The sequence below is a fragment of the Sylvia atricapilla genome, chromosome 2 (assembly GCF_009819655.1).
Source record: "Sylvia atricapilla isolate bSylAtr1 chromosome 2, bSylAtr1.pri, whole genome shotgun sequence".
Taxonomy (NCBI): Eukaryota; Metazoa; Chordata; class Aves; order Passeriformes; family Sylviidae; genus Sylvia; species Sylvia atricapilla.
In genome coordinates this window covers 28,134,246-28,204,441 of record NC_089141.1, presented here as the reverse complement: position 1 = coordinate 28,204,441, position 70,196 = coordinate 28,134,246, and the positions used below count along the sequence as shown (strand labels likewise).

At 47.2% G+C, this 70,196-nt stretch overlaps 3 protein-coding genes across 3 annotated transcripts; 1 reads left to right on the top strand and 2 right to left on the bottom strand.

Moving 5' to 3' along the window:
- Positions 1 to 13,580: 13,580 nt before the first annotated feature.
- On the top strand, positions 13,581 to 17,084 carry LOC136374017 (homeobox protein NANOG-like). Its single transcript, XM_066339140.1, has 5 exons — positions 13,581 to 13,596; positions 14,633 to 14,860; positions 15,194 to 15,468; positions 16,192 to 16,281; positions 16,655 to 17,084. Exons 2-5 carry the CDS (start codon positions 14,665 to 14,667, stop codon positions 17,075 to 17,077), a joined length of 984 nt encoding a protein of 327 aa, XP_066195237.1. The 5' UTR covers positions 13,581 to 13,596; positions 14,633 to 14,664; the 3' UTR covers positions 17,078 to 17,084.
- A 5,658-nt stretch (positions 17,085 to 22,742) lies between these two features.
- NANOG (Nanog homeobox) lies at positions 22,743 to 28,709 on the bottom strand. The gene is made up of 4 exons (XM_066339126.1): positions 28,529 to 28,709; positions 25,153 to 25,427; positions 23,763 to 23,852; positions 22,743 to 23,337 (listed from the first exon to the last, which is right to left on the bottom strand). The coding sequence occupies exons 1-4, from the start codon at positions 28,707 to 28,709 to the stop codon at positions 22,975 to 22,977; spliced, it is 909 nt and encodes a 302-aa protein (XP_066195223.1). The 3' UTR covers positions 22,743 to 22,974.
- A 19,763-nt stretch (positions 28,710 to 48,472) lies between these two features.
- LOC136375594 (solute carrier family 2, facilitated glucose transporter member 3) lies at positions 48,473 to 59,467 on the bottom strand. Its single transcript, XM_066341202.1, has 10 exons — positions 59,343 to 59,467; positions 56,363 to 56,458; positions 54,909 to 55,069; positions 54,381 to 54,621; positions 54,050 to 54,212; positions 53,208 to 53,395; positions 52,730 to 52,834; positions 52,205 to 52,306; positions 51,771 to 51,974; positions 48,473 to 51,259 (listed from the first exon to the last, which is right to left on the bottom strand). The coding sequence occupies exons 1-10, from the start codon at positions 59,355 to 59,357 to the stop codon at positions 51,068 to 51,070; spliced, it is 1,467 nt and encodes a 488-aa protein (XP_066197299.1). The 5' UTR covers positions 59,358 to 59,467; the 3' UTR covers positions 48,473 to 51,067.
- Positions 59,468 to 70,196: the final 10,729 nt, after the last annotated feature.

Below are 70,196 nucleotides of genomic sequence, written 5' to 3'. Positions count from 1 at the left end.
CTGCTGGGTAAATAGTAATCATTATTAGTACAGGGATCTGATGGGGCATAAATAAAGCAGGTTAGGTAACTAGATTATAGACAGCCAACAAAGAAAAGATGAAAACTCATAAGTGATCAACGTGTCCTCAGTCATTTGCCACTTTGGCACTCTGGTCGTATTTGTATTTCAGTGAAAGCTTGAATATGGCCAATGAAAACCATGATGTGAGATCATCAGCATGTAGGTAACTCAACGAGAAATATAAAACATCTTGTTCTGACTATTCAGTCATGGGACATATGAGTCATAATGTTTTAGTTCAATTTATAACATTCAATATGCTGCTCTTTATCTTTATTACTCAATGAAATAGAAATCAAAGCATAACTGCATTTTTGTCATTTATTTTCCTCTTTTAAAAATTTGAAGAGTATCAGGAAATATTTCCTATGCACACATTAGATGTTGGTCCCCCAACATCTGGGGGACCAGATGGGTCTTCCTGACCCTAGATCTATTATGAATCCTGTTAATGAGGCGTTATCACCTCACAGAGTTGCAAAGGACAGGAGAATCTGTACAAGCCAGGAGCTTTATGGAAGACAGTTGTCACAAAATCAGTGTATCAAAAAACTACTGCACTCCCCAGCACATCTATCTGTAGCCTCTTGGATGTTGTTGACCTTTGCTGTCAGATTCTGAAGGTTTTTCCTACATCTCAACCCTCCAGCTTCAGACCTGCGTCACAGCCACTCATCTGACATTACATATTTGTTCAGGCCCGTGGGACAAAGAACAGGAAGGACAGTTCAGAGCTCAAAAAACAAAAGGCAAAAATACCCCAGAAAAAAAATTACTGATCCCTGTTTTTAAGCTTGTTTGATCTTTTTATGAAGCATATGCTTCCCTAATGATTTCCAAAGGGTTTTGATAATGGAGAAAGACAGTGAATAGCTTTTTTTTTTGAAGCTGGTGTTTGAAAAAAAAGAAAGATAGGGGAAATCTGCCTGAGCAGTACAATTGTGTAAAGTATTTCCCCTCACTCTTTAAGGAGTTCTCTTTTCTTGCATCATTTGTGTGTTATCCAGACCACTTCTCACTGCCAAGAGACTGCCCTAAATAGTGATACTTCCCTTAGTTACCTCAGCCCATCAAAGAAACTCTTTCCATGAAGACGGAACATGAGTCAGACAGGCAAAGAAGCCCAACGCACTCCCATGCAGCTCTACTTGTCCATTTGCAGGGCCCTTCCATTACTAGAGAATTTTTTGCAGAGTGGCACAGAAGTCAGTCCACCTCTCAGCACTACCCAGGTTCCACGCTGGCCCCAGGAGCAGCAGGCAGCTGCTTACACATCCTCAGCACAGCAGTGACAGGAATGAGGTGGCAGAAGCAGGGCAGACTTGGGCAGGATTGGCCCCCGGTGGTGCCTTTGGCACAGCCCAGAGCAGGCACAGGCAGTGGGGCTCCTGTCCGCAGGGTGAAAATGCCCCGGCTCAGAGACAGCCCTTCGCTGCAGCAGCACCAACAGCTCTGGGGAAACCCCTGCCTGCCCTGTGGTTAGACCCTAACGAGTGTAGGCTTCTTTTGGATACAAATGCATGAACAGGAGCATTGAAGAGACCATGTATCTAGGCAGTGAAGTTTGTCTTTGATCCTCTGTCCCCAAGTCACCCTGTGTCATCTCCTCTCTTGAATCTGTGCATTCTCCAAAAGAAAAACCCAAACTGCAGCGGTGGGGGAATAGTGAGTTAAGGAGACACACGGATAAAGAGTTTCTCTAAGGGCATAGTGGCTGTGCAGGGGATGGTAGGGCGAAGGGTTTGGGCAAAGCACGAGGCAAAGAAAAAAGTCCCAATTCAAGTGAAATCTTCTGTAAGACAAGGAATGAGGAAACTTCATTTTCTTCTCTCTGGCCCCAGTTGTCCTGGTCTTTAGCCTTAGAAAGATACATTGTGCCAGGACAGTTTTATCTTGACTTCAAGCAACAGTCTGTCTGTACAGGGATTCTGTAGCGATAGCTAAAGAAGAAGGAACAGGGTGAGCTGTGAAATGGGCTCAAGTCCAAATCCCAAAACAACAGTCCAAGTTTTTGGGCTTACATCATAGCTTTGCAGATGTCTTGAAGCAGGATAGCTACACTTACTATCGAACAAATTATTCATAGGACTGCAGCAGGACTATCCCTGGCTATTTGTTGTTGCTGTTCTGCTACCAGTGCCACCCTTGCTGTTCTGTTATCAGGAGTGACAGGGTAAATGGTCTCCTCCATAGGTTTTTATTACATTTTATCTAATCCAGTCAGTTCTGCAGAAGGGAGTAAAATAATTTGGAGGGCAGGTCCGCAAAGTAACAGATGGGTTTTGGCAAAAAACAACCGAGCATGCAAGCAAGCAAACCAAAATGTGATATGAAAAAGATATCACACACCTGGAAAGTTCTGTTTTCTCAGAAATACCTTCCCCTGATGACTGACTTCAGCAAAGCTCAAGGACAGTTGGCCATAAATCAGCAGTTCTCTTTCCTGAAAATCCTCACTTTAATGGTATGCTTTTATTCTGACTCACAGCACAAACAGGGTCCCCCTCCTCCCTCCCACCCTGACTGGCTTCTACCCCACCATCCTGTGTCATCCTAGAAAACAGCTGATAGCCTGTGGCATGCAGCAGGAATGCCACAGAGCCAGGTTCAAAAGGAGGTATGAACCCAAGTCTCACCCCAGGATAGGCTACCCAGTTAATCTCCTCCTTTCCACAAAAACCTTTGGTTCTGCCCAAGCAACTTTTCCTATGGAAGCCAAATGATCCTGGCCAGCTCAGCTGTCATTCCTACTCACAGTGCTGTGTCTCCAGGATAGACACCAAATCAAAGGGCTGCAGAAACAGATTGTCTTATTTGAGGAGAACAAAAGCTAGGACTAAGCACACTTGGGTGGAATTCACCTTTTGACAGCTGCATCAGAAGGTTGGGGCTTGTCACAAACATACAGGCACTGATGCTGCAGCACTCTGGTGTCCCACACACCTATCTGTTACTGCCACTGGGGCAGGACAGTGCCCAAAGGAAGTCTCTGAGTTTTAAATAAGAGGTGAGCACTGTCATAGCTGAAGAGACTGAGCTGAGCTGGCTCTGAGCGGCTTAGTGTCCATAATACACGGAAAATAGTATGGATACTAAACATTATAGTGTAGAGAAAGGCCTTCTGTCCCCTGGTTAGTACTCCTAAATCTCACTGTGCTAAAGCCACAGAACTTTCCTAGGATCCTGTCATTCTTACTGTTAGGCAGGAAAGAAGGACTACCTGTGAGGCTTTCTTCTAAGACACAACATATTTTGACACAGAAAAAAAAATAGCAGCACACAGGAGAGCATAGAAGAATAAAAACAGCTGAAAGTTAGGGTTTAAAAATCTGTTGTTAGTTTGGCTCCATCTGAGCACACAAAGAAACCTGATGCAATCTGACTGTGATCTAGAAGGCAGATTTGGAAAGCAGATGAAGCTGCCAGGTTGATACCATTCCCTGGTTTGATTGGACAGATTGTCAGCATGCCAGAGAGGCTGTCACAGCAGCATGGTTGGCGGAAAGTTCTCAGCACTGATGTAGTAGTGCCAGCACCATGCATGTTGAGAGCATCTAACTATCCCCACAATATAAATGGACACCAGTGAAGAAGGACTGTAAACCATGACAATTGTTCTTTTCTACGAAAGAAAAAAAAAAGTGGCCTGCATCTTTACAGGTGATGGCAACTACGATGCAGCAACTGGTTCTTCAAATCAGCTCTCTCAGACATTATGTTTGTCTTAAATGAAGCTTGCTTTGGTTAGTGTCCACAGACTGCGCACATCACATAGAATCAAGGAAATATAACAAGGAGATACAGTCATGAAGGAAAAAATACAGGGAGATGAGAACTTTAAATGACAGGCCATCTGGAGAAGAAAATGAATAGGAAAAAATGCAGGGGAGAAATGAAAGCAAATAAGAGTAAGAAAAAAAAAAAAAGTGGGAAATCCTGAGGGGAGATCAGTGATGGGCCACAGACAGCCACACTTCCATCCTGACTGTGCAAAGGGAAGAAAATGCTGCATAGTCCACACAACAAAGTTTACTCAGTCCATAGGAGTAAACAGGGGAGACAGACCAGAAGATCATGACAGCTGGTGGGAGGAAAAGAAATCCTTCTCCTAGTGCAAACGAAGCCCTTAATCTTTGCCAAACTGGATTCTGGCATATGCTCCAGTCCTGCTGGGAAATGTTAGCAACATCATCCTAAAGGAGGGGAAGTTCAGCCTCCTTTCATTTAGCCTGCTTGATTCTCAAGCAAATGAGCCCTCTAGGACCTCAGGCCACCACATACCACCAAGGGTTTACACCCTACAGATTTACACCTTCTGAAACTATGCTAGCTGAAGTGCTTATTTGCACAGGAAATTTTCTCCCAGATGAGGCCTTTATTGGTATGGGTATCCACCGAATGGAAACTCCAGCGCATGAGTCACTTGCCTGCAGCACAGGTAGCAAAAAAGCACCCACTGAGAATTTGAACGGCCATCGGCAAAGCCAGGAGCTGATAACAGCGGAGTCATACTGAAGGAAAACAAGGAGTCTCAGCTGCCAGCCAGAACAGAACAGCCAAGACAACACCTCTACAAGATTCTTAGTGTCATATCCGTCTTTCTCTTGCAAAAAGACAGTTGGAGTCTGGCCTGTCGTGCTCGAAAGGATACTAGTCCCTCCCTCTGTGCAAACAGGCGAAGATGTGCATTTTGCAGCAATTAAGCTGGGCCAGCTTGCAGCCAGTTATGTCGATGCCAATTCAAACGCCGATTTACAGAGGCTGCGTCTGGGTTTGCTGCAGCTACAGCAAATCATGTCCAAAGCACAGGGGCGAGCTGTGAGCCTAAAGAAGGAAAGCCACCAAGGGCAAGGGCACAAAGGCACAGGAAACGTGCTGGGGGGAAGCTGCGTTTTGTGTAAACACAAATTCCTGGATTTAGGCGCTGTTGCGGCTGATGCCATTGCACATCATGGTGCGGCTCACCGCGCTCCCTGAGCGTCGTGCGGCGCGTCCTCGGCGATGAGGATGAGGATGGCCCACGGGGGCGGCGCGGCGGGAGGCACCGCTCGTGCTGGGATGCGGGCTGCGGGATGGAGGAGGCGGGATGCGGGAGGCTCCCGCGGCGCGGCTGTCTGCTGCCGCTCGGTGGCCGCCGCACGGTGAAGCACAGCGGGGCCGCCGTGAGGGCGATGACCCCCGGCCCTGCGGCTCAGCCTTGCCGCCACCTGGCCCAGAAAGCGGCCGGGCCGGGCAGGAGGAGGCTCAGGTTTCCCAGAAGCGACCCGTGTGTGAGAGGCTGACCTCCTTCAGGGGTCCCTCTCCACCTGTTGCTGTGTCCCAGGATGGGCTCTCCCTCACGCCGGTCACTGCCGCCGAACCTGGATGGGCTCCCCGCCGCGGGGTTGGGATGCAGACAGGGTTACCCTATTTTCTTCTTTTCGGGTTGGGATGGAGCTGATTGCATAAGGCAGAACCCCCTGAGGAGCTGCGTACTCGGGTCACCGCGCTTGCTTGGACTGATGTGAAGTGACTCATTCTCTGCCTGAAATGGCGCTCCCTCCGAGGCTTGCAGGGGTTTGAGGGTGACGCCAGGATGGTCCCTGTCCCTGGGCAGCAGCAAAGGCGGGAGCACATGATGGAAGCTCCACAACTCCCTGCGGCTGTGTTTCGGGATACGAGCCTGCCCGTCCTGGCAGGACACGTGTGTCCCGGCAGGGCTCTGTGGGACATGCCGCCAGAGCAGGTCTGTGACAAACCCAGCCCGCTGCCTCAGCGCACTGCCCAGCGCTGGGGCACGGAAAACAGCGGCCTGAACACTGCTTCCCTAAATACAAACGGCACTCCGGGCAGGAAGTGATGCCACGGCAAATCCTCAGTTTAATAGAACACGGATCTTCGCTTTTGCTCAGCCTAAGAATGCAAGCGGACAAAGGCTTGTGAATGGCCTGATGCTTGCCCCAGGCCTGGCAGGAGTGCTGGGCCACCACACAGCCCTTGTGCCTCAGTTTCCTGGCATGTGGGTGGGTAGACCACAAACAAAAGTAATTGCAATTACACAGTTATGTGCATTGCTGAGGGTGGGGAAGTAGACAGTTGACCTGTTTCTGGGAAGTCATTAATTAAGGCTGCATTTTTCTTTTGTCACTTATACTGAGAGTTGATGTGGTATTTTAAGTCCTTCCCCATACCAGATAATCTGACCATTTAATTCACACCAGACCAAGCCATGGGTAGATAATTTGCCACAGAACTACCCAATGTCATCATATGGCTTTTCTTCCAGTTTTGACACCACTTTCAGATCACTACCAGAGTGTTAACCAGCATCTCAGCTGGTATTTTTTAGCTTCAAACTGTCCAAACTCCATCATTATCCATAACCAAACCACAGAGTTAAGAGCTGGCTTGGGGATGTACCCTAGAACAGTGATCCCTGTGGTAAAATTCTTTCTCTGGTATGGAAAGTTGCCTGGAGCTGTCTGCTGGTGAACATGGTTTGTGATGGACCCAGCAGGGTGCAACAGCAGACATCCCTCATTTAGCCTGGACATTTACTGTATGATAAGTGCTCTACATCCCAAAATACTGATCAGACCAGCCGTCCAGTTATACTTCTGCTGACAACTCATATAAAGGGAAACTCTCCTCTCCTCCCAACATCAGCTGGCAAACAGTGTAGGCAACCTCCTAAGTCAGTAGACTTTGGAGAGCACAAGATGGGAGTGAGTAGTGTTTCACCCATTCCTATTGATCTGCTTTTCCTTTTATCTGAGCTGTGCTTTCTAACTGAGGCTGGCCCCTACTTACCAGTTCAGCATCTTGATGTACCCAGTGGCCTCAGGCCAGTATGTAGAGGTTCCTTTACGGCTCTGAAGTTGACAGCTGACATCTACTGGTCCCAGCAGTTCCACTGTACTGATAGGTCTGATAGCTGGGAGCTCTCTAACCCTGTGAAAATCTAGTCTAAGTAGGAAGCAGAGTTGTGTCAGGGGTCGTAACAAACCCGTGCCACAGCATGCCCTGGTCTCACTGCTTCGCTTTCGAGTAAAAGGTGCAGTTTCCAACACACACCTCAAATGCAGGCAGCTGCGAGCATGTTGTGAACAAGCCCCAAACCCAAGCCTGCTGAGCCAAAGTTAAATCTCCCACAACATATGTGCAGCTGTCTCCCTGTGGAGAGGATGAGAAAGAGACAGAGAACCACATGTGGCAGATCTGAGTCAGGCCACTGAACACTCACCGGAAAATGCTCAGACACCATAACGATGAAGGCAAATCTAGGAACCTGGAGCTAATAAATGGTTTTCTGTTCTCTTTTTCTCTACCTCCCCTCTGCTTATAGTGGCTCAGCTTATTCTCACTGTCTAGCTTTATTTCTTTCTCTTGGAATGCATGTACTGCCACATGTAAATAAAGTGTCAGAGTGTGTGCTCAGGTGCACTGTTATGAGCACAGAAAAAAAAAAAATCTCAAAGTCCAGTGCTACCTAACTCGATGTGTGTCTTTGACTGTCATGGGACAAGAATCCCTCCCTGCTCCTGGTTACACAGAGGGAGTGGAAATCAGCACCTGTCCCTCTGGATGAGTTCCCTCCCTTTTGGCCTTGACTTCAGGAGACTGAAATAAGATGCTAATGTGTTTCACCATAAGGGAAGTATTAAAGCTACAAAGAGGATGTCACATAGAACAGCCTGATTCTGAGAGTTTGCTTTTCCTCCTGTTCCCTGGTGCCATTGCAGGTTGCTATAAGGCAGGCTGCCAGCAGCCCTTGGCACTTGCATGACCTCATCATTCAGTGCCTCGAGAACAGCTCCAGGTGCTCTCAAGACACAAGCTGGTCAGTACATGAAGAGGATAATGTTCAATCCCCTGACCAGCCTAGATGTATTCTCTGGAGATCAAATCACAGAAAAAGAGTGCCAGCACATTGGTTCACAGAGCAGGTGGATGCTGATAGAAAATGAAATCTTCAGTGGTTTGTGTCAACATGTTGTCTACGAACTGCAGTGGCTGAGGAGAGATGAATTACACCTGACCTGACCATTTCTGCTCGAAAACTGGTGACGTTTGATGGGTGCAGTTGAGTTAGGAATTTAAAGAGTTAAGACTTTAGCTAAGGAATAGAAGCAATTTATATTAGGATTTAAGTTATAAGAGCAGAGATGAAGTAGAAGAGTTAATAATTATTAGATGCTTAAGCTAGAGCTCAGGCAATGTATTACTTGCTCGTTTTAGTTGTGTTTGTAGAAGGAAAAAAATATAGATGAACCATTGTGATAAAGAAGAAACCATGACTGCACCTGGACACAGAAACTAATTGGAACCAGGCAGGAGAGGTTGGACTGTGCCCAAGAGGTCACGTAGCCTGCCAACAAGATGAAGGTAAAAAGTTCACTGCTAGGAAGACGTCTCTGACTTCATCCTTCAAGACCACTGACCCGTGTCAAAGACCACCAACCCAATTTGGGAGAAGAATTGCACTGCTATAAAGGACTTCAAGCTCATTTTAATACGAAGCCGGGTAGGAGGTGCTAGGACTATGTATATGTATAAGTGTTTTTGAGTAATTGAATGTATAGTAAGACATTTGTAGATAAACAGAGAGCTAGAGCTCTGGGATTTTTGCACACGTCTACTCCCCGTGTTGCCCAATGGCTGAATAAACATGCCACTTTCTAACTTTAACTAGTTAGAGAGTCCTTTGTCCATGATTTTATCGATTTTATTTGTTTCACAGTGAGTGAAGAGAGATCTGATGTACTATCCAGAGGGCCCTGCTGGATCACGGCACCTACATCTCTGCACCAAAGCCAAGAAATACTCTGCAAGGTTACTTTGCATCTGCAAGCACTTTTGACACTATTATTAGGCTGTTTACAATTACAGTAAAGCAATATAGTCATGAGTGGAGTTAAGAGAAGGTGTTCTCAGGCCTGCCTTAACCCCAGAGTTTGCATGAAAGACACAACTGGGGTTAAACAAGGAATTTTTAGCAAAATGTTTTTCTCAACACAGACAATCATGGCTCCATCATGACTAAGCTCTGCTGAAGAATCATTTTATTTTGTCACAGTCGTCTGTGGGTCTGGAGCTCTTTCACTATGACTCTGTGGCTTCTGACCTTGCACGTGGTTAGAGATGCAGTCCGTACTACTGTCTCTTCGGTATTTTGTTGATGCTCCCACAAGATGTGCCTTCAAAGCCTCAATTGATCTCCATGGAATTTAAAGATTATTAAATACAGATAATTTTAATCTTTACAGCAATAACTGATGGCAGTGCTATGTTACCCTTCCCACTTTCCACCCTACTTTGGGTTTAATTCCTAGACAAATGACACCCAGTGAAAAAGCTCCAGCCTCTCACTGTTCGTCTCTTCTTTGTCTCTTTCTTTTTCCATCTCAGCCAAGTCAGCCATTTAAATATTGTCAGACAAAAGCAGGTAAATCTTTTTCTTCCGTCAGGCGGTGCAGACAACATCCACTTGCAGATCCCATTCCACAGCCCTGGGCTTACCCGGCTCTGCCATTCAGATGTAGAGCCGGTGCCAGCCGGGGAGCCTCAGGCTCTAACACTTGCTAATCGCTCATAAATGCATATGCAAAAGCCAGTCTTAGAGAAAAGCAGAGGGTGTATAGGTGGGGACAAGGACCAGGCAATGGGGGGATCCCTGTCTCAACCCCTGACAGATTTGAAAACTGAGTACCATTTTTCCTACTCTTAGCCTTCATTGTAATTAGACATTTGCATCACAAGTGATTTGCTCCTTTGGAGACTTTCTGGGACTTATAAAAAACCCAGATAGCGCATATTTGGCACAGTGAGCTGCCTGAAAAGTATGTGCTAACTTGGAAAAATTTGGTTGTGGGATGTGTTAGAAGCACTACCAGACTGTGTGCCCACTTATGGCCTGCACGAGTGTGATTACAGCCACCCACTTGGCACATAATCCTCATTAGTTCTGTCCTGATATTAATTTACAATGGGGATCATCCTCAGATGAAAGGTGTGGGAGAAAGCAGGTGCCACGATACGCAGTGAACTCGAGAGTGCGCGAGATTCATGCACCACTTCAGTGTCCCACTTGAACTGAAGGCCCTGGCAACACTGGATTTTGTAGGAAGCTATCCCTATGAGAATGAGGAAGACAATGAAGAATGAGAAGTCTCAGGGGAGAGGGGAAAAAAAGACCCTGCTCTGTAATTTCAAAGTTCATAAGTGTGTTCATTTGGAGAACAGAAGACCTAAGTGCTTGATGTAGAGCAGCCTTTTGAGGAGAGTGGCGGAGGTGGCTCATGCCGTGCACAGGGCCTTGGAACAGTGCAAATCACGGAATCTGTCATTCCCCCCTTTAAGGTGGAAACGGCAGAAAGCATTTGAAGACAGCTCGGTCTGTGCTGTTTGCTTTTAGTAAGAGGACTAGTACCTGAGGCTGTGGGAACAACCACATCAGGGATAGCAGGGAGAGGGGAGGATTCGAGCAGAGAGGATGCTTTGAAGGTTTTTGCCCCATATGCACATCTCTCCATGTTCCCCAGGACTTCGCATAACCCTGGCTCCAAGCTGCCTGCAAGAAACTGCTCCATATTCCAGCTGATGGGCACTGGTAGGGGATGCTTCTTGAGATGAGTGCTTACAGCTACAGGACTCTGGCATCATGTGCACGGCAGGCGTGGACGAAGGATTGGTAAAGAAAGAACAGACCTATCAAACTATAGAAATCCGTGTTCTCACTGTCCTGCTTCCCACCTGCTTTTTGACATGCAGATTTCTTGCCTTTTCAGGGAAGCGCTTGGCTTTGTGCCATGGATGCCCTGTGCCAGTCTGTCCCTGCACTGCTAACAAAGGGCCACATCACCCAGTAATCCTCAGGGCATTGAGAGACTGAGGTGTCAGGGGGAGGGAGAAGATTTGTCCTTTTCTCTACCTGCTCTCCTAAAGAGTCAAAAGAAAGAAAAACTGAATTTTAATATGAATGAGGGCCTAATTTTTGTTATTCTTTCTTGATGCCCTGCCTTTTACAGTCTGTCCTCTTGGGTCCAGACTGCAGACTATGACCATGCTACAGGGGACAGGCTGTCCAGAGCCAAGAGCTGGGCAAGTACTGAGGTCTGCAGGGCAGGAGTGTTTTCATACGCCTAACCTGGGGAGTGTTCACTTACAGCAAATATAAAATAATAAAATTAAAGGTGGGTGCTTTGGGCGAAAGCTCAGAGAAGCACAACAGAACACAAGGCAAGGATTTCTAGTTGCCCTCCCCAAGCACAGACATCGCTGTCAGAATGGTGGTTCCCAGGAAAACCTCCGAGGGGCGGCGGGGTTCTGGCCGCGGTTCCCTGTTCACTGACACCGAGCCAGCGCCCTGCTGCCTCGCCGAGCACCACCAACATGAGCAGGATGGCACAGCGACACGCAGTGGCACTTCACTACATTTACCGAAATACAGGCGACCCACATTACAGTCAGCTGCAGGCGGCAGGAGAGCACCTAACCTCTGTGAAATCTGAGACAATCTCCAGCGCTATAACATTATCCTGTTGATCCAAATGAGTTTAGCGATGCTCTGAGGTAGGAAAACCCCAGCATTTCTGACCCAGTGGTGTAAGCCTGGCGTCCGTCTATGTAAACTGGTGAGCAAGTTTGAACTTCAGCGTAAGCTTGAGCTCCGGCCCTCTGAAGGTAAATAGAATAGAGGGAGAATAAAGGGACATCCTTGTAGGGGCAACTTCCTGGATGAAATACCTTCCAGCCACAGTCCTATCTCATTGTGCTTAGACAAAGAGGCCAAGACTGCTATTGGACCTGAGCTTCCGTCTCTGCTGCTGAAACACTACAGAAAGGGATTGTTAGAGGGTGCTACAGCCCAGTGAGTGGCTGCATTCCGTCCCATATACTTGATAGGAAAGATTTGTGCTAATGTCTTTACAAAGACTTTAATGGGGAGAGTATGGGTGTCAAGAATAAGCCAATTTATTACTCACTTGACTAATGCTCCACAGTACATAATGAGCACATAATGAGCACATAATGAGCTAAGAATTGAAAGAGAAGGGGGTAGGGACAGAGTGAAGGGAGAGGGGAACATAATCCACGGTCAAAACCCAAATCGTTCCTGCTATTTGGCCGTGTTGGGAAAAACAGGATTAGACTAGATCTGACCTGTGTTGCTGTTTCAGCTGAAAACAGTTCCAAAAGAAACATAAGCTGATACTTGCATCTGCTCTGAGTCATTCCCAACAGGTATTTTTTAAAAGCACATCAGCTCTAGAGATTCATGGGCGGTATATCCAATCTCTAGACTGATGGTGCCAAAGGCAGATGTTCCCGACCTGATCATCCCGTGAGCTTCTCAAATGTCCACATCATGTTTCCCATAGTGTTCCCTGTGTCTGTATAACTTCTGGATTTACCTTTGCAATATCTTTCCATGTGTATCATTTATTTTAGGGAAAATAACTGGATTTTTTTTCCTAAATAAATTCTGACTTTAGATGCTATGGTTCCATACACTTACACAAGCTTTATTTCTCTCACAATTACATTTAAAAAAGAGATGTTTGGTGACCTGATTAGAGGTATTGTTGAGGTGAGGGAGCAAATAATCTTCACTGGAAGGGGATATGTGAAAAGAGATTTGTGGGTTAAAGCATAAAACAAAGGAAATGGAGGACAAATAGGACGAGAAAAATGAAAATATGAACAAAGACATTAAAAAGGGGGAAGTAAATTAAATCAGTTGCATGCTCACTACAAAACAGGTCTGACTCTGGGACAGCAGCTGATATATACGGGAGAACTGATGTATGTATGAAAATCGCGAACTGTGAGCAGTCCTGCTGCCCTTCCAAGCACACCGCTCCCCGATGGGGGATTTGCTAGCAGAGGCGGTGCTACTCCGTCGGTAAAACTCTAATCCCTGTGCTGAGGTTGATGCTCAGCAGCCGCGTGTCCTCGGGCGCCCCGGGGCTTCCCGCAGCCGCTGGGGCCGCCAAGCACCAGGGCTGCGCATTGCAGAAACCCCGCGGGGTTTTCCGTCTTGGTTTTAGCGAACTCGGAGAGCCCCCGCGGGGATCACGAGTGTCCAGGGGCAGTCCTGGCGGCAGGGGGCATGGGGACCGGCGGCTCTGTGCCCCTCAAAATGCAGCCGGACGGCTTCTCGTCCGAGGGAAAAATCCCTTTCCGTCCGTGCATCTGCTCTGCGAGCACCGAGCAAGTGACCTGCCCAAAACCCACAGCCCGGCTGCCTCTGCTAGCTTTGGAGCCAGAACCAGGTTCTGGCTTTAGCTCGGTATTTCCATCCCTCACACCCGATTATCATCTCTTCCTCCCACATTCGTAATAGTCCTGACTAGATCTTGCCCGGATTCTGAGAAACGAAATCACTAATTAGGAGATGATCAAAAGAAAGCACGGCAAGGACCCTTCCTTGCTGGCTCAGGGGACCAGCTGGGGCTCATTTCTCATTATGACTCAAGATAGAAGGTGGAGATATATTGAAATCAAGGCAGCTCTTTCTCTGTCAGGTCCTACAGACGTTTAACAGTGCGGCAGGTTAGTAGCTACACCCCTGCCTGTGTCCTGTTTCCTTGCACTGGCGGAGGTGGGGAATTTGCTTAATGCATCACATGCCTTCATTTGTACTGTTTCCAGGTGGTTTTCCAGGTTTTGTGACTCCCGGGCTGTGAGATCCTTCTGATAAGTTTTAATTTCCTTAAAGTAAGCAGTAACAGCTGGGGCAGGACAGTGGTAAGGGGAAACAGTGTATTCTTCCGTAAGAAGGCTGTAGGCCCTAACTTCCAATCCTTAAGACCTGTAAAGCTCTTTCACAGCTGCAGTGTTCTTATCTCCTTTTGAATTGAACCAGCAATTCCCATCCCTCCCTGCTGTGTAGCAAAAATATTTATTCCTTTTATTTTTGTTTTATTATATAACTTTTTTTTTTTAATTTCTTAAGTGGCGGGTGAAAGAAGCTTGAAAATATGCGGAACAGGACTGCTTGACTCAGCCTTGGGCGATCCGCTGGGAGACGCAGCCTGGCTCTCTTCGAGCCCTCTTCCCCGCCATACAGACACCGCTCTGTAGGGCCACCGCTCCTGCCGCCCGTCCGGATTCACTGGCGGGGAGATGGAGCTCTTATCTCTTTGCAGTGATGGTTGCGATCTGCAATGCAGACGCACAAAGTCTCCGCATGCCCCGCGGCCGGCTCCGGGGCCATTCTTTCTGCTCGTGTGGGGAGCGGGGAGGAAAACCAGTGTGAAATGTGGGGGTGTCTGCCAAGTTCTGCTCAACTCACCCGGGGACACTGCTCAGGCCTGCTGCCCCCACTGCTGCCCCAAGCACCTCCCTCCCACTCTCCAGCAGGGAGGGATGTACCCATCCCCGCCGTAGCACCTACGAGCCAAGTTGGCAAGCGGCAGCCCGGTGTCCCAGCCCTCCCCCGGACACTGGATACCCTCGAAGTCCCTTCCCCCCCAATCAACCAACTTTTAACATGACAATGGCCGTGACAATACCCTCCAGCCAAGGCCAGGCTGGGGAGGACTTAAAACATCCCCCCATCTGCCCCCAAAGGGATTTCTGTCCGCAGGCTGCCGGCAGTCTCGACGATCGCATCTCCTCATGCTCGGGGCTGGGGGACCCGGCCCGGCCATGAGCGCCCACCCGGCCACGCCGCCCTACGTGCCCTACGCGGGCTCGGCCAGGTACGAGGACTACTACTGGTTCTCCGCAGGCAGCATGGACAGCGTGCCCGCCGAGGAGGCTCCGGCGCCGGACGCGCTCTCCCTGCCCGCCGCCAAGACGCCCAGTCCCTCAGGTACGCGATCGGGCTTCCCTGGGCCGGGAGCGGCGGTGTGCCCCGGGGCTGGGAGGCGATGCCCGGGGCTGCGATGGCCCCGGTGAGGCTGCGGTGGCTCCGTGGGCTGCTCGGCGGGGAGGGTCGGCGGGAGCGCGGCCGCTGCGCCCAGACGGGACGGGCCGAAGGGACGAACAGAGGCGGCCTGTGCCCACCTCGCCTCGCTGCGCTGCCCACGGCTGCGGAGGTCCCCAGGGCACCCGCGATCCTAAAGTCTCCCGAGAAGCTGGTGTTTCGAAGTTTTGGAGTCTTCCCTGCCTTATTTTGCTCACCCTAATTCTCTTTTCTCCTTAGTCGACTCTCCAGCTTCCTCCAGCTCTGGGACACTCACGCAGTACTACACTCCCGACTCCGCCACTAGCCCCACCGCAGCCGGGAGCCCGTCCCCCCACTCCTCTCTGCAGAAAAGCAAGGCGCAAGGCAAGGGTGTGGTGAAGACGGGCAAGAGCCGCACAGCCTTCTCGCAGGACCAGCTGAAAGCCCTGCACCAGCGCTTCCAGAGCCAGAAGTACCTCAGCCCCCAGCAGATCCGGGAGCTGGCTGCTGCCCTCGAGCTCACCTACAAACAGGTGAGCATCTTGTTCTGAGCAGCAGCTGAGTTGGTTTTGTTTTGTTTTGCTGTTTTGGGGAGTTTTTTGTTGTTGTTTTTCTTGGACCCCAGAGATAATTTTCTTCCATTAACTAAGTGCTACCGCTTAGGTAAGAGCAGAGGGTGTGAAAAGTTGTGACTCAGTCGTCTTATGTTTGGTTCCAGCACTATCCACCCACCCGGTTGCAGGTGTTAGAAAGGGCCTGCAGAGCAACAAAGCAGGGCTCTTGCAGAATCAGGTTGCTGTTCTGTAGGGACATGTGTTGTCTCCGAATGTAGGAAGATGCACCGCCATGCAAGCAGCCTTTCCTAGTCGGAGTGGCACCGTGCTCTCTAGAGAGAGGGTCTTAGCTCCACCACCTGCTTGTGTCTCACTAAAGGAACGACTTCTGGGGTCCTGAGCCCTGACCTTTGCAGCAGTGAGGTGGTGCTGTACAATTTGACTTTCTGCAGTTGCCTTGGCTGGTGTTTTAGGTAGGGTTTTTGAAGTCAGGAAAGATCCGGTGGTGATCTGAGGAGTAGGAATGTTAGTTCTCATGTCTCAGGTCTGATTTCACAGCCACGTGCGTCTGCTGCACGTTGTTAGCTGCTGAAATAATTTACAATATCAGAAACTGACTGGATTGTAGCAGAAATAAGGATCTGTAGTAACCTCGTTAAAATTAATTTCTAATTTCTTATGTCCTTTCTGCATCACTTCAAGGTGAAAACGTGGTTTCAGAATCAACGGATGAAATTTAAGCGTTGCCAAAAGGAGAGCCAGTGGGTGGATAAAGGGATGTATCTACCACAGGTGAGTAAACTTCCTCATTACCACCAGTCACGGCTTCTCCAGTCTGTGGGGAGGATTCCTGCTAGTTCAAACAATGCTTGGGACTCAATATTACCAAGCCAGTTGTATTTCTCGTAATGGGGCTTACAGTGGTATCTCTTTTAGGTTGGTTTTCCCCCCAGCGTGGTGTTCCTAGACACGTTGAGCTGGAGATTACTAACGGAATAACCAGTCGTCTCTGCTATTCCTGGTCTATTGGGAGGACAATGGGCATGAAAAAGGCGCTATTGTTCGGCTTGGAGGGAGGGGCTGGTGGAGAAAGGAGGGGACCCATCCAAAAGAATAGGCCTTTGGTGTGGTTCTGCGCTGCTGAACGACTTTCTTTGTCTCTTAGAATGGGGTTCATCAGGCTGCATACCTGGATATCGCACCCACGTTTCCCCAGGTCTTCCCTGGCGGCGGCGGCAGGAACTTCCCGGCTGTGCCCAACGTGCACCAGGCTTACAGCAGCGGACAGACTTGCGGGAATGGGCAGAACCTGTACTCCTTCATGTCTGTGGAGGATGAGGGGCTCTTTGGAAAAGGTGGGACAAGCTCCAATACCCAGCAAACTATGGGTCTATTTAGCCAGCAAATGAACTTTTATCACAGCTACTTTGAAAATATAGATTATGTCAGCGTAGAGGTAGAAGACACTTTCAACTTCCAGAGCACCTCTGACACTGTCACACCATTTTCGAGCTCTCCTATACAGAATCAATGCCAGTTACCTTGGCATCCCATGGGGACCCAGAGTTGGTATGAGTCTCAGGTCTGAGTACTTTTTTTTTGTTCTTTTTTTTTTCCTCCCATCTCTTGTGTTCACCCATGGGATTTCCAGAGATATTCAGTTCGTTTTCTTGCCCCTCCTCCACTACTACTGTTTAAACTACTGGAGGGGCTCAGCACCCTGCTGCCTGGGGCTAGTTTCCTGTTTAAGTGTGCCTGTCTGTTCATAGCTAACCCTTGGCAAAGATGCTTTGGGTATTGATAAGATTGAACCTCATTCACTGAGGCCAGTGTGCAATGTTACAGCTGTGAACAGCAGAGGTTGTTAAGGTCTGTTTGTTGTTAAAGTTTCACCTTCTTTGCTGCCTCTCTAGCAGGTGATCTCTGATCCTTGCCTTGTGTGTTTTGCAGCAGAGCTTCCACTGCAAACGATGTGACTATTTGTTGTTGCAGAATAGTTTTTCAAAAAGTTTGTTTTTGCAGTGTTACCGAGCATGTTTTATGTTATGTCCCAGTTGTGTTTTATGGCTTTTTCTGGTTAATGTTCAGTGCTCTTAATGTTAATGTTCTTGCAAAGTTGTTTGAATTGAAAATAAATTACTCTATTTTAATGTTGTGACGATTCTGTCACCAGCTTGCATTTGAACAGCCGGCTACAAGAGTGGTTATTCTATCGTCCTGTTTTTAAAATGCAGATAAGTGGCCTAGTGCAAGGAGGGCGGGGGAGGCTCCCAAGGCTAGGCGACTGGACAGGCTGCTGCCTTGAAGTGATGTGCAATCCTGTAACGTGCTTATATTAGCCCTTGAATAGCAGTGCTTCAAAAAAATTATGAAAGAAGAAAGATGGAGCAAAAGAAAGTGTCCTAGATATTGTGTGGCCTCCTGCAGGTGCTCCAGGTCTTAACTGGAGGTCTGGAATCCTGAGTAATTATATATGCAGCTCCATTGTGGTTCTTGTACTAACCTCAAATGGCAACAGAAGTTCCCAAGTAAGTAACTGAATCTCCTGCCTCCAGCGCTGAAACAAAAACAGAACCAAGCTGCTATTGTCATACTCCAAACTAGCAGAAATTGTGTTTAGGTTTAATCCCAGGTTTTTTAAAGTACACTTCACCACTAGAGCCCTTCATCAGTCCAAAAGGGGTGATTCAAGGGGTACTCCCACCGAGCACAATTAACTAAACTGGCAGCTGACTGCCCAGGCTCAAAGTGCTACAGGTCCTTTGCTGAACAGAACCTGCTTGAGTGCTCGCAAAAGCATATTCCCTCTTCCCTTCTGCAATGCTGCAGTCCTCTGCTTCTGAGGCAAGGTACAAGAAAGAGGAGCTGAGGCTTGAGCCTGTGTAGAGCAGGACAAAAGAATGAGTCACTTAATGTGTGGGCTGCCAACAACCTTCAAACAACAGAAAAAGGTAAGTCGGGCCTGGAAGAAGGGGAAATGCCAGGCTCATGAAGTTTTCTGTATTACAGAACAAGAGATCATTTCTCATCCAGATAGGAGGTTCATATTCCATGAGTGTGTATGAATTCTGGGTAATTCTCTAGCAATAGTACGAATTTCAACAATTACCCTGAAAAAATAAAACAACCATATAAATCACCTACAAAAGTCATGCATACTATGCCTTGTCTTTCAGCTTTGGAATTAGCAGCATATATTTTGGGGATTCTTTTAAGATGCAGTCTTTAAAGAAGTAAGGTATACAGATCTTTGCAGAACAATTGCAGAGGATGGCTGCTGCTGTTTACCTGTGCTGCTTAGCATGTTTTTTTTCCATGTGTCTGCTGCAAGAGATAGCCAAACCTCTGCTGACAGATAACTTCTGCTTGTACTTCTACAGAAACAGATATAGTTGTTAAACAGCCCTGGGGCTGAGAATGATTGCTCTGTGTGTTGTGGTTTGTGTTACTCCATGTACTGGGGGAGTGTTCTGTGAAAATTGAGCGTTCCCTCATGGCTGTGTTTTTCCCCTGGCTGCTCAGCCTGCATTGTGTGCAGGTTTGGCAAGCACGTGTAGCTGGAGGGAACGTGTGGAGCAGCTGTTGCTCGAGTTTTTGAAGGTGGGCTGGAAAGGCTTCCTAGTTGCTCAGGAAGTGTTTCTAAAGCCTGTGCAATTATAAGACAGGACTCTTGCCTTTCCACAGAGCTGGTAATCTCTTCTATTCTCTTCACATGCCTGAATCACATCACCACGTGAAAAACTGCTCAGGTAATTGGGCACTACTACCAAAACTGGTGGAGATACAGGTACCTCCAGCACCATACTTGCAGAAGTGCAGTATCAGTTGCTCTGAGGAACTAAGTGCATGCCAACAAAAGCTCTTTCGGCTAGGATGCATTACACCTCTATTACGACTGCTGCTTCTCGTGACTGCTGTGTAATAGTGACTTTGCACACTGTAAACATGATTAGCCTTGCCAGAAAATCTTTTTAGGATCAAGCTGTAAGATGATTTAGAACTCTTCATATGTGTTACAGCTTGCAGGAACACACTCCACATTTACAATATCTGCAGTGACAAAAATGCTTGCAGGTGTAGTTCAAGCAATGAAGAGAATCCCACCTTAACAGAAGAAATTTGGTCTGGTACAGATTATGCAGGGCAGTCTTTTATTCTGCAGTTCACTGGGTTCCAGCTGTCCCACAGGGAAAATACCAAGCAGGTAGAGCGGTGCAAGCAACCTCATTCCATGCTCTCCATGTCAGCGTGGCCTGCAGGGGTTTTACAAACTACACGTTTCTTCTGAGTGATCCATGAGCAAGAGCTCACAGCCCCAGTTCTCTCTCCAGTGCAGATAAAAGTAATGATCTTTGCTTTAATAGGCTCTTCCCTACAGGTGTATGTAAACATATTTAGTTATCTAACTACAGCACATGACTGGAAGGCTGAGCTAACATGATTTCAAAACTTTTCGGTCAAGCACGTCTCTTGCCTGGCCCGTCATCAGAGGGCAGCAGCATATTGGCTGATACTGAATAGGCATGAGGTGTGAATGACTCTAAATCATTTCAATAGGACATTAAAAGGAAAACAAAACAACCCAAGAAGCTACACTCCCAAGTCTTTTTTCCTACCTATGAGGGCCATGTAATCTTCATGCTGTCCAAAGTTTTGAGGAGTATCCTCGGGTCATATCTGGGAATCTTTTTATAACAAGGCTAGAATTAATTTCTCACACTTGACAAAAAGTCCATCTGCTGTCTAGCAGCTGGAGAGGGTCCAATCCATTAAATCTTTTACAAATTACACCATTGGGTTTTCTGCTTTGGGTGACCCCCAAGATCCAGTTAAATCTGCTTAGATACTAGAGAAAGACCAGAAAAGAAACCAAGTTCCCCAGTGTCCCTCTGGCTGGCTGGGGCTGAGGGACTCCCTCTAAGGGAAGCTGCATTCCTGCTGTTTTTACACAGGCCATTGAGAATACAGCTCCTGATACACCAATGATGAGCTTCCCTTCCTGGAAGCTGCTTATTTGCCTATTGGAATTGCTGCAGGCTTTTGGACTCCATACCCACCTGTGGCAATAAGATCTGTCTTTGGATAATGACCTCTGAAAAATTGTGTCTGAGGCGACCGCAAGATTTGGCAGTGTTTGTTAGCATTACTTTGCTGAAGGTAAATAGCAGGGAGTGCACAGCTCTTGCTCTTACAGGCAGCAGCTTTCTGCCAGTCATAGAGCCTCCACAGCAAAATCCTGCCTGTCCTAAAGCATCTCTGAAAGAGCAAGGCATGGCACGTGACTCCTTTTCCAGAGAAATTTTAGTGAGGACGAGCTGCAAGCTTAACTTTTTTCACCTAGAGCAGCCTTTGATGAGTTGGCATGGAAAGGTTTTAGGTCATATTCAGGTAATTAAACAGACCTGTTAGTTGAGAGGAACTGAAAAACATCATTCTGGTGTGAGCGCCTTGAGAATTGCCGCTATTGTAGTCCACCCTCCGATGTTGGCCAGCACCTTTTCAGTCGACATAATTGCTCCCCACCCCTCTGATGGTTTCAAGAACAGTCTTGCCCATCCTTAGCCACTTGCTGGGTGTAGGGGGAAGGTGGGGTCTGTGCGAAGATGATGACTCACCATCCAAAAAGCCTTATCTTTCCCCAAATCACGCTGGCCACGTGCTGTGGTTCAATGCCAGGCAGGAAATAAGCACCATGCAGCCACTCAACTTGATCACTCCCCACCACTGGGATGGGGGAAGAGAATCAGAAAACTAAAAGTGAGAAAACTCGTGGATTGAGATAAAAACAATTTAATAGGTAAAGCAAAAGCCGCACACACAAACAGAGCAAAACAAGGAATTAATTCACCCCCCTCCTATAGGCAGGTCACCTCCAGGACAACAGAGCCTCATCCTGTGTAATGATTCCTTAGAAACAAACACTATTACTCTGGATGTACCCCTCTTCCTCTCCCCAGTTTTCTACACTGACCCCCAGTGCCATATGGTATGGAATATCCATTTGGTCAGTTGGGGTCAGCCTGTGTCTCTTCCTAACTCTTTGTGCACCCCCAGCCTTCTCGCTGTCAGGGAGATAACAAGTAGAAAAGGCCTTGACACTGTGCAAGCCCTGCTCAGCAGCAATGAAAACATCTCTGTATTATCAACTCCTTTCTCAGCACAAATGCGAAACACAGCCCCATCCTAGATACTGTGAAGAAAACTAATGAACGCAGCCAAAGTCAGTACACCATACACTTTACAGCAGAGTCAAAGAGTGTCTGCATGAGAGAGTGGGAGAGGGAACAAACAGATTTAAGGTACAGGGACATAAATCAGCTTTGTCAATAGAAGACCATGCCTCTTATTAATCCAGTCACAGAAACCACTGCCTTCATTTTATGCTCTTTTTTTTTAACCATGGCAGCTACTTCATTGCATTAAGAGAAATTCGTTGTCATCATCAAAGAGTGATAGAAAACCTGTGACTCAGGGAACTGGAAACCTGATATCACATACACTTTGCTACATGTATCTGGTTTTAGACACTTACATAGTCAAGTTTAGAAATTATAGTACTTCCATGGCAGTCTCTGTATTCAATATTGCTGGATAGGAAAAATTCTTAAGGTGGGTGATAGTTACTTACCTTGTTTCTTTGACTCAAGATATCTGGCATTGCCAAGAGCCATGAATCTGATCCACTAATAACACAGAAAAATCTCTGTTTATAGTTTCAGCATCAAATAACAATGGCACACGGTTGCTATGGCTATTTATGTTCCATCTGGTTTTTATATTGCAATGCTCTATTGCAGTGGGAAAAAAGAGATACATAAAAATACATAATGCATCTTAAAAATACTCTTTTTTTTTTATTTGTCAAATTGAATGCACTGTTAGGTTTTCTCAAGGGGAGGCACAGAAAGATACAGGTTAGAAGGAAGGGCTAATAAGATCATCTTACCAGCCTTTCTGCAAGCTACTTGTCACATCTCCCTTCATTAGACACTTCATCACTTCACCTCATGGCTGATACACACAACTGATGGTTTACACTTCAGATGGATAACTGGCACGTGGCAGTAACTTCTCCAACTTCAGTTAAAGGTATGTGGGGCAAGCACGTCTCCATACAGCCCCTGGCTTCCCATGTTATGTACACACAACTGTACAAGTGATTCGTAGAAATGAGATCCCCAAAGTAATCTGTGCTTCCCCTTAGACAAGTTACAAGACCAATAATTAAGGAGATCCAGGGCATAAACTGGGCTTTGCTGTAAGGGAGCTTGGTCATCTGTGCCAATCAAGGAAGGAATGTGTGTGTAGAATGTGGAATGGGCAAATGAGTCTCTGCACAGCTGCATGTCTGCAGGCACATATTTGGATGCCAAAACAGGCTCTAGCTATACAAGGTGTCCCTGAGGTGGACAGCACAAATAACAAAGGGAGAAATGAGAATAAGACTTAATTCCTGGCTGCCCAAGTACCTTACATCCACAGTGCTTAGGAATGATAAAGATGATGGCTGGCAGTGGTTGGGAAAGGAGCCCCCATAGTGGCTGAGTGGTGAAAATTACAGCCATCACCTGTCTTTGAGCCTGGATACTCCACACTGCCAGGATAGCTGTGGTAAAAGTCTACTTTGTGCTGGGCAATGAAGCCCACTGTCTGCTGGACACTGCAGGTCCCCCCGCCTTTGCCAAAGACTCCTCCATCCTCGCTGGTCATGATTGTGTAAGCGTTCTGCCCTGCTCCATAGTGCTGACAGGGGGCAGGCATGGTTTGGAGGTTGCCAGCTGCAGTGATGGGGTAGCCCTGGTGGAATTTGGGATGCATGTCCAGGTAAGTACCAGTCTGGAAGCCACTCTGAAAGGGAAAGGCAGAGAGTCAGAACACATAACCTCTCCACTGGTGTCCACGGGCCTGACATGTAATGAGGCTCCGTCCCTTCACATTTCATATTGTCTATTGACCAGCAGCAATGGCATGGAGGGGAAGGAGAACTGTGTCCTTTTCCATAGCTCGGGGGTGGATACACAATCATATATATTCATATATACATTGGAGGAAAACAGCTTTTCCCTGGAAACATTTCTGTGGCATAGCCAGCCCGCTGCTGGGCTACCACTGTACACGGAGTGGTGCCAAGTCTGTGCCTCTGTGCTGAGCAAACCAGGAGGCTGGGTGCACTCACACTCATTTGCTTAAGTTGCCCCCATGGAGGAAATATGGGACTGGTCTGCCCAGACAGGAGAGCCATGATGAGCCATGTGCTGTGCTTGTGTGCTTACTTGTGTGAGGCACTGAGCTCGTTCACTCCACAGGCTGTGCTTCTGGCATCTTTTCAGCTTCATCCTCCGGTTCTGGAACCAAGTCTTCACCTGGGCAGGTAAAAGAGAGCAGGGAAAATGTCAGCAAAATGTTACCAAATTCACAAGCAGGAAGAACTAGAGGGAGAGTGACCAGATGGCAGAGATACATGGGCAGCAGCAGATAAAAGCCTTTAAGAACTCCTGGGGGGGTGTTGCCAAGGGGAGAGGTCTGTCTAGCAGCCTCAGCAGGTGGCTAGTGCAACTGTGTGATGGGGGAGGGGTGGCTCGGTCTCATGAGACAGGGATAGTTGTGACAAATCGAGTAATTCCACTAATGGAGGTGAATGACTCGTGTAAATCAGATCCACCACACCTCTACAAGCCCCCTGCAATACAGGCAAACTTCTAAGATACTGTTTCTGCATATTTGTGAACAGAGAAGGGACAGACTTGCTCCTTGTACCCAGCGGTTCCCATATTCAGAGCTCCTTGCTGGGGCGAATTCCAGGGCCATTTGCCTCCGGGCTGTGTCTGCACTGTGAAAGCAGCCTTTGCAGGGATGTGGATTGAAGGAAAGAGCAGACTGGCCCACCTGTCTTAGTCCTGACAGAACTAGTTCAGTGTGTTCACTTACAATGCATGTATAACTTTTTTAGTCCCAGGGCATCCAGGCCATGATGCCCAGATTTGAGATCCAAATTTCAGGCAGATTTTTGATTTTTTGATTTTGCGAGCCCTCGTGCCCCAATGCCCAGCCCCACCCTGCTTTAGGAAGGCATCACTGGAGGCAGCATCATTTCACTGCATGCAACCTATCTGGAGGTCAGCAGATACCCTAAAGGGCCGTGATGTGTGAACCTAGCAGCACCTACGGGGAGGAGGGAGCACGTGTCAAGCAGCCAGGCCGTGCTAAGTGTGGAGCATTATTAGATATTGCACAAGATAAGCCCTGGGAGACACTAGCAAGAGCTTTCAGCATGTCACAGCCCCCTGCTTCAGAGAAGAGATGCATGCCAGGCTTTCTGTGAAGTTTGCAGCGCATGAAAAATTCTGTGAAGTGTTGCAAAGCCCAGGGTAGAGACTGTTTGTGGTGAGCAACATATTCATCACTGGGTTTGCAATTCTACTACAGGTGTTGGCAACAGAACCCTTAACTGACCCCCGACTTGGGAGGTCCAAATGAGGCGCCACTGACCCCTCATCTGCAAAAGTGCTTCTGATCTCTGGGCATGAATAAGCAGGCAGGCGTTAGCTGGCACTTTTGCCTCAGTCCCTGCTGGGGACTCATCTTTCAATCCTGGCACTTCCTTATGTGGCCACTCAGCCACTGTGAGATGGATACACTGTGGGTCAAAGCCTCTGTGTTCACCTGCTTGTAGGTGAGTCCCAGGGCAACAGCCAGCTCCCGGATCTGCTGGGGGCTGAGGTACTTCTGGCTCTGGAAGCGCTGGTGCAGGGTTTGCAGCTGCTCCTTGGAGAAAGCTGTACGGCTCTTGGTCTTCCTCATCCCCTCCACGCCATATTCTCTGCCCTTCTGAGACTTAGCTGTAGGCTGTGGGGACAAGGATGAGGAGTGTGGACTGGTGGCTGAATCTGGTGTGAACTGGCTGAAATTCCCAGAACTGGATGAAGCTGGGGATACTTCTATAAATAAAAAGACAATGAGAAAAGGTGTAAGAGACAAAACATTTAGCTATAAGGGTATGAGCAAGCTCCCTGCCTGCTGTAGAGCTCCCTGCCTACTAGACAGGAGCTTTCTTGAAGCAAAGGCTTGTGTGACCCTCCTTTCTTCACGGATCTGTGAGCACAGACAAGCACACTGAGAGCAGGCAGCTTCCAAGCTCAGTCCCCTCTGGGATGCTCGTGGCTCCCTTTTGTCAGGCAGAAAAGTCAGGGCAGGGAGTGGTGAAAGAGTGTGGTGCACATCAGTTCACAGTGAGCTCCCCTCCTCCAGAAGGCCTCAGTAATATTTCAGTTTGGTTGTGGTGTAAAAAGGCCTTGTCATGACTGCAAGCATGGCTCTGGATTGCTGGCTGGGCTCCCCAAAACTGCCTGCCCAGCAACACCAAGGGAGTCAATAGAGACAAAACAACCTCTGACGAGGGTGTACAGTGAGGCAGAGCAGCCACTGCTCACAGTGAGGGCAGCAGGTGGAGTACATCAGGCATTGGATATTGGCTCAGTCCTGTTTGCCTTTGTCTTCCACCACAGACAGTGCCACTGCTGGAGGCACTGTAAGCGGAAGGACCTATTTGTCTGAGAGGGGCTTTTGGTAAGAGAAGAATGAAGGGAGAGAAATTTCACATGGGAGAGGAGAGGAGAGGAAAAGGCAAGGTGGATATGTGAAATAGGTGAAAGGAGGCAGCAATCGTGTACCAGGGTCTTAGGGGATCAAAATTCAAGAGTGCAGAGGAACGCATTCAAGCCCCTTCTCACTTGTCCTGGTACATGTCTTAAGGGGTCTCTGTTGATGACAAAGATGAGATAAAGACCTAAAGGAAAAGCTTCCTCAACAAACTGGGCTCCTAGTGAAGACAAAACCTGCCAAGATGCAAAGTCATTCAGGCTGCAGGAATAAGAAGATGTGTCACATACCAGATTGCTGGGGTCTGAAAAAGGCTGAGACCTTCTTAGGCCAGCCTGTCTGAAAGGCCATGATACCAGTCACTCCTCTTTCCCCTAACTACAATGATAACTCTGCCCACCCCTTACTCCTCCAGTTACTCCTCAGCAAACTGTCCTGCATGGTCCATCTCCTCTCCTACTGGAAGTGCAGTGAATGGGGCAGAGCCATTTCAGTACACACCTTCTGACTGCTGAGCCCAGCCAATGCCTCCCAACCTCCTTACCAGTCACTCTGGGAGCTGTGACACTGAGACACCTCCTCAACCTCCAGAACATGTGTCCAGAGCAAAGCACTGATGTCACCTGGAGGAGTGGGCTTCCCACCCATCCTGCAAAACCTTTCCTTCTTCTGCCCTAAGCTGAGAGTCCACTAAGCAACCACTCAAAAGCCTTGGAGTGCTGTTGGACCTCAGAAAGGCGGCCACATCTGTGGTAGTATTCCCCTTGTTACTGTCCTTACAGAGGCATGCCTGTCTCTGTGGGGCCTGCCACTCAGGGCTTGCCTGCTCTGGGCCATTTGCTACACCTAGGATATGACAGCACCCAGAGCAAGGGCTGGGTGAACAGCCAGGGGTGTAGTGGGGCAGGTTTCCGTGCTGGGGAGCGGGGCCACGAGGATTGCAAAGGGATTCTGTTGACATACAGGAAGAGGCTGCCAGCAGAAGAAGTGCAAGGGGATAACCCTTGCAGTGTTATGTGCATGGGGCTAGATTGCAGTGACCCGGCTGCATGGGAAGCTAAAACTTCGTGTGGTATCACAGGAAGCCTGGCTTCTGCAGGCTGTGCAGTAAAAACCTTATAGGGAGAAAATGAGTATGCTAGGAACATGGGCCTGGAAGACAGGAAAGTCTCCTGTTAGACAGGAACCACAGCAAGACACTGTATGTAGAACTAAAGCTCCCCCAGGCTGCTGCTTGACCTGTCATCCCCAAGCCCCATGAAAGGCATCACAAACAGCTTGAGCTCGGGACAAAAGTGCTCCCTCTCCCATGGGAAGAGAGTAGAGAGGAAGCAAGAAACACAAACGACAGGGCAACAGACATGACCATGAAAGCCTGTGACACACCCTCTCCCGCAAGCTCCTGACTTCTGTAGGCCTTGACTTCCACAACTGGGCTCTCTCTCAGAGAGGTATGAGAGTGTTTGAAGATGGGGTTGAAGTTTGTATACCAAATCCAACAGGGGCACAAAGGAGTCCATCTGCCCCGCTGCCTTTGTCGGGCAGGCAGCATGGAGAGAGCCCAAGCCCTTCTCCAAACTACATGGCAGGCAGCCACATGCCGAGTAGCCACAGGCACTCTGCCTGAGCCTATAGCTTTCCATAGCAAATGACAGCTAGAAAGTGGCACCCCAAAACCTGGCTCTCCTCCCACCCATTGGTGTAGCTAGAGTGATGCCCTGCTGACCATAATGTGGGGCTGGGCGAAAACCTCCTCTTATCAGCTCTTCTATTGCCACTCACTGGAGTGGGAGAGGAACGGCAGGAACGGAAAATGTCACTGCGGTGAGGCCTGGGACTTTCTGGAAGGGAAAAAAGGGAAAGGCAAAGCAACAAGAGCACAAGAAAGAAGAGGGAAATAGAGGAAAATGGCAAAATGAAAGAAGAAGAGAGTAACAGTGCTAGATGTAAAGGAGCAGATCTCCCAGCACCCCGTGATTCAGAGCAGGGTTTACAGACACATAAAATTAACAAACACATAAAAGGCGTAAAGAGTTTGTAAGGGGATGAGGGGGTGCCACAAGAAGTATCTCCAGGATCTGCTTCTCTCCATAGCACACGTGAAAGCATTTGACTAAAAGGAGGCTCAGACATTCCTGCACCAAGGACCACGAACTTCCAGAAGACCAAGCTGTCACACTGCCCTTCAGCTTGGAGCCCGGACCTGACAGTGACTTTTTGAGGTTTAGGAAACCGGTTGGCAGTCACCCAAGAAAAGTACCACGGAAAAATGGTGTGAGTGGCCAAGGTCACCCCCTCCTCCTTTGCCTACAGTTTGCCTAGGTCACCCACTAGGAAACCAAGGCAGGGAAAGAGAAAAACCCGCTCCAAGTCATTTGAGCCCGACATGGGAGCAGAGGTATCCCGGGCTCAGCTGCAGGATTTAGCTGCCAGGCCTTACCGGCTGTGTTCCTCCTCCCTCCTGCCTCCGGGGACTGCCTGGCCGCGGCGATCCCCGCGGGCCCCGCCGCCGTGGGGGTCTGTGCAGCCTCCCCGGCCGCGTTCCAGTAGAGCTCCAGGTATCCCAGGGCAGCCCCGCCGGGGTACGCCGGGCACGGCGGCAGCGCCAGCTGCGCGCACATGGGGAGCGCCGGCAGGGCCCGAGCCCCCGCCTGTCACCAGTGTCACCTTCCCTGGGGGGACAGGCTCAGCACCGAGCTGAGGCAGGCCCGAAGCGCAGACAGGCCTTTATAGCCGGCCATTCCCTGCCCGGGACCGCAATATTCACCGTGGCCCGCTCCGCCGGGCTCTTTGTCATGTTAAAGAAGCTGATCGGTGGGGTGGGGACAGAGCAGGGGGAGGGAAAGGAGCACATGGCATCAGGGCTGAAATATGTCCCCTCTGAATTCCTCCCATTCTGCAGGTTCCTCAGTCACACCTGAGCAGGGCCCGAGCCCCAGGACAGCTCCTCCTGTTCGCTCCTTTGGGCTCTGCTGGGCTTGTCCCGGCTCCAGTGCCCGCAGATGTCCCCAGCGGGACGGCTGTCACTGCCTTGGGAGCACACATCCCGGCCGGGCTCCACCACGGGGCAGTGCACCGGAGCTTCAGCTGGTGCTTGGCTACCCCGTACCGTGCCGGCCAAACCCACGGCCCGCCCCGGCCGTACTGTGCTGGGGCCTGTGCTGTGTGTCCTGTGCCACACTGACAGCCCCAAGACCCACAGACACCCCCTCACTGACCTGCCAGCACTTCCCACACTCTTGGTCCAGATGTCAGCAGTGGGAGGGAATGAGTAAGAATTAGGGCTGGTGACTAGAATATAATTTGTTAATTTTTCATCTTCTGCCTTTTTTTTTTTTTTTTTCTTTTTTCTCTCTTAAATCTGAGAAGGAATTTCCTTCATACAGGCCTTCGAGGGAGCCAGCTGAAAATGTGTTTGGCCCATCTTCAACAGGCCCGTGCCAGAGCAAACACTGGGCAGCTCACATCCAACACCAGATCTCACTTTGCAGAGGTCGGAAATCTCAGCTGCTGGTCTCCAGGGGGACAGCCAGCAGAGACATTTTCACTGTGGAGCTAGGAAGAGTTCTGGTGTAGGTAGTGTCCACAGCTAACGGGTTTGCCTGTGCATGGCCTTTCAAAAGCACATCCATTAATTTGTGTAGCCTTGGCTGTGGCCTTTGCCAGGCTGCTGCAGGTTGGTTGGAGTAAAGAAGGTGAAGAGTCTCCTTTAACACAGGGTTAGCTGATGTTTCCTGACATATGGCTTACCCAAGGGGGGCAGGCACCTGCAGGGCTGTTCATTAAATAACTAAAGGTAAGTGAGTGAGCTGCAGAATTCAGCTGTGGGCCTGTAGATTTGGCTTATTTCAGTCCCCTCTCACCTGCAGGTTTTGCTCTACCTGTATTTAGGAAAATTTTATTATTTTAATTTCAAAAGACATTTTGAGTATTTCATTAATGTCAATTTCTCAATAGAGAGATAGAAGTTCCAGAGTTAATTAAAATATTTCTTGCTAGAATCATCCCTGCTTTGGCACCAGGACACATGCATGCCTCCTGTCAGAAGCTCAGAGCTGAAGGTGCTGATCCACAGAAGTGTAAAATTATTTCAAATGGACGGTACTTTCACCCCTCTGTACCTCATTACTTCACAGATGCTTGTTGCTGCTTTCATCCCAAGCCTGTGCTTATCCCAAGCACCCCAAGTACCTGCCAGGAGGACAGAGAGGGGCAGCTGCTTGCTCAAGGATCAACAGAAGACACAGACAGGTGGGGGAAAAGCAACGGAAATATGAAGTAGAATTTAGATGAGTTTAAAAGGACATAGAACACCACTTCAACAAGGACTTGTGCTGGTGCTCTGTGCCCCATGGCAGGTCACTAGTCCTGGCTTCTCTGTCTGTAAAGACACTTTCCCATGAGGTGCAGACTGGAGGGAGCTAGGGACCTGGCTAGAGTCTCTTTAACTTGGTACTGAGTTTTATGTTTTCTGTTTTCATGAAATACTCATTTACTTTACAAACTGCAGGGATTGACATATTTCTGCACAAGAACGGCAGCTTTTTATGTTAAATTTATTTGAAAAGCTTAAAGCAAGAAAGGGCTTTTGAGCACATCTGACTCAATAGAAACCCAAGAACATCCTGAATATGTCTATTATGCTGCAGCAGCCTCTACAATTTGCTCTGGCTTATGTCTCCCTTCTGAATCATTCTACATTTCAGAGCTGCAGTGCCACAAGAGCTGAGATCACTGTCCCTCACATCTGCCCGCAAGCCCCAGCTAATTAAGCACCATTTACACATTTACATGAGTTGTACAGAGCTTGGGACCCCACTGGGCAGCTCCAGTGCTGCCAGTCAAGGGGAATGTTATGCTCTCCTTCTTACTCATGCCTGGCTTGTTACAGTATATTCCTGTTCAAATTTTCAAGGCCTTAGCTGCAGTTAGGATATGAAACCAAGGCAGCAGACCTGGAAGGTATCTTCTCTTTTAGCTTTGTTGAACCTGAAGACCTAGCAGAAGACACGGTGTGGGTGCTGGTGTGAGTGGCAATGGGTGTCTGTGTAGCTGTAGGGAGTTTCACTGGCTGAGCACCTCACACTTGATCTCACCGATTTCAGCTGCTTCTGAAGGTGTCTGGGATCTTTCCTACAAAGTGCCCAGAGGCCATAATAAACCTGTGTAGTCACTTGCACTACAAAGTCCCTCTGGGCAGCAGCTGGGGAGGAGGGTGGTGTCACTCCTGGGAGCAGAGCCACCCCCATGGCTGGACCAGTGAGTGGGGCAGTACAGAGGGAGTCACCTCCCTGGGGGCAGAGGAGCTGAGGGGTCCTCAGGGCCTCACTGCCTGTGCCTTCAGGGCAGCAGCACCTCTGAGGGAGCAGCTTATGTCCCCCACAAAACACGTGACACAGATCTGGTTGGTTTGGTACTGTTTTGTTCCAGGCTGGGCCCAAATACTCACTGTTAGCTGAAAAGGATGAATATGGGTTTGGCTAATTAATCAGATTGTTAATACAGTTGTTTTAAGAAAAAGGCTTTGATAATATTGTTATATAATATTTTTCTCTCTCTCTCTCTCTCTCTCTTTTTTTTTTTTTTAGCCTCAAACAAACGCCCTGCTTTGTTGAAACATTATTAGGGTTGTTGTGATCGCTGTTGATACTAATGGCTTAATTAAAAGACATTTTAAGAGCAAAAAATTGGAGAAATAATGCAATTTAAAGGATAAGAAGCAAAGTAGCTAAAACATTCCCACGCTGCAGCATTACCACTCTGTTCCCCTTTTAATCACTTCGTTCAGCATGGTAATTCTTTAATCATAACTTGAATTTTAATTTGCCTCTCTTAAAGCACCATACTTTTCTCAGAAGACTTTGCTTTTGGTGACTTACAATTTTCTACATTTTTTCTTTGTTTTCTGTGAGACTGTGCTGTTATCTAGTTAGATTCGTGTGCCGGTGTCACAATGACCTTGTACTCTTTATAAATATTGTTAATGCACCAGAGTCTGCACCAGAAAAGTTTTTTTTTCCCCTGCTAACACACATGGTTTTGCTGAACTGAGAGTAGGCAGAGGGAAGGAGAATTTATTCCGAAAAACCATAAATGTGCTGCTACTTTTGGGGGGTTTTAAGCATGTCACACTGGGCTGAAAAATTCTGAAAGGGGTAAAATAACTTGCCATTGAGGGAATATAGCCAAACTTTATTTGGGTGATCATAAAAAGAAAAAAAAGAAAAAAAAAAAAAAAGGTAAAAGGATTCCTTTTCTCTTTTTCCACAGTTCTTAGTTTAAGGCTGGTCAGAACTGGTACTTTGCTCTACATAGCAGCCATCCAGAGCCACAAAAAAAGTAAGTTAAGACCCCTCAGGGCAGAAAGTTGTAAGGGGATCTATGGTAACAGTTGTAAGGGGATCTATGGTAACACCTACCTGAAAAGACCAGAAGGAGGATTTAGAAAGCCTGCAAACCTTAAATAACATTCGTAAGTATTTCCTAGCTGCCTTCAATTTTTCCTTCTGTAAATGTCATTTAGGACACAACTTCATATGTTAAGCAGTTTTGGTTTATGAAGGAAGGGAACAGAGGGCCCCTTCACTTAAATTACTCAGAGTAATAAAAGCTCAACTTATTTTACTGTGCAAAATTGTGCAGTAAAATCAGTGAAAGGTAAAAATTAAAATCTAATCTGTGCCACACCCACACATATATGTATACATATACATTTAAATCCTCTTCCTCTCTCCCCTCCTTTTTTTTTCTTTCTTTTTTTTTTTCCCTCTCTTTTTATCTGTGTAGTGAAATAAATTTTAAGAGTCAAGAAATGAACAGGCTTAGTTTCCAACAAAGCAGTTTAGGACAAGCTGTTGATCGTTATTGTGAGATGGATTTTTCTGCTCATACATCCTTCCTGGGGTCCTTCACACAGTCAAGCCCTCAAAGGGAAGTATAGTTTGACACTTATGCCAAGAGGAAGACAAAACTGGAAAAAATGATCTGTCAGTGTTGTCAGCACTCCCACAGTCTCCTGGGTCTCACTTGTAGGACTTTGCTTCCTATTTTGCAAAAAAAAAAAAAAAAAGGTGTGATCCATGTAGGCAGAAGAGAAGGCCTGGACAATATTAACACATCTACCATTTTTAATCTCATTCCAACAACTCCTCTCACACATTCACAAAGCCCAGTCTAGCTTCTGTCCCTTGTCTTCCGGTTTAAAAGGCACCTGTGGTTACTAGCCAAAGCAACTTCTCTGGCTGCATGGCTACAAGTTATGGCAAACACAGCTAATTCTCACCCAGCCTGATGCTGCTGTGTGTTTCCCACTTCTCAAAGTATCTGTCTGTGCCAGGCATGTGCCACCAACTGAAAGAGATGCAAGAGCCCAGCATCAGAAATGGAAGGTGGAGTTTTCTCCCTATTCAATATGAGTTTTCACTTTGAAGACGTAAGTTTGCATATAAAATTACAGCAAGGCTGTAATACTCCAGATCCACCATGTCCAAGTCCCCTGCAATAATGGATCTTAACTGCTGGTAATGTCATCTGTAGGACACTTTCTCCCAGAAAGGAGGGAAGGGTTTTTCTAATGCTTACTTCTTTTTTAGTGCTTGAAGTATTTCCCCTTCTCTTTAACAAAATCTACAAAGACTTTTTATGGTGGTTATTGCCACAGCACCAAGCTGTCTGAAGTCTTGAAATCTCAAACCATGTTTAACCATTTTGTGTCCAGCATAGCATTTTAATCTAAATGTGCATATGGAGAAAACACTCCCCTGCCACTGGAAAACTCATCTGGTCCTACAGAGATGGGGTTCCTGCATGACATTCCCCAAACTGGCTCCTAGGCGAATTTTCTAAAGAATTCCCACTTCGGTGTAATTTTGAAAACTGCATGTCCCCATGGCTCGTCTGCCAGTTTAGTTGTCAATAATCTGGGAGTACATCCCACTCATTCAGCAGTTTGGTATTAGGTTTTGACCATGACATTTGAACTGGACTAGGCTCAAGATAACATTTGCCATGTTCCTTCCATGGTTTTCACTCATCTTGCTCCACAACCAGTGTATCAGTGCACAGTCTCGTGAGGGAATGGTGAAAGGGTCTTCAATAACTTGTGAGGATGTGGCAGACATGGAGAGCGTAGGCTAGCAGGAAAGCTGCCCACAGAACAAGGCATAAAGAAACTTGGGACCCCTCTGCAAGGCTGTAAGTTACAGAAAGAGCAGGTGATGGATTTTGGCAGGGGGGAAGAAAGTTAGAGGTTTCTCAATTGCATTAATTGCAGACAAATGCTGCCTTAAGGGGGTTATAGGCCCTGGAATATCAGACTTTGAAGACTCTTTGACATATCTAAGGCTGGAAGAAGAATGCAGTGTTCACCTTTTCCAGTCACTGGCTCTGGTATCTGGGATTCCACTAGCCCAAATGTGCCAGGAATTAAGTCTCCCCAGACAGAGATAACATAGCAGAGCTCTGATCAAGGGACTGATATCAAAGGAGCAAATCTTTCAGCCCCGGGGATGAATCATCAGAGCAGCTTATTCCAACCTTTTCTCCTCCTTTCAAGTATCAGGTTCAATTGCAGCAACGGCAGCACAAAAGCCTTCGTCATTCTAGGTGCTGAAAAGGCAGGGAAAACACAACCAGGAGGAATGGAATTCACAGGTGATACAAGGCTGGGAGGGTGTTGCAAATACCACAGAGAACAAAGAAGTGATGCAAAAGGAACCTATCTTGCTTGGGCAGGGAGGAAGAAGAAAAGATGGCTGGTCATGCAGCTGAGGAGAAAGGATCCCAAAGGTTAAGTATTCAAAGGGAGATGTCTAGAAAGCACAGCATGGGAGGAAATTAAAAAAAGGGTAGGCAAAAGAAATACACTTTTGCCAGCTAAGGTATACCAAATTCAAACAACAGAAATATTATCTTGCAGTCATTCAAACACTTGACAAAAGTCCTTATAATCTTATTTTCCTGAATGGGCAGACTGAGGCTGCATGTGGGCTCAGGAAAGGGCCTGTAATTGTAAAGCACTAGCCACTCCTTGGCTAAGCAGAAACAACTTGTCATTGCAGAAAACCTGTGCTTAAAGCTAAAGAGAACTACTAATACTGCCCTCAGTTATGGTGAGATTACACAAAGAAGGTCACATTCTGTTTTGTATGCCCTGCAAAATGTGGCGATCAGGAGGCAAGAGAAGCTCCAGGGAAGAGCAGCAGGCACAGGAGTGTTATAAACCAGCTTCTCTCTGCCAAGCAAGTATCAAACCAGAATTGCAGCATCTCAGCTTCTCAGCAATCTGTGGATCTAATCTCTGTTTACATGCAAGGGGAGATCTGTCTTGTCTGAAGGCATTCCCACTGCTTGTCCCACTCAAGTTGCCCTACCTCCTACAAAGCAGGTGAGGACAGGTGGAAAGGGCTGAACTGGAAGGCACAATTCTGGGAACTCTCAGGAAAGTAGATGAGGTTGTGTGTCACTTCAGCTCCACCAGTTATTCACAGCCATCTCATCCGTACAGAGATGAGCTAGAGGGCCAAGCTAGTTCTGCCTCATCAGTGTTGGTTATGTCAGCTGATCCTTCTGCAGGCTTTTCTGGGACATCAGTCACAACATTGCTGGATCTTAATAAACTATGTTCTCAATGAGTCTGCTTCCCTCATGAAGCTGAATTAGCTCTGCAGGAAAACAGGAGCAAGACCATTGACTCTGCAGAATGATCATTTATCTCTGAATCCTGTATCTCAGGTGCATGCCAGGAGGCACAGAATTACTGCTGAGCTGTAGTCTGGCTTGGGTTGTGGTCTGGTGTTTGGGGATTTGGGTGGGAGGGAAGGAATTGCATGGTTTGTGGGTGGTGGCATGGCACTCATATTTCACAGTGCCCTGTGCTTTGGCATGTCACGATTTACTCCTATGAGCTGTCAGCTGCCCTGAAAGATGTTTACTGAATTACACTGCAGATGAATCTGAGCTTTGCAAGAATTGTGGGTGTGGGAGTGAATGTCAGCCATATATATATATATATATATATATATATATATGCATATATGGCCTCTTTGCAACTCTGAGACACCTGGGAAACACATGCTGCCAGCATGTTGCCACATAACCAGGCATGTTTCCATGCCTGGAAACAGGCTAACACAGAGTCAGCACTCTCCAGTGAGGCTGCACTCCATAGCTTGTGTTTCCCCCAGGGCACTGTGCTGTATGTAGCAGGAATGAGCCACCTCAGGAGCCAGGAAGAAATTCATGGCCCAAAGGTAATCAGCTTGTGGGGTTGCAATGTTAAACTCATCGGGAAGAAAACATGGAAGGTTGGTGGCCTGTGAAAATCTCATCATGAAAAAAAGCAGGAAAGATTTTTTTATAAAGTTATGGCATTCTTTGGGGAAAGTACCACATAGTAGAAGGAAGGACCAGTTGTGTTCAGGGACACAAGAAAATTGTACAAGAGAGGACCCAGAGGTGTCCAGGCAATGCGAGCCTGTCTTCATCCATACTTTCAGTTTACCCATCTCTGTGGCATTTTGGCTCCTTTTTTGTGGCAGCAGGGCCACTGATGTACACGAATCATCCAAAGACAGTGTTGGCAAGGAGCATTCAGTTTTTTCAACTCCAGTAATAGAGGCTTCCTTGTGCAAACATGCAGTCTCAGGTCTCTGACTGCTGCTGGAAGAGACCTTGGCACTGCATTGCACTCTTCCTGCAAGGGACCAAGTGCATCAGAGACAAACCACAGGCTCAGCAGGAATTTTGTGTCCCCTTTGCCACAGAGAACCCTGAGAGTTTTGTGTGGGGACTTGGTCATTCAGGAGATCAGGGTGAAAACCTTGACTCGGTTGAAAAGCAGGGCTTGTGTGCGTGGCTGTATGATTAGAATAATTCAGGTTTTGCGTTTAGTTTCCCTGCAGAAGAAAGGAGTTTGCAGATCTGCAAGCTGTGATCAAGGCTGTCAGAAGGCCTCCCTAGATGAGGCTGTGTGTGTGGACACTGTACCTTTTCATTATCCTACTGGCAGGAATCAAGCAACCACAGTGTGTTTGCAACCACAGTGCTCACACCCACAGCTCACACATCAGTGTGCTCAGCATGGCTGTGCTCCTAAAACTTCCTGGATGCTCCCAGTCCAGGGAGACTGGGAGCAGGGGCAGTACAATTGCTTTAGCTCCCAGACCTTCCAGTCAGCTGGCACTGCTGCTGCCCAGCACTTCCAGTCCTGCAGTCTTTGCACTGTGCCAAGGAAGACTACCACCCCTTTCCCTTGTGTCCCTCTTTCACCTTCTTTCCCTTTCATGTCAGGCATGATAAGGGAGATGAGGAACCACAGTCTATGTTATGCCTCTGCAGCGTCCACCATGTCAGGGCACTGCACAAGCAAAGGCACCCAGTGCTCTGCACATCCAGCATGTGCACATCACAGCTTCCCAGGAGCTTTACATTTCCAGAGTCTCTATTTTTAAAGTGTCACTAATGTGTCCTGACCCTGCCTTCAGCAGGACAAAGCATGCTCTCTCAGCTCAGTTTAGTTAATAAAAGGGTAAGTCCCAGTCAAGAAAAAACTGAAACTATCTTTTCAAGAGCCAACATGGTGCAATAAATCTTTGCTAAAGCCTAATTTCTAGTCAGCCCTGGTGTTTGTACTTTGGCTCCTCTGTCCTCACATACACAGTCAGTAGAAAGTGGACTTTCCAGTCAAAAGGAAAAAATGTTTCTCTTCCCTTACTTCTACTTTTTTCCCAATTTTTTTTCTTTTTTTTTTCTTTTTTTTTTTTTCCCCAGTTATATTTGGAAGAAGAAACCAGGCTTCCTCAGAGAAAAAGATGGCGCTACAAGATATGTTTAGAAACACCAAAACCTTACACTAATATGACTCTTTTAACTTCTTTTTGTGTGTGCCCAGAGCATTACAACACACACCATTACCTATGAACTACATATGATCAGTGTGAATGTCACCCTCGAATGTCAGAATGAGGAAAAGGAGGAGCACAAAGGTGGTGAGAAGCTGCTCCACGAAACTTTTGTCTCTTTCACACAATAAGGAAATATACTGGCAAGTATTTCTCTCAACATTTTTGCATGGATAGGTGTTTCTGAGATGGACAAGCCTATGCAGGTTTCAGTGGTGGAGTCTGCCCACACTGGGCTTTGCTGACATTGGCCTTGGCCAGTTCTGTTTGGATCTTGTCTTGCACTTCCTAACACAGGTAGGAAGATACCTCTGCTTTGTGCTTATGGCCAGGCTGCTTCTGATTTGCCTCTGTGAGACCTTCAGTCCAGCTGAGCCAGCTGTATCTTGCATGCCCATCAGTTTTACCTGCCTGTGGCACTTAAAAAGTCCTGTGCATTTTATCAGTTTCCACTGAGCCCTTTATGCAGGTTGCCCTGAATAGCAGCTGGCAATAAATTCCAACAGCTGATACTCTGTGTAAAATGCATATTTTGGTCATGTTTCTCTTTGGGTTCATGTGAAAAGTCTCATTCTGCAGACAACTGTGCATTCTATTTTCTGTTTTGCAGGATGTGAGTAACTTTCAGAAGACGATTGCTCACATCCTGTGGGGCAGTTGCAATCTAGTCTACATGGATCTACGATACAGACCTGAAGGTGGTGCTTTCATAACCCAGAGAAAATACACCTATGGTGTGCTTAATCGAAATTTTCAAAGGCCATCCATCATCTCTCGCCACACCCTGCTCCCTCATTGTGGTGGTTGTTACAACTTGACAGTGCTGAATTTACCAAATCAAACAATCTCTGTGCCAATATGATGCAACTGCATGGCTCAAAAGCTGCTGTGATGCAGCTGGAGATAGCAGCAGGACAGGTCCCTACTAAAAAAAAACCCACAGTTAATAAATATGTCACACGTGGGTGTAGAAACTCGGTAAGAAATATTGAGGCAACATTTGTCGTTCCTGCTCTCCTCCAGCAGTGACTGTCAACCCGAGTGTTGTTCTGCACTTTTATTTGGCAGTGAGAAGATCCCACTCAGATGGGCATGAACTTTGCTCACCGACTTCGCTGGGGTCATGCCTTTGCCCGTGAAAACATCCAGGTGCAAGGAAGGGGGCAGTGTTTTGCTCAAGATCACCCAGCCGGTCAGCAGGAGAGATGCGAGCTGCTCCAAGCCCCTGCTCTGCCCAGGAGGTGGCACTGCCAGCTTTGCTGCCTGGAGCTGCAGCTTCTTGTGCAAACACAGCCCGGCCAGCAGTTCCTGTTCGAACCCCGCCTGCCCAGCACCACCCCATGATAAAAACTAAGTCATCTACCCTGTTCTGTTTGCTCAACTTTCACCCTGATCGTCCCTTCTTCCAACAAGATTGCTCAGGTCAAAAGCCCAGAGAAGACATTGTGCACTGGCATAACTTCTTGCTGTGCCCATAACACCTAGCCACCATTCCTCTCCTTATCTTGCCACCCCTCTTCCTTCCCTGTCTTTCCTTTTCCTGTCTTTCCCTCCCTCTTAGCTCTGATCTGTCAGAAAAAGTGAGTAGATGATCCAAGCACGTGCTGTGTCTTGTAGTATTGCTGTCTGCTTTTAACTTGCATATCCAAATTTTTTTTGCAAGTGCACTGGTGTCTGCCCAGCCTATGACTATCAAGCTCTGCTTTATCCACAGGACAGAGAGGCCCAGAGCACACCAAGTCCCGTTTCTAGCTGCTGAGACGACATTAGCCTTCAGCATGCCACTTATTCCAAAACTGTCAGCAGTTTTTGTTCATTCCCACCACCTCAGTGTGCTTGGCAGCCATCTCTGTACCCACAGAATACTCTTGGATGGACATGAAAGAACTGCTTTGGAGGGAGCACGGTGACAAAAAGACAAAGGCTGCTGGGTGACAGCAAGTGCTGAGCTGCACATTCTTGGTGGATGTAGGCTAGAGTTTATTTACCTCCTCTGCCTCATGGCTGTCTGTAGCCAGCCCATCTTGCAGTCTTGATGCCATGGCTAAAAAGTGGGCTCTCACACCAAGACACCTAAATAGTTAGCTAACACTACCTGATGGCCACTTCACCTCACTTCAAACAGCTTCACTCATAGCCACACCACTTCCAAGAACTCTCCTATGAAATGTCTTTTCAACCAGCTTTGCCTTCAGAGGCCTGACCACTCTTCACTGCATATTTCTCCTTATCACACACAGCTCCCTCCTGTCTCCTGCTTTAACTACTAGACACACTGCCAGCAAGTGACCCAATGCTCTGGGTATGTGATAATCCTTCTGGCTACCTCACCACAGGGACCATTTCCTCACAGCTCTAGGTCTCCATTCCAGAGTCACTCACTGCCACGTCTTCTGCTGTGTTCATCTCCCAGTGCTTCAATCTATTCCGTCCTTCCTTGGTTTCTTCTTACTCAGTTCCCTAAACATCATCTTCAATATCAAATCAACCTTGCCCTGCTCCACTAGTGCCATGCTGACTGCTCTGAGACGGCAGAAAGTGCTCACTGGGCTTTGGGAATGCAATGGACAGCCTCCCTTGTGTCCACATTCATCTAGCACCAGAGCAGGAAGGGGCTAGAAATGCAGAGTTCCACTTGTGCCATCAGTCACTTTTCCACCGATTTACAGCATTAGAGCATTGTAAAAAGACGGTGGCACAGCAAAACTGTTTGCCCTGGCCAACACTGTGATAGACTTAATTTTTTTTTTCCCCCAGCAAGTCTGGTAATTTTGAATGAAACTCATCCTAACTAAGGAAGGGGCTTCAAGTGTAAAAAGCTTGTAAAAAGCATGTGTGCAAGAGCTGGAAAAAAATATAGGCTATGGAGAAGGAGGATGGAAGCATTGCTTGGGTACAGAAGGACAATATCAGAAAGGCCTTAGAGCTCAGCTAGAGGAGAAACTTGCATGGAACAGGATGAGTGACAAAGGGATTGTGCATCTATCCCAGTAACCAGTCCAGGGAAAATACAAGTCTGCTGAGGAATGGGGAGATGAAGTAGTGATGAGTGTCTCAGCCTCGATGGGGCTGAAGTACCTGAAGCCTTCCTTGCTGTAGTCTGTAGAAGCAAAGCCTGCTCCCAGATTTCCAAACACATCGTAATGGTATGTAAAACTGAGGGACAGCAAGCAGCAGCAGGCTTGATACTATTTAGGGACATTGAATATATTATAGTTCATGAGATTGAATAGAATATACTTCAAGGGTGCTAGGACATTTCTGAAGCCGCTAAAGGAATTGCCTGATGTGATTATGAGACCAGAATCTTTCATCTGTCATCCCTGGCAGCTGGAAGAATGCTAATGTTGCACTCAACTGTGCAGACCAACCAGGATGAGTCGGTGAACCCCAGACCAGCCATCCTTACCTTAGTGCTGGGTCCTCTGGGCAGCCAGTGCCACCTGCACCAAGGACAAGACTCTGATCAGGAAAGGGTGATGCAGGTTTTCCAAGGGCAAACTGAATGCCTTTGGAAATGAAACGACTGGCTATATGGATTAGGGGAGAGTGGCTGATGTGATGCACTTTGACAGGAGCTACACTGCAGGCACAGCATATTCCTTTGGAAGGAGGGGGAGGTATGGCAGCAAACCACTGTTTAGTACACTGGGAACTGGGAAGATGCAAAATATCCCATTGATTGTGAATGACACCATCAGCAGGTCCTTTAAACTCCAGGCTGGTGTCCTGTGACATTACCCAAAGACTGCCCTGAGCAGCCTATCACGCTCTTCACACCCTGACACACAGCAGAACACATCAGAAAGAGTAAGTGTTGCACCTACACAGACTGGTTGTCCAACAAAATATTCTGTAGCACTGAATGTTGCTCTGGAGACAGACAAAAAGCTTGACAGACTATACAAAGTCATAATTAATTGACCAAATTTTAGCAAAATGTCTCCCAACCTTTTCATGAGCAATGTCTGGAAACAAAAGAAGCATCCCCCATCTATTACCACCACCCACTTCTGATGTTCTGCTGATGTTCTACATACAGTGAATGTTGTTTTACTTGAGCATGTAATTTGTAGAGATGCATTTGCCCAAGAAAGATTTGGCACCTTCAAGAGGCTGGAGGAGATGTCAATGGAAAATTCATAAGCAGGGAGACAGAGTGAGGAAGAAAGTCTTCACACTAGTTTCAGCTTATGCATAATGGTTATGAGCTAGTCCTTACAAACTATCCAACAGTGCATCTATCCAGGCAGAAGCTGCTGGGCCCACACAGCCACTGTTCTGGCCATGCTGGGACAGCCAACAGTATGCTTCAGTGCTGAGGGCAAGAGCTAAGAGAATAGGCTATACAGTGGCCTAACATTTTTCTGTGCACTGGGGCCTGAAACTGGCTAGAGTAATTCTGGGAGAGTTGGGTCAGACATTGTGAGGTAGAATGGCAAAGTGCAGCATGCTAATATCTGCAGATAAATATGAATCTGGAGTGGCTGGAGATGAGACCCCACAGTAGCTACTCATCCATTTTCTGCCCCATGTGACAGGGTGCTTCAAAGAACAAAGGCATTGTTGTTTCCTTACTGCAAAGAAGTGCCACAGTGAGATTTCTGTCCCAGTCCACTGGGAATGAGGAGCTGGCATTACAGGCACAGACAAGAAGGATGGAAAGAAGGAAGTTATGGCTTCCAGTTCTAGGGTGATCAAGCTAGAATGGGAAACCCCAGGTATCAGGACTATTTTGGGGGAACACTTGATTTCAATAGGCAAATAGAGAGAGGGAGATGTAGGGTCATGAGAAACTCTTCTCCAGTGTCAACACCTCCTCAAAATTCACTCATAAAAACCTACCACCTGCCCCTCAAAAGCTTCCCTTACAGAGACACAGCTTCTCTTCACAATAAGCACAGGCCTAGCTGCTGAGCACTCATGTTCAGTTCCTCATGACCATTCAGACTCCGGAGTTCTGTAAGCAAGGCAATAAAAACTGTTCTGAGGGTTTCATATCTGTCCATCAAGGTTTCAGTATGAATCAAGGGGGCAGGCATGGGGGACATAATTTCAGATTATGTTATTTTAAGAAATGGGAGTGATAGGAAATCTGGCTTAATAACAGAAATATCTTCTGTCCCAACCGCACTTTTAACGCCCTACTACCTTGAGCAAGCAATGGTATCTGTGCAGCCAAAGGGTTCGCACCCACAAACCACACATCAGATAAGTTTTTTACCTCATCAGAAAGGCCTGGACTCTAATATGAGCCTCAGCTGGAGTTTGCAGTGTTGGTGAAAGGCCTCTTCAAACATGGTTTTCATGTCTGTGCTTCAAAAACCTTCCCGGAAGCACCTGGTTCAGAGTCCAGGAGCAGTATAACCCCTTTGGATCCATCCAGATCTTCCAGTCACCTGGTGCCAGTCCTGCTGTTCTTTGCATTAGTATCAGGGAGAGATCAACCCTTTCCTTTGTGCCACTCTTTCCTCACCTCACCCTTCCAAGTCAGGGAGAATAAGGAGATGATGAGGCCTCTGCAGTCTCCCTCACATCAGAGCCCTGCACAAGGAAATGCACCCGGTGACTGCGTATCTGGTGCCAAGTGAGTGCATTTGGGACCATGCCCGTGTCCCTTTTGGCCTCCCCTCTAGTCCAGAGAGGCCTGCCAGGGAACTGAGGTGTGTCCAGCCTGACCAGTTCAAGCTGCACTGGCTGGTTTTGACTCCTAAGAGCTGTCAGCATTTCCAGGCATGAGTCCCATCCTTCCCTCTCTGTCAACCCTCTCTGCAGAACTCAGTCCTTAAAGTATTCCCATGAGTTTTAGATTTCCTCAGTCACTGATTTGCTTTGAACCCATCTTCAGATGAACAGAACCTGTTAATAAAAATTAAGTCCTAGCCCAGGAAAAAAAAAATGAAACTATCTTTTCAAGAGCCAATACTGTGCAATGAATCTTTACTAAAACTTAATTTCTAGTCAGCCCTGGTGTTTGTTGCTTTTACTGCTCTGTTCTCACATACACACCCAGTCAGGAAGTAGATGTTCCAGTCACAAGGAAAAATGCTTCTCTCCCTTCACTTCTTTTTTTTTTTTCTGTTTTGTTAGGTTTTCTTTTTTGTTTGTATTTGGAAACACCAAAACCTTACATTAATAGAATGCTTTTAATTTTTTGTGTGTACGTGTGTGCCCAGAGCATTATAACACACACCATTACCTATGAACTACAAATGACCAACGTTAATGTCACTCTTGCATCACACTGAGAAAAGGCAGAGTGTCACTGTTTTGGACACACAAAGGACGAGGCAGGCAGCAGAAGGTCAGGCAGGAAAGCTGTATTTTAATATTTCTGATTCCATTTATATACATTTTATTAGAAGGCAAAAGATTGGCTACACAGGTTGCCACCTCTTCGACTTCGTAGGTGAACATCACCATCAATCACATTTCTCCTCCCAGAGGAGAAATATATAAACAAAGTAGATAATTCTAAATATTTACATGAAACTGCATGAAAATCTCTACCACCAAATTACAAACACTTACAAAACAAAAAACCTTAAAGCAACAGCAGAGCACAAAGGTGGTATGATGCTGCTCCATCACTCCACAAAAATTTTGTCTCTGGCATGAAATAAGGAAGCTGAAAAGTATTGCTCTCAACATTTCTGCACAGATTAAGTTTTTCTGAGATGGACAAGCCCCTGCAGGTTTCAGCAGCAGTGGTGGAGTCTGCCCACACTGGGCTTTGCTGACATTGGCCTTGGCCAGTTCTGTTTGGATCTTGTCTTGCACTACCTAACACAGGTAGGATGATACCTCTGCTTTGTGCTTATGGCCAGGCTGCTTCTGATTTGCCTCTGTGAGACCTTCAGTCCAGCTGAGCCAGCTGTATCTTGCATGCCCATCAGTTTTACCTGCCTGTGGCACTCAAGAGGCATTTTTAGTGCCATCTTTCAAGCAAGCAGAACCCCATCTTTGTGGACCAAGAGGTGATGTCGTACTGCAAGGAACACTGTGACTCTGACATAGACAAGATACTTGTGGACATGTGGTGGAGGTGACACCTCTATTTCTCTTTCTCTGAAGAACTGATGACCTCTTGACTGTGATTCATAAGCTACTGGAGTCCTATTTGGCTTCATTTTATTTTGTGTGCAGGTCAAGGGTCTATTACTTTGGTTGTCTTCAGTCTTTCACTTCCTCAATCTCTCACTTGCTTCTTTTAAAGTTCATATTCCTCTCTTTTAGGTCCTGTTCCACCTTGTCACACTTATTAATGTCTTATCTTCCTTCCAGATCTTGGGTATTTTTTTTTCTCATTCCTCATTCTCCTGCTACACTGCTGCATCCATGTCCCTCCACACCTTCACCACTGCTCCTAGATTTCATCGTCTTCTGGTTCTGCATCCTTATGCCTTCCTCAGTGGAAAATTACTCTGGTGTCTTTTCTCTAAACCTTGAGGACTCTTTAGGTCACATACTGGACTCAAAGAAGAGTTATTAGGTTGAGACCATCAGTGTGAGCTTTGATCCATACCAGAGACAGCACTTTGCAAGAAATAAGGAGAGCAAAGGGGAGATAAAGCTGGCCCAGACCCCAAAGAATTTAATGTAACAAGATAATATGCAGCCTGGGTGACAATGGCACTTGGTGACAGGAATATGAAGGAAACAATAAACATCTGACTTTGTGATGGAGAATCAATTTTGTTAATGGAAGGCAATTTTTTCATGATGGGGAAGACTAAAAAACAGGATTAAACAGAGACCAGAGATGGAAAAACAGCATGCTGTTTGATCAGGTTGATCAATACATGGATGACCACTTGCTGGTTCAGAACAGGATCTGCAGTGGTCCCACAATGCATGTCACAGTGACTGGTGATCCAGTATGACTGACTTACACAAATCCATGTGACCTCTTGCTAAACAGAAAATGGTTGTGCAACATAAGCAGAAAACAGATTTAGCAGGTCAGTCATGTGTCTATCAGGCCTGCTGAAGCTCATGGAAAAGGAAGAGACAGTTCTTGTAAACACGGTGTAATTTAGTGAGGTGTAGCATGGAAACAAAATTTATCAGAGCAAGTGAATTGTTTTAAAAGTTACAGCCTGCCTCCACCAGAAATGGGATACTTTCAAGTAACACCAATTAAATTGTCATAGCAGTATATATTTTAGGAGACAAAACCATTTTCTTTCCTCGTCTAAGACAGCCTGAGTGCTGCCTTTTCCCAGCATCATATTACGAAGATAACTGTCTTTTGTCTGGTAACTCATATTGTAAAGACAGGGCCAGGCTAAGTTACAGACCAGACCCCAGGTTTTCCAGCAAGCAACTCTCATGTCTTCAAAGAGTGCTTCTAAAAGTGAAGAAAATGTTAGAATTGTGTCCTTGGTCTGATCTGCAGGAAGACTGGGAAAAAAAAAAAAAAAAAAAAAAAAAAGCCAGAGGGACATAAATTTTCTGTGCAATAAAATGTGCATTTGATTTACCTGCTGGCAGGACCTTTCTCACCATGTGTACAGAGGGAGAAAAGGTTGAGGTGAGTCAGTTCCTGCTGCTCCATCGTAGCCCATCACAATGACATTGGCAGTGTGTCCACACCTTCTTTCCTCTCAAAAGCAGTGATAGGCACAGTCCCCCACCAAACTAGCAAATGTTCCTTCTTGGAGTAACCCTCAAAGAAGGGGTAAGTGACTTTTCTTGGAGGTAAGACTGCAGTCTCCTGCCTGTGCTCTCACCCAGATACCTTCCCAAAGGAGAAACTGCCCCATATCTCCCCAGCTACTGAGGTGTCCAGAATATGTCCTCTTTTCAGAACACAAAACCAAATAAAAAGATTTTTGCACTGGGCATGCAGCAGGGAAATCTACCTCCAATAAAATGTTATTTGCTGGAGGTTTTCTTTCCCCCACATTCCTTCTCACAGAAATCAACTGCTGTTCTTGGCTGGTATACAAAGAACATTCATCAGAAATAACATAAGCAGAAAGCGACAAATGTTGGCAGTGACATTCTATCGTGCTCCAGCCTGTAAAACAGCACCAAAACCTTTGACGTGGCTGATGTCACTTGGGACCCATGGAGTTCTTCTCCTGTGCACTCAACTGCAGTTTCACTCCAAGAACTCTCCAGTGAGTAATTTCTGTGGGGTAGTGTGGTGGCCACAAGAACTGCCTACATGATTAGTTGCATGTGATGAACACTTCCAGCTGGAAACAACCCATTCTCAAACCATTCAATTGCAACCACTTAATTCAAACGAGGTAATTGCAAATAGGTTTTCCTTTTGAAGCTTCCTTAGAGTTTTCAGAACTAACCAGATCTAAACCAAAGCCTTGTTCCCTAACCCAAGGTTTATAATGAAAACTACACAAAAGGTTAATTTAGGGCTCAGTGAATCATGTGCTTTGGCCCCAGATGATTTTGTTCTTTGCTTCCACTTTTGACAAAGAAAACTCAAATGTTAAAGAGTTAAATTTGAGCTGGATATGCTTATGAGTTTGGATGGCTGGGCTTTATTTTTATAGTTGAGCTGGAATTGAAAAACAATCCTAGACAGATTAGCCCAGGGCACTTCCCAGCTCCAAGGCTGGTTGCATACCAAGCTTAGCAAAACACAGGCACAACCTAGGAACACAAAGCAGCCTGGAACAGCAGCTTTCAGAAAGTCTTCATGGGATGGCTGCTCTGTTGAGCTTTTTCAGACTTTACACTGTTCCCTACTCTTTCCTTGTTTTAGGCTTTGAGCAGCCTGCTGCTGCTGGAGTCAGATCAGCCATATTCCTGCTCTAAGGTACTCGGGGGTCTGCCGTCTTTCCCTTCCTTCCACTTCATCCCATCCCCTTCCACTGGATATTTTGTTCACATGTTTTTTGACAGCAGCCCAGAGACCTGAGAGTGGTCCAAAGAAAGCTGCAATCCCTGAGCTACGGGAAAAGCTCCTGGGGCAGTGGGGTTCTTTCACCATGCCCCTGCTCCTTTCCAGTATCTGCTACTGAGTGTACATAGGCATGATCTCACAGGATGACATGAAGGTCACATTCCAAACAGAGGGAGTAAAGCGTCAGCTACAGGGGAAAGGGGTCCTTCTTCTCTTCTTCTCCCTCCTGGCAGAGAAGGTGAAGAGTGCAGTGGGAACAGAACAGGGACAGGGGTCCCAGGTTCTTTAGCTCTGAGAAGATTCATAACCTCCAGCCACTTCTCTCCCTTCCTGTTACACTGGGAAGGTATTTGCACACAAACAAAAAGGATTTGGGCAAACGAGAACCAGAGAAGCACATCTTTTTAGTTTAAAAATTGCTTAAAAATAATAGTATAGGGACTAAAGGTGATTTGCATAGATGCTGAGAGAAATTATCACTTCCAGTAGGATAAAACAGCAAATGCAGAGTGCCTAACTACCCAAAAAGATTGCAGGATAGATGGTAGTGACACTTCAGGGTGCAGCCCCAGGCTGTGATAAGAGTAAGACAAGACCTACAGGATAAAGGTAAAATCCAAATCAGGTATTTATTTCATATTTTTTATTTCAAAACCAGGAAACAACCACATTAATAAGCATATAAAATCCATCTGAAATATTCACAATGCCGTTACAGAAAAAGAAAATAACAAAGATACCATGTGAGAAAGGCCTACACATTTCGGTCCAAGCCAACACACATCTGATGCAAAGTATGGAATGCTCTTATGCACAGCTGTGGGGAGAATTTCCTAACATACAGATACCCATATAGAAATATCATGTCTGGATGTGCTGGAGGGTCAAGGGAAGGGCATAGAAATCTATGCAAGTGAGCCAAAATGTCAAAATTGGGAAAAAAAGTCATATATAATGACTCCAAGAATAAACATCTGGCACGTAAGCCTAATAAAAAGCTAGGGAAAACTGGATGTAATATGATTGCATTGTGCAAAGCTGGGGCATTTCAAATTAATTCACAGGAAGCATTTAACAGCTGCAAATTTAATTGATCTTTGCAACTGTTTCTCATTAGGGAAGGTGGAAATGTCATCACTAGTTACTGAAGATGTCAGACAGACCCGCCAGAATATACATACATCAATGGCAATTTCTCTAACCTGCTCTGAAGCATTATGTTGGTAAGAAAGCTTGGGTTATCCATGCTACAAAAGTCTTGCTGTCATTCCAACCTTTATACGCCTTTCTTGCTTTCACTGCCTCGGAATCTGTGGGCCTGCCTCTATTCTAGGATATCCAGTTATGAATTCCAGCAGATCGACATGAGTTTGACCACGTCCAAAAACTGCAGCTCGATCTCAGAAGAGCAGGAGTTTAAATTGGACATACCTCTGTGCTACCTGTAGATATTTTGGGCAGGTCTGGACGGGCACAGGCCTGGAGCCTGTCACAGAATGCTGCAGTGAAGTAAAGCTGCCCCTCCTTGACTGCAAGTGTACCCGATGTGCTACTTTTTGCCTGCCTGACCTGAGCTGTGCTAGCTCGGCAGAAGGGTGGGGGACACACAAACTCAATTGCCCAGCGGAATGACAAGCAAGGAGACCGACATTTACTGATGAACAATTACTGCCTGCCACATCCCTTTGAACAGAGGCACTATTACAGAGCTGTACACATCTACAAAGCACACTGGTGAGCACCACAATGTCATGCAGACCTTCCAGAGAGGATATATGGGGCAAAAAAACATCTGGCCTTCCACCAAGCAGGGGAGTGAGCACTACAGACTTCTTGCACTGCTAAACTAGCAAATTCCAGTAGCTCTGGTGTCTAGTCCTGCATCTCTGTCCTCATGAACTTACATGTACCACAACTGACCATGTCTGTGTCCAGAAGGGTCATGCTATATGCCTCTGTAATATTTATAGGAACAACTGCTACGAAAATACAGCTTTGAAAAATAACTTTTATCCTCGCACTCCTTTAAATGACAATCTGAAAAGTTTAGAATTTGTGACATATTAGACTATAAGAGAAGCCAAAAAGAAATAAAATTAAGAGAAGGCAGGAAAAATTACCTTCTGGTTTGCAATCACCACCCTCAATCATCCGTAGAATGCTTAAAACCATGTCTGAAAATATAATCCAACAACACCCATTGTAACATGCCTTATCACACTTTCGTCAATACTTGAGAACAATTCTTTAAAACAACCACCAAAAATCCCTAATAACAGAGATTTTAGTGCAGAAACATACCTGTTCCACAAGTACACAACTCTTCAAATTTCTTTTCAGAGGGCACAAATAACTTCAAGGTGATGTGCATAATTGGCTCTGCTGTACACACCACCTAAAATGCTCAATTCTCCTTTTTAGTACCACATTTCTTCTTTACAGTCTTATTGCACCTCAAGTCTACAGCATCTTTTGTTAGAATAGCTATTTCTCTTAAACTTCTCCAATTTCTTTACCTGTACATTTTTGTACACCGTTAAAAAAATAAATATTTACAAAGTGACATACAAATAAATAAACTGAAGTAAAAGTATGCTTTCAGTCTGTCTATACAAAAAAAAAAAAAAAGAGCAGGAAAAAATATGCATGTGACTTGGTCCCCTTTTTCCTGAGGCTAAAAAAAGTGCACACTGGATAGGAAAAAGCAAGATGGCTTTTGGTAAGCTTGCTAAATTCCAGTGTAACACCTTACACACGCACACAGAGTAGACTCAAAGGGCTGGGGACTCCTTTAGCGGGTCACTTCAACTCACTACAAAAATAGTAATTAGGTTCAAATACATTAATGGTCACTGTGTGCATAAGTATGTTAACCCCAAACGGCAATTTTACATGAGAAAAGTAAAAATATTGCCAGCTCTTCTCTGTTCTCCTGATGTTTGTGGCAAGGAAGATGAGATTATTTTTTGCGAGTGCCAGGTGCTTTCCAGAATGGCAGATCACCCATATCAGATTTGCTTAATGCTGGCAAGCCTGGCAGAATGGGTGAGCATGTGGGTGAAAAGAAGAATATAGCAGCAAATTGAGGAGGGGAAGAATGTCCCAGTTCTCATGGTTTTCTTTGCTCATTCCTTTAATGATTCTTTAAGCATGAACGAGTTAAAGAATGGGTGTGTCATGGATCTTAGGCAGCTGCTTTGCCAGCTTATTTGCTGTTCAGCTCCACCATCGGGGTCTTCTGGGGTGACGAGGAGTTGTTTCCTCCTCGTCCTTCAAAGCCCCTGGAGATGTCTTCAAAAGTCCTGCCCTTGGTCTCTGGCACTTTGAAGAACGTGAAGACAAAGAAGATGACCAGGAAAACAAGGAAGATAAGGAAGACATAGGAGCCACATAGTTTCTGCAGGGAGGACAAACACAAAAAGGGTTTATTTTCAAATTACATGTAAGGTCATTTGCTGCTGACAGGTTAAAATTCCAACACCTTTCTCCAGCAGTGCCCTTACTGACTCTTCTCTCATCACAGCATTTTTAGAATTGAAATCATGTTCCTATGGGCTTCTAAAGGTCTTTACTCTTCCTGAGGGTGACCAAAATTGATGCTTTTAAAGCAAAAGCCCTGATATTCTAAGATGGCTCTTCCAAATATTTGTAAGCTGCAAACGGTTAAGACAGTAGAATATAAGGCGAGCAACAGCCTCCAGTAACAATCATAACACTGACTCAGAGACCTCTGGAAGAGTCACCAAGCCCTCTTCTCAAAGCAGGGACAACTTCCAAGAGAGGTTGGGTTATTAAAGGTCATACTGTCATGTGTCAAAGCTTTCAAAGATGCAGATTTTCTACTACCTTTCTAGACACCTATTCCAATGCTGCAGTGATCTCACAGTGCTTTATAAACCAGGACTTACCTCTGCATAGGGGAAGAGCATTCCCACTAAGAAATTGGAGGTCCAGTTGGAACAACCAGCCACTGCCATGGCTGCAGGTCGTGGGCCCTGACTGAAGAGTTCTGCCACAATGAACCACGGGATAGGGCCAGGGCCAATCTCAAAAAGAGCCACAAAGCCAAAAGTGGCAACAATGCTGATGTACCTGATCCAGTCCACAATGTCCTGCAAGGAAACAGAATATCAGCGCAATGCCATCTCCAGTGTCACAACTTTCTCAGCTGCACTGTGAACACTGTCGCAGTTCCTAGAGTTATAAAATTGCTCTCTCCACTGCACACTTGGCTCTAGCCCCAGCTCTACCTGCCTACAGGGCAGCATTGCAGAGCAAAGCAGATGTATTTTTTTCTAGGCTCCTGCTGGGGTGAGCCTGGACAATAACACTGATCACTCACCTTTAGAGCTAAAGCTACAGTCATAATAGCAGCACACACAGCCATGCCAGCCAAACCAACCAAATGGAGGGTCCGGCGCCCTGCACGCTCCACCAGGAACAGCTGGAAAGGAGAAGGCAGAAGGAAAAACAAGTCCATTACTTTGTCAGCAAAAGCAGGACAGACTTCCTTGCTCAGTATCTCCTACACCTCTTCCTTATCTGCCTGTAAACCTCAGAGACAATGGTGATCTCAGTGCAGGTCACCAGGCTGCTCCATCATCAGCACAAATTCTTCCACTCTGGTTCTTGCTACTGCTTTCTCTCATCACTCCTTCCCCATGTGCACTCCTTTTCCACCTTCTCTTTCAGCTAAGATAACACCACCTCTTCCTGCCCATCCCTCCTCCCACCATGCCTTTGATGGTCTCTGGTCTTTGCTCCTACAGGTCAGTGCATAGCCCAGTGCTTTGCTACTGCCTGGCTACTTGTCTGTCCCATCTGCCAGGGATGGGCCCAGGCAGACACACAGCCCTGTCCCACTCACCGACACCACAGTGAAGACTGTGTTGACCACACCAGCTCCAATGGTGGCGTAGATAGGCTGTGTGATACCCGCTCTTTCAAAAATCCCCGTAGAATAATAGAATACCTGGGGAGAGAAGAGAAAGTTGGACATGGTCACAATTCCATGTTTGAGAACACGTCCCTCATCCTCTGCCAAATGGCTTGCATGCCCAGTGGGGAGATTCTAAGCAGCACTCCATGCTATAAAACAGCATGCTTCTAGTCAACGTTCATTCACTTGGTACAAGGCTGCAGTATCTTGCCAGGGTGCGTGTGGGGAAAAAGAAAGCCTTAATACGCACTTTACATCTTAGCATCTTTGCCACATGACAACACAATGACCTCCAGTCAAGGCACAAAGATGTTTTGGGACTTCAAGGTCTCTCCACACCAGCTGCAAGTGCAAGCTTAGCCAGAGATAAGGGAGGTCTAGAAGATGGGACAGGAGGATAACTCACAGCATTGATGCCTGAGAGCTGCTGGGAGAGCTGCAGCATGATGGCGATGATAATGGCTTGGCGGTAGTTTGGAGAACGGAAGAGCTCTGGCACAGTTGCTTTCTTTTCCTGGGACATTTTAGCACTTTCGTCTTTCATCTCCTGGATGTCTTGAGACACATCTCGATCCCCACGGAGCTTCTGGAGAACTGGAGGGAGGAAGCCAAAGATGTCAGGTATGAGACACGCACCTACTGGCTTGGGGAGGTGTTCGTGTGTGTCTCATCCTGCTATTGCAGGAAGAGCACAGGAAGAAGACTGAACACCTCCAGTAGGTGTTCAGGCCTCCAGCGACCTGCTGCATGGGAAAGACCAAGCCTCTGCTGGCAGCTTTGCTCTTCTTTTGAACCCAGAGGTCAGAGTGCTGTGATCAGCACAGAAACCAGGCCCTGGTCCTGCTCATGTTGATTGATCACCAAGCTTATATTGATCCTGAAATTCTGTACAAGCTCTTGCCAGAGCCAACCCCAGCCCTCCAAGTTCCCTGTTAAATGCCAGCCTATTTCCTGACTTTCAGGAGGAGCTGGCAGAGTAGCAGCAGCTAGTCCTGCTACATCCCACCAGACTAGGTGCCACTCCTCACATCTTAATCCCACCCTGGAGCTTCTGTTGAGATGCCAGGTTTCTCATGCTTCCTGGCACTCGTGCAACCTAAAGGATGGCAAGGTAGGCCAGGCCTGATGCCCTCTGGGAGTCACACCCTAATCTACCACAGGCTCCAGGATCAATCCTGGCCTCCCACTCAAGTTCAGTGCAGGCTGGGAGCCAGAACACTGCCCTGCCCCTCTGAGATGAGCTCTTACCTGCTTCAGCTTTCTCCTCCTCCATCTTGTTGATCAATAGGAAACGGGGGCTTTCAGGGCAGAATAGAAGACCTATACACTGCAGAATTGCTGGGAGGACTGTGAAGCCCAAAAGCATTGGCCAAAGACCTTCAGTGCCCATGATTGCCTCCAGTCCAAAGATCTACACCAAGAATAGAAAAGAAATAAGGGCGACTTTAAGCACTTCAATTCCCCACCCCAGTATGACAGGACCCACATACTGCACGTCATGGCAAGTAAAGCCCTCCTTGCTCTTCCCTGGCCCTCCTTCCCCCCCACCAAGAGCAGGATCAGGTTGTACCAGGCCTACCTGAGCCACCAGGATGCCCACAACAATGCCCAGCTGATTGAGGGTGCCGAAGGCTCCGCGGACGCTGGTGGGTGAGACCTCACTGATGTACATGGGCACAAAGCCGGTGCAGAGGCCACAGAAGGTACCAATAACAAAGCGACCAATAATCAACATCTCCACTGCCTTTGCTGCCTTCGAGAAGGCCATGAGAAGGCCACCAGTAAAGGCCAAGACATTCACCAGCAGCATGGAGTTCCTCCTGCCAAGGTAAAGATGTCAAGACTGAGCTTAAACTGGGAATCCAGCAGGAAGATCATCGGGAGAGGGGTAAAGGTAAACTTGCCCATGATCTCTCATCTCAGAGGTGGGAAGAGAATGGCATCATTCCCATTCAGCTCCTGCCTTGGCCTGCAATCCTTCTTTTTGCAGCCCACACATTCTTGCTTCCTCCCCAGACATCTCTTCCCACCTCTGCCCTCTTCCTGTCAACACTCCTTTGTAAAGGGAGAAGTTCTCCCACAGCTTGCATCCCTTGTCCCAACTTACCTGCCAAATCTGTTTACAAACAGACTGACAGAGAAGGAGCCAATCATGCCTCCTACTGAGAAGATGGCCACAGAAAGCGACCATAGAGAGGTGAGGAGTTCTTGGGAGACAGCCTTCCCACTCCTTTCTGACAGGGTTTTGTTGAAAAACGTCCGGATGATCTGCAAGAGGAATCAGGTAGAGAGAGTTACCATCCAGAGAGAGGCATTTTACACTGAGAAGAGGGGAGACTAGTGTCTTCCTTCTGCTTCCTGTTGCCATGAAAACAGAGAGAGGCCCAAAAAGGCAGCAACAAGTTACACAAGGGGGGAATGAGGGCACAGAAAGAGGAGCGTTCACTGAGAAGTAGCAATGTGATGAGGGAGAGTGCTTCACTGAGTGGAGGGACAGGCAGGGCACCCACAGGACAGCAGTGTTTATTAAGGAAAACAGGCTTATATTCTGAATATTTCAGATGATGTGAGTCACTGGTGGTTCTTGGGAGGAGGTGGGAGACAGTTGGGAATGAAAGAGAACATGAAAACATGACCAGTGAGTGGATGGAACATTTCTGGCAATACCAAAACACTGACAGCAGGGACAGGATTTCTGGTATAGAAATAGTTGGAGACACACAGGGCTTTGCTGAAGTAAGCCTTAAAAAAATGATTTATTTTTTACATAATGCTGTCCCAGGGGGACATGACAGGGCCACGTTGCTGATTTCCCAGGCATCCCCTTAGCTAGGGAGGTAAATTCTGGCATGGGCTGAGGGGGACAGAGTGTCTGCCCCCAGCAGATGGCAGCAGGACATTAGCTAGGCAGGACTGACCCCATCCCCCATCATTAGCATCTTTTCCCGGAGACAGGGTGGATGTGGTATTCGTGACTCAGTTCTTGACAGAGGAACCATCTTAAAGTTACATGGAAACCTCATCTCTCATTTTCTTCACCTCTTGTTTTTTAGGCTATAGTCATGAGATGATTTGGTCAAATGCCCAAGTCACAACCCTTTTACAAGCACTGAATCTATACTTAACACAAGGAATGAACAAACAAGTAAAATAAACTTAAAATAAATTGAATTAGGGCAGCTGTAATTCCTACGAACTCTTGAATGTTTTCTGCACAGTGCTCTCTGCATTCCTTCTGCCATGGCTGGTTTATTCTGACTCAAAACTGAAGCAGCTCACATTCTTCCACACACCACATATGGCAGATGGAAACCTCCTGCCCTTCCTGTGCTCCTAACTAAGAGAATTAACCTCTCTGTTTGCTCTCTCTCCTCCCCTAAAGTTTGTCCTTCCTGTTCAATGTTGTATTTGAAAGGGGATTTTAAATGCCTTATTGACTTGATAAACCCAAACCAAACAAATTATTGGCTGCTTGGGAGACAGTCCCTCTCCTTTCTACACCATTGTCTTCCCACCAGCCCCTCACTCATCCCCACCTCCCCAGCTCATCCTTCCCCTCACCTTCTCAGGTGCATTTATTACACCAGTGTTGTACCCAAACTGGAGAGATCCAATGGCAGCAATGCAAACAGCATAGACAAGAGGCGCCGTGATTTTCTGTGGAAAGAGAGGCAACGACTGTTTAGTTCATTTGGCTTTCTACAGAACTTGAGTTTCTCCTCAGCATAAACAGCAGCTGCAGCTCATAGGTGCCATGTGCAAGTGTTCTGAGAGCAGGCAATGGGCTGTTATCCAGCAAGGGTGAGTACCAGTAGCACCCCTTGGGTCCCCCTCCCTGGAAAGGGAGGTGCAACTGTACAGCAGGGAAAGTTCTGTGGCTACAAGTAGGAGGGCTTGTCAGGGCCTCCCCTTTATTATCTCCTGACCTTCAGCAACTATTCTCAGCTCATTAGTAATGAATACACTGACTGCATTAGTGGCTGTTATTTTGGGTTGATCTGCTTTACAGAAGCTTTTGCTGATCTCTGGCATGTCATGAAAGAAGGGTCTAACTCTTCCCCGAGCCAGCTGACAAGTTCCCATAAATTGAGTCTCAGATCTGCCCATGAGCTACACTGGCAGTCAGTCACTCATAACAGTTACAACACACACTCTTCAGCAACAGGCTTGTTTTTCCCAGGCTAGAGCTTCCCAACCCTGCCCCAGGGCACTGGCACAGCAGTGTGCCTCCAGAGGTGGCAGCTTGGGTTGCTACCAAGCTTCTCGTCTATTTTTCTTTAGGCTGTGGCAATAGTCGGTATTTTAAATGGAGCACACTCCCTGAAGTTTCAGTGTACCTGAATCTCTAATAAATGAAAAACCACTGAGCTCTCAGAGCCATAGAGAAAGTTTGAAGGTCCAACCTTAGAAGCCTCATAGACTGAGAAATTTAAGTGTCAGCAAAAAGCATCTGACATTTTATTCATTTTTAAAGCTTGTGGCATTTAAGCCAGCTCTGCGTGAGGGAGGTGTGGGGGAGCAGGTGACTCAGGAGTTGGCTCTTAGGCAGCCAGTGCCTGAGTTGGCACAATTTGGAAAGATTGTGTTCCTCCCAGTCTCAGGAGGTTTGGAAGCTTTTCCAAAAATATTAACAGTTCCTTTTCCAAGACTTTACAATTACTGTACTTAAGCCTGGCAGAGTAAACTACTTGGTGGGCCCTACTGTCACAGCTCTTCCAGTCTCTCACTTTCTAGCTCAGCTCCAGGAGTAGTGGCTCCCAAAACTGCCCAAAGTTTTTGACAATAACTTTCTGCCAGTGCCACCTCCACCAATCTTTCAAGCCAAGCATGTATGTGCTTCTGGCCTGCACAGCCTCAGACATGACCAGCTCAGCCTCAAGAAACAAAACCTGGGGAAATGACTCTCTGGCACGGTTTCCTCCACCTACATCATGTAAATGTCCTTCAGCCCAGGTCAGTGGTGGAGACAAAGTGGACAGGGGGCAGATGAACGCAGAGGTAGCATTCACACCAGAACACACCCTAAGCAGTCCAGGCATTCTCCGTGGCAGCTTGTGACCTCTCCCTTTATTTTTATCTCAAGGAAATTTGGCACATAATGACAAGGACACAGCTCTTTCAAAGCATCTAGATGCCTGTAGGAACGCATTATAATATCTAAGCAGTTTTGGGACTCCAGGCCAGGTCATCTCTAGCCAGCAGGTATGGCAAAGCTGAAGACAAACCCCAGCTCCCTACATGGTTCACAGAAGAGCACTTTTCCCCTAGGAGTCTGCTTTGTCATGGCTTGCAGTGACCACAGCTGGCCTTTTCCTTCTGGGTGCTCCAGGGACCACAAGGTCCCAGCTTTGGGGGCACCCCTCACTTACACGGTACATAAACAAGCTACAGGGTTGGTTAGTTGTTCTACCTTCTTTCATACTTCCTTCTCCTAGCTGTTGCCGGCTATTCATCTCCTACCCAGCCTCCCACCACCTAGACATCACATGGCATGACCCATCCCCTCCAATGAGCCAGACTGTGATATAATGTATGGATCATTTGTTAATGCTGCAAGTGCCTCGCTCCCCAAAAGGCAAACAGGGAGCTCAGAAATAGCACAGCTACACCCACTCTATCCAAAGGCTCAAGGCTGAGGTCTGTGCACCAGCATGGAATTCAAACCGCCACCCCTCCCTCCGACCACAGGCGTCAGCAGCACTCATTTCCCAGGAGATGCTCCTCACCAGCTCCCCTCCTTCACCGCCTCGAACCCCGGAGCTGAACAACTTGTTGAGCCCGGCAGGAGCGGCCTCTCCTCGCTTCTCTGAACGACCTTGACCATCCGAGGTTCTCCTTTCCTCTCCCTCATCCTCCCACACTCTCATCAACATGGCGATGAGAGCCCCGGCCTCCTCTGGCTACTCCTGTGTAATTCCCCGGCATCCCGCACCAGGTTCAGGTGGGTATTTGCTGTCTCCCTCAGTACGTTCAAACACACGCAGTCACATGAGCTCGCTCCACTGCTGCCGACAAATATGCCCTGCTCTCTATATGATACGGAGGGGAAGGACATGCTCTGCCACCTTCTTGAAATTCAAAAATGCTTTTATAAGTCATACCACCACTACTCAAAAAACAACCCGCCTTTAACATCAATCGCCCGTTTAGCATCCTAAACCCTGGGGCAAACCGAGTGCGGCGCCGCCAGCGAAACAAACCTCGTGATCAATATCCTACAACGCGGACAGCATCATGTGCATCATCATCAGGCCACGCGCACGAAACCAAAATCGATCTCGCGACCTGCGACAACCTCTCCCAAACTGCGCGGTCCCCCCCCCCCCCCCCCCCCCCCCCTCAGACAGCGCCGAGCGGCGGCCCTGCCGAGACCACCACCGCATCCATCCATCCATGCATCCATCCATGCATCCATCCCCGCTGCAGCCGCACGCCAGCCGTGACCGCATCCCTCCGCCGAAGCGCCTGGCGATCCGAGCGGCGGCCGCAGAGCGATGGACGGGGTGAAAGGGCGGGAAGGATGCCGCGTTCGCCTCCCTACCTTTTTGGTATCCATCGTTGGAGGCTCCCGGTGCACGACTGCCAGCGAACGGCCGCCCGTCCGCACCTAACGGAACCCGCGAGAGGCGGCGGCTCCGCGCCCGCCCACGCCCGAGACTGCCGCGAACCCGCCCCGCGCACGCCTCCGTGCCCGCCCGCCCCTTTATGGGCCCCGCCATGGGGGGAGACGGCGGCCGGAGGCTGGAGAGGGCGGGGCTGGGGTGACGCCGAGCACCGAAACACGGCGAAAGCATCCCCCCGAGCTCCCGCCCCTCCGTGCCCGGAATCTGCGTGCGGGGCCGGCGGGCGGTGATGGAGCGGCCGGGCGGTGGCCGCGCTCCACGCGCCCAGCGTTGGCTGCGGCCGCTGTCGGTGCTTCGGGCTTTGCACCGACGGCGGCAGCGTGATGTGCAGCGACGTCTTTATTTGTTGTTTGTTGAACGTCAAAAATTAAATGTCTGTATTATTCGGCCCGTAAGCCGAAGCAGCAAGGCGGGCAGTGACGGTGCACACAAACAGCACGGGCAGTGTCCTGCGTGCCGTGCTCTGCGCGTCCTCCCGCCACCTCGCAAAGCTGTAGATGAAGTTCAGTTCTGGGTAGCTGCGTTTCGGGGAATTTGTTATTTGTCTGGTTGCAAAAATATATTTTTCCTATGATGCTAGAATGTGCGGGGGCGAAGCTGAAGCTGGATCTAGTCCCAGACTTATACCCTTCCTTCCTTCCTTCCTTACAAGGGCACGTAGTGACAGGACACGGGGGAATGGCTTCAAAATGACAGAGGGCATGTTTAGATTAGATGATAGGAAGAAACTCTTTATTGTGAGGGTGGTAGGGCACTGGCAGAGTTTGCCCAGAGAAACTGGGGATGCCTGATCCCTGGAAGTGCATAAGGCCAGGTCGGATGGGGCTTTGAGAAAAAAGTAGAAAGTGTCACCGCCCATGGCAGGGAGATCGAAGCAAATTTATTTTTAAGGTCCTCTCCAACTCAAATCGTTTGATGAGTCTGTAATGCAATCAAACCCTACTGTGCTCCATAGTTACTGTCCATCTTTCAGGTCAAACAATTGCCAGATTCATCCAGGAGAATAATGAAGAGCTGTGCTTTGAAACAAGCAAAAGTGCTGTCAAACAATAAATCTTCACTGAATTAAGAATCTGTCAAGGACTTCGACTTCAGAAAACAGCAGCAGCTGAGGGCTGGGGGCAAGAACAGCGGGGAAAAAAAGCTGACTTGTCCTGCATTTTGTTGTTAGGAAAAAACTTTGAAACCAGACACCACTTTTGCCATCAAATTCTGGGAAACTGGAACAACCACATTTTAAATTCGATTCTGCTTTTTATTTGGTGTTGTCACCTAGCCATCCATGGAAATTAACTGGAAATTAACAGGTCAAAGCTTTCCTTCACTCACTTTCAGAAATACCCGTTCATTTTATGATATTTACGAGGGTGAGTGATAAATACCCTCATGGGGTGTTTATGTGTTGTATTATTTGATAAATACCTCATGGGTATTCTGTGTGTTGTTGCTAAAATGTTATTGCCAGCAGAAAAACGTGCGGAAGGGCACGGGATGCCTGCACGGTCCTCCTCTCCGGCTGTGTGACAAAAGCACCTCTTCACACCCCTAGAGGAGCACGGAGAGACAATGGCAAAAGGAGGGCCCCAGCTTAACCCTCTGCCCGTGCTACTCCCCTGCCCTTCACAAGAGCCATTAGCACATCAAAGGTTCCGTTTTCATACACCCGGAGGAAAACAGGGACACAATGCCAGGTGACCACGCAGATTAAGGACCCCCTGCCTGGGCCAGCAGCTCAGGAGAGCCATCAGCCCAGGTGTGAAATTCATCACAAAGCCAAAGCTGGAGCGCCTTTCAAACTGTGAAAGAGGAGGTGCCGCGGACACCTTACAGGATGCACGGGAAGAGCATTTTGGGATTGTACAGGACTTACTATGGGATGTTTAGGGGAGGAAACAAAGAGGGGAAGGGGAGAGATATGGGGGAAGAAGGGACAATTGCATGAAAATTCTTGGTTGACCAGCAAAAGTATGCAGCCTTGTCCTGCACTTGGTTAGCACAGTTTGCCTTATCTCGTTATTAAATCCTAATTTTAGGTCTGAGGTGCTCTCTGCAGGGGTGAGTACCATTGGTGTCTGCGTGTCTCGAAGGGTGAGGCCATGCCAGGCTGGCTCCTGGGGGGACCGGGAGTGTCCTGGCCATCCATGCACACACCTCTGTGTGTGTGTACCAGCAACAGGAGTGGGGCTGCAGCATCTGTGGTCAGACCGTCTGAGGCCGGCTCCTTGGAAGGATCCACCTTATCATATTTACAAGTATATTCCCCATTGCTGGAGCTCCATGCTGCTCCTCCTGCGAGGTCACTGGAGATGTTTGTATAGCTGCACCGTGTGCCTGTGGAGCTCTGTGAGGCAGCCGTGCATCCGTGTGCCTGTGCAGCGTTTATGTGCGGGTTCACTCCCGTGCCTGCAGGGAATACAGGGTCATTCTTGCCACTGGGAGCAAGGAGCTGTGTCAGCCTCACCTCTATCCAGCTTAATTCCCTAACACTTTGAGTAGTTCTGGCTCGCATTTTTTTTTTTTCCTAGCTATTTTCCATTTGTTTGCAAGCATAGCAAGCTCCACGTTGAATTGGATCACCCAGCTGTCCCAAACTCTGGCATTAGCTCTGGAAATCCTCATTTAGTTGTTAGTGTGAGAAGTTGCCATATTTTTGGAGGCTTTAAGCATGTTCACATTTCAGAGACAATCTTTGGACTGCATTTTTCTGAAATGTCCTCATTCGTTGTTCTTTCTTAACCCACGTAAGTCTGTTGCAAATGCTGAGCAATCCAAACTTCAAGATTAGATTAAATACATACACAGCTACCAGTCCAATTCAGAAGCAATAAAAGTCTAGCTGAAAATTAAATCTCTACCACATAATGCAGAACATCATGGGTAGCAAGTCTTTTTTTAACAGAGCTGGAGAAGTCAACAGTAATAAGAAAGACTTTCTTTCTCAAACTCAAAATGCATCACTGAAACCCCAGTTTCCCTAAGGAATGTGCGAAACACCCATTTCGGTGAGTTTTGCCCCTGTGTGCTGATGCTCAAATATTTAGATTTGAAGTTTACATCACAGCCTGTTCCTCCCAAATACCAGTTTTGTTTCTGTCCTAGGACACACACCTACCTCCCACATCGCGGCTAATTCTTCTGAAGGTCGGCTGCTGGGGGAAGTACCTTAACACCTCCTTAGCAGAGCTATCTGATACTGCACCAAAACTATTCACCCAGTGTTTTTGTGAATATAACACTCGTCTGTTCTGTAAATGATGTGTTAGGACTGTGCAAGGATGGAGGCCGTGGGCAGCCAGACCTAAGGGTGCTCGGGGAAGGGCCAGGCAAAACCGGTCCCAGGTAGAGCTTGATGCCGGCTGCCCCACATTAAACACCGGTATCCTAACCACGGAGCTATGGGGATTGAGAAAGGCTTGCCTTTTGCTTAACAAGCTTTTTCCTTTTGAGCTTTGAGAACGCCTGCATGTCTAAACTAGTGCTTGCCGACTAGCATTTCACTTCCAGGGAGCTTACATTTTCTGAGGAAAGCTGGCTTAATCAGAGAATCCCTATCTAACATTAAGCAAGAGCTCCAACAATGAGCAAGTGTGTTGTTATTTTAATTTATCTCAGGGACTGGAGCTGGCATGTGACCCCACAGAAGCACCTTGCTGTGGCTTTTTGAGAACGTCAGTGGAGGTCCAGCAGGTACAGTTCTCTGGCAAACACATTCCATATACACAAGGCCTTGGCTCAAGGCACATATGAGGAGAAGGTGCCAAAAATTAGGTGCTAAAAATAAAAAAAACCTATCCCTTTTGTTCTCTCCATGCCTCTACAACCTAATGGGAACACAGACTGATCAACGGGGATTGTTCAACCACAGGATCATCACATTGTTGTCCAAACTCCTGGCAAGCTGTATTTCACCTACTTTATTGAATCTGCCCAAGCTACAGTTCAGTGGTGCTGCCCCATATGATGAGGCTTTTTCCAGTCTCTCTTTCGCCTCCAAATTTGGAGAATCCTATCTCGTGTTTCTTCTTATTTTGCCTGGAGAACAAATTCTTCAGAGATAAGAGGAGTGGGGGGGACAAGGAGGATTATTATGCAGTGTTTGCCTTGAGAGCTGATTTTGTGCTATTCTGTTTGTTGTGTTTATAACAAAAGAGCATTCAGAACAAAGGAGAGAGGATGAGAGCCAGCATGGGCCAGATGCTTCCCCCTCAAGCCATGAGTAACTTTTATTGTTGAGAGGAGGTTAGGAGGAGGGGGAGAAGAAAAGGAGGAAAGATAAAAGAGAGAAACAAGATGATGGGTGGGATGTAGGTTGGCCTGTAAACAACAGGAGGTTAAGCGAGTGAGAAAAGAACCAATGGAGAGACAGAAGGCAAAAACAAAAGGAATTAATGAGGTGAAGAAAAAAAAAACTAAAGCAGATTAGAAGGGCAAGGCTGAGGAATAGAAGAGAAAAAGAAGAAAAAGGCTGCAGCAAAATATCAGAGGAAAAAAGATAAACTGTGAATAGTCAGAAAAGATGAACAGACAGAGAGGCAGAGGAGGAAGCTGCAAAATTACCCAACTGAAAAAGCACAGACGTAGCGCTGGAGAGATCACGGCAGTAAACCAAAGCCACCTTTAAATTCTGCCCTCAGCCACGGTGCAGTGTAGGCTGAAGCTGCTCTCTGAAAACTCTGGTCATTAAGCTGGTTGGTTAATCTCAAGTAAACTGAAGTTAAAAGTTTTAATACTTTCACCGTTGCTTTCAAAAGGGGAAGTATCCGTAGTAAAACAAAACAAAACAAAACAAAAAACCCTGCGGAAATCAATATTTAATGTTTAAACAATGATTCACAAAGAGGAACTACTGTTATTAAAAGAATGAATAGTTCTGCAAAAACCCACATGCTGGAGAGGAAACCAGCATCCCCTTGATAAGTCTGTCCCGGTGTTATGTGAAAGACGTGACAACCCCTTGAAAGTCCTCTAAGGTTTCCTAGTCCCATTTCCTATAACGCTGCCGGCCTTGTCCTCTTCTTTTGTTCTGACTGGAAAAAGACTCCTGGCCAGCATCTAGGCCACAAGCCTGCTTTTTTCCCTGATTGATGTTTCCCTTGTGAAAGGAGGCTTTCTAGCAAAGACAGGAGCTATATACCTGTACATTTGCCCTTTCTTGAGCTATTTATTTATCTGCTGTTCTAACACTGGTTCATATCTCAGAACAGCAGTGATTAAATATGTGCATGTGACTCACTGAGGATGTTATAAATATACTTTTCTCTCTCTCTTTTTTTTTTTTTTTTTTTTTTTTTTTTTTTTTTTTTAACCACAAGCAACTGCCCTTCTTATGATCTCTCTATTTTTGCCTCCTTTCCTCTGGAATGTACAGGTGAACGACAACTGAAACTGCCCGAAAGCCCATGTCCCAGTGGTGAACTGGGATGCTGCAGTATCTGGGATGGTGGAGACAGCAGCAGAGCTGTGATGGGAGCTCAGGGGTCAGCTAGCAGGAGGCGGCAGGAGCGACAGTCTTTGGCCAAAACACACGTGGTGTCGTTTTTTTCTATATCAGTCACTCCATCTCACTGTGCTTTTCTCCACCCTGAGAAAGAAACTAAATTTGAAGGGCAATGTAAGAAACTAACCTGGCTAATGAAGTTCAATTAAAGCCCATCAGCATAAGTAGAGAAAAAAAAAAAAATGTACCAAGATGTGAAATTGCAAAGAGAATTTCCTAGCAAAGGAAGATACACCCGGTTCAGGAGAGTGGTTGGACATGGTTCATGAGGAACTCTGGAGAGAAATAAAAGTTATGGGATAGAAGGAATTAGGGTTGCCAGTTATCTGAGCCACCCTTATTTCCTTCCTTTTCCCAAGGGCTGAGCAGTACATACAAAAGGACTGGCTTGTTTTCGCTAAGCCTTCACAAAACTGATCTTTAGTTCATATTGGTCAAAAAATGACTACATTCAGATCATAAAATGGCATTTCTTGAGGGGGGTGGGGCATGTTTTTTCTCTGGTAGACTTAAGAAGAAACTCTCTTTGGTACGTGCGGGGCACCGTGCCAGCCTGAGGGAAGGATGCTGGGAAGTTTGACGAACGCAGCCCGACAACGTGCTCTAGCTGCTTAACCAGCTGCAGTGTTTCAGTCACACAGATACCGATCAGAAAGCAAAGGCTTCCTCACATTTTATGCCCAGCCTGGTCAATCCAGCACCGGTGGAATGGGTGCTGGGGAATGCTGCCTGCTGGCACGCAGAGCCAGTCCAGGCCTGCACCCGTGGCATGGAGGTGTTTCATCAGTGTGAGCTGCCTTATCTCACATTATCCCCATTTAGGCATGTTTCTCACACCCCAACATTAGTAAGAGAGAGCTGCACGCAGGGCCAGCACATACACACAGAGCGTGCAGAGCTGAACCCACCCACTAGACCTACACACGCCCCAGCAAACACACACATTAACTAACACACGTATCTTGGCACAGGAGCTAAGACATAAAAACACAGACACACCGGGCACCAGCAGAGCTGCGGATTCACAAACATCCCTTCTGGAGACATTTCTCACCAAGCCGTGTTCTGCTCCCAGGTACCTGACCCGAATCACACTACATTTTCCAGCAACAGAGCGAAGGATTGTAGCCTGGGGCGGAGGGGAACAGAGACTGTGAAAATGGCTGAGACCACAAGTAATTACAGCAGCAGGATTCCCAGGAAAAGAACAAAGCCCCTGGCTAACCCTTCTCTACTCCCCTCACTATTGTAATCTAAAGTTAGCTGTAAACACTCAGCGTGACCCGAGCCTCCCCCTATCCCTATTGCGGGCTAACAATGGCTAAAGCAGACTAGCGCACCGGGGTTTATCATTCCTGTCCCAGCAGGAGATGCTCTGAGCTGCCCCGGGGCAGTGCTCCCCTCTCCCCACAAGCACAGCACCCTGTGCTTGCTGCTCAGCCGCCAGGAGCACAAGGAGCAGCCCGTGCAGGTCAAAAAAGGGGGCGACGGGAAGAGTATTCCGAAGTCACTCACACTGCTCCGGCGGTGAGATCCTGGCAGAGCAGATGAGGAAAGACAAGAGAGATTCAACTGGTCCTCAGGAAGAGCTGGCTTATGCAGCCTGTCCTGCTCTCTTTTACCATCAGGGTAAACCACCAGTAAAGGGGCAGAAGGGATTCCAGCATGCAGCCTCATCATCCCATCTCATCCCATCCCATCCCATCCCATCCCATCCCATCCCATCCCATCCCATCCCATCCCATCCCATCCCATCCCATCCCATCCCATCCCATCCCATCCCAGCAGTTCTGCCCCATTCCCCCTCAGAAACAGGCGCCAGCAAACCAGGGTAGATATCTCCTCTAAACTGTTCCCTTACACTTCTTCCTTTTCAGGGGAATACCCCGTTTCCTGATTCATGCTCTCTTGCCTCTTCCCCAGCCTCCTTTCTCACCCTCCAGTGATGCTGCCCTGCTCCTGTAAACCCATCTGGCTCTTGTATTGCTCCCTCTGGGTGCTCCACACGCCCTTCTGTCCTCCCCCAGGATCATTCCTTCACTCTTTCATGGCTCACTTGCACTCCTACACACTCTTGTACCTGCTTGCCCGTGGCCCTCCTGACCCCTTTGAAAACCAGAGTGGTTGAATTGAGCCAGCCCAGCTGTGCAAGGATGCTGTGCACAGCTGCCCAGGTGTGTTTTGGTGGGCAGGTGGAGGATTCTCTGGGGCCTGCTGCATTAGGGTTGCATTTCTATATAAAATATTCATATCTGAGCAGCTTTATGTTCTGATACATAAACAGGCATGTGTGGTGCTGCATGGGCGTACAAACATTAGCATGCCTGAGATTACCAGTGCATGAATTCACAACACTAATAACATCACCATATCAAAATGTGTACATATTACTTTATGCCCATGTATATATTTATGCACGTGCTTTTGTTTCCGAGATTACATTTAAATACCTGAAGATATTTGCATACATGCCACTTGGTACATACAAAGGTATGTTGATATACACATGATCACGAGTGTATACATAATATATAGCTGTATTTTTGTTTCTGTTTGCATATCTCTCTTTGCTTGCATTCATATATATATATATATTTGTTTGTTTTTATATATGCATCTCTGTGTACTGGTAGTCACCTGTTCTCTCTTTGAAAGCCTGTATTTTTGTTGTTTATTTCTACTGGGCAAAGTTTACCCAAACTCCAACTTTCACATTCATAAAAATAAAAGCAAAATTCTACAAGGGAACTTCTGTAAGTAATGAAGAAGGTTTTGTTTTTTTTTTTTTTCTTCATATTTTGTTTTGCAAAAATTATCACTCCTTACAGTGATAAGGTCTCAAACCCGGAAAAAAGGAGAGCTTGAACAGTAAAGATAAGATTTTGCTGAAAGCATTAAGGAAGTTAATGCTATCGACCAAATCCTCAAAAGAAATCTGTACCTTTCCAACCAGATGTGAAGGGCAATACTTTTAATATTTTACATGAGCATTTGCAAAAGGGTATGTCACAAGTGCTGCTCTGCACAGCTTTGAAGTGAAGTGTAAGGAGACCTCCTTTGTACTCTCCTCTGGCAACTCCCTGCAGAGGTTCCTGGGGGACTCTCACAGGAGCTGTGGCTGCTCTGTTCCAGGCCTCTCCAGAGAAAGCTCTGGAAATTGGAGACATCACAGACCTGGCCTCCTCCTTCCACTCCATGTAACTGCAGCAAGTCCTCTTCCCACAATACTTTTGTTTGCTCTGAAACAGCTCTCGCTGTGGCCCTGTTACTCAGCAAGGTACAGGCCACCTGCTCAGAGGTCAGGGGCCAAGAATAAGCTTTGACAAACATCTCTAGTACTGAGAAGCTTTGGATTCAAGTTCCCCAGAGACAAGACAGCTTGTAGTAAACAGGCTCAGCACCACTCCGTGGCTTTTGCTCTGTGAGAGCAACAGCATCCAGGAGAAAGCATTGATAGCACTTGTTCCAGTAGGAGCTTCCTTCAGGCAGGCTGTACAGGTATGTACTGCATGGAAAACACCATCACAGTTGGTTCTGACCCTACTGCAGTCTGCCTGAGCAGACTGGCACAGGCCAGGACAGCAGGGATGAGCTGCCCATCCCACAGCTCCCAGTAGGGCTGAGGTGGTGTTCACAGGGGAAGTCACCACACATCTTTCCAGGAGGCAAAGTGCTTGGCCTCAGGTCAGTGCTTCTGCACAGATTTGTTCCAGTTTAATTGTCCAGGTGGGAACAAAGTGCACTTTGTTTGAAAGACATTATACTGCTGAATTAGCTCTCCTGCCAAGTGCATTATCGCTCTACAAACAATGTGAGTATGGGGAAATGCACCTGGGAAAGCAGAGGCTAGATGCATGAGGAAGAGTGTAGATTCCTCTGTTGATGACACAGATAAGTAGAACTGGCCATTACCCAGCTCAGCAATTGAACTAAAGAAATGAGATGGCAGGTCTAGGACAGCAAGGAGCCACAAGGTAGAGACTACACACTGGCAAGTCCAATATCCCTGACAGCTACAAGAATGGTGATCAGGGAACATATGGGGGAAACCACCCACATGGAAAAACTGAGGAACCCACCCATCCTCTGAACTTTGTATCTTCAGCCAGTAGTCTTCTCCCCACTAAGCACCAATTTTAACCATCAGTAGTTCCCCTTCTACAAAACTCTGCCCCAGGCAGGCAGAGATGTAAATTGTTACCCACTGGCCAAGTGCCTTGGTTTCAGTATGTCACATAACCCTCCTTTAGCCAGCTCTTGGCGTCTCCTGCATTTGGGCCTTCATCCTCTCAGGTTGACTGTCTTTTTTCACCCCCCTCCTTCTTTCTCTTTCTTCAAGTCTGCTTCCATCTCTTTGTAGTTTCTCCATCTGTTCTTTCTATCCTTTTCCCTTTTCTGTTTCCAAGCAGTGTATATATCTTTCTATACACTCCCCCCTTAACATGTATTTCCTCTTTGCCCTTCACATCTGTGTCTCCTGCTTCCCCCAGCCACATTCCCTCTCATCATTGCCCCCATCATTTTTCATTGTGTGTGCATCTCTCTTCCCTATTCTTCCTCCAGCCTCTGCTGCTGTGATCCCTCACTTGCATCCCATGGTCAAAAGATATCATGGTCCCCACAGGGTTAAAAAAAGCACAAGTGGGGGTGGGGAGCTGCCCTTCTCTGTCCTTGATTAGTGCCATCAGCCTTTTGGGAGGCAGCAGGTGGCCCGAGGGAGCTGGGCTGCATCCTCATGCACTCTCTCACGTCCCCAGCACTTAGGGGAGTGCAGCAGCCCTGCTATCAGCCGCGCCAGTGCCAGGCTGGAGGCAAGGAGGGATGCCATGGAAAGCAGGCTTTTTGGCAGACACAGCCAGTACCACACGTGGAAACCTCAAATACACGAGGATTGAAGAGGATTGATACGGCGAGTGACTATTCTTTAGGCAAGCTAGAGGATATGAAGTGTCATTTTCCTGGTACTCAGCTGCTCTGCAGAGGCCCCTTGGTGCCCCATGCTGCTCCTGTGTTCCTCTGGGATGCAGTGAGGCTCCTCGAGGCCTTCCCACATTATACCAGAGTCCCTCCTGGTAATCCTCATTCTGGCCCACCTATTCACACATTCATATGTGCATATCTCAGATCCCCATGCAGCTGAATTTCTAAAGAAGGGAACACCTCACAGCAGTCAGTCTGACAGACATCCGCTCTGGAAAACCCAGTCTACCTGGCAACGGGAGTGTGAAGAGACAGACAAAACAGAATTAGATTTTTCAGAAGTAAGAGCAAGGAG

What these genes read in the sequence shown, in the direction of transcription:
- LOC136374017 (XM_066339140.1), top strand. Translation starts at nt 14,665, where the DNA reads ATGCTCGGGGCTGGGGGACCCGGCCCGGCCATGAGCGCCCACCCGGCC. An exon ending in CAAGACGCCCAGTCCCTCAG is followed by an intron (nt 14,861 to 15,193) that starts GTACGCGATCGG and finishes TTTTCTCCTTAG; the next exon opens with TCGACTCTCCAGCTTCCTCC. An exon ending in TCGAGCTCACCTACAAACAG is followed by an intron (nt 15,469 to 16,191) that starts GTGAGCATCTTG and finishes CATCACTTCAAG; the next exon opens with GTGAAAACGTGGTTTCAGAA.
- NANOG (XM_066339126.1), bottom strand. Translation starts at nt 28,709, where the DNA reads ATGTGCGCGCAGCTGGCGCTGCCGCCGTGCCCGGCGTACCCCGGCGGG. An exon ending in AGGGAGGAGGAACACAGCCG is followed by an intron (nt 25,428 to 28,528) that starts GTAAGGCCTGGC and finishes TTTTATTTATAG; the next exon opens with AAGTATCCCCAGCTTCATCC. An exon ending in GAGCTCAGTGCCTCACACAA is followed by an intron (nt 23,338 to 23,762) that starts GTAAGCACACAA and finishes TTTCCCTTTCAG; the next exon opens with AGTGGCTTCCAGACTGGTAC.
- LOC136375594 (XM_066341202.1), bottom strand. An exon ending in AGCTCTCAGGCATCAATGCT is followed by an intron (nt 52,835 to 53,207) that starts GTGAGTTATCCT and finishes TTCTCTCCCCAG; the next exon opens with GTATTCTATTATTCTACGGG. An exon ending in CAGTCTTCACTGTGGTGTCG is followed by an intron (nt 52,307 to 52,729) that starts GTGAGTGGGACA and finishes TCTCCTTTCCAG; the next exon opens with CTGTTCCTGGTGGAGCGTGC.